The sequence below is a fragment of the Lactuca virosa genome, chromosome 2 (assembly GCF_052849685.1).
Source record: "Lactuca virosa cultivar CGN04683 chromosome 2, Lactuca_virosa_CGN04683_v6, whole genome shotgun sequence".
NCBI classification, from domain to species: Eukaryota; Viridiplantae; Streptophyta; class Magnoliopsida; order Asterales; family Asteraceae; genus Lactuca; species Lactuca virosa.
Genome location: NC_136427.1, coordinates 121,300,217 through 121,372,305, shown reverse-complemented (window position 1 = coordinate 121,372,305; position 72,089 = coordinate 121,300,217).

Sequence of the window (72,089 nt, the reverse complement as noted above, 5' to 3'; positions counted from 1 at the left end):
ATATTAATGCTAAAAATCCCAATAAATTAGAAAATATTATTAAATTAATTGGATCAAATTTACCAACTCTAGCCAAGAAAAAGAAAGAAGAGTTTTGGTGCATCGTCTCAGCTTGCAAGCCTCACCATTATCTTCTCTCACACACTCTGAACCTTTGTGAGTATTCTAGCTCTATGCTTTATGACTCTATGTGCTTAGATATAGGGTTTCATGTGTTTTTATTCATGTTTAGGCTAGTTGGAGTGTTGGGGTTCCATAAAGTTGCCAACTTTATGGATCCCTAGAGTCCCTTTATAGTTAGAAGTGATGGATCTGAAGTTTGATAGAGTTTTGAACTCTTGCATGGGATCTTGACCCCATTTTCAACCATTTTGACCTAGCTTGAGTTCAAGACATACATTGGACATGCATGTCTATAAAGCAACAATTTTTATGATCTTTTAGGGATATGAAAGCCTACTGGAAAGTATGGATGGGCGAGGTAAAAGATTAAGAGCTTAATGAATTAAGCTAGTTTGGGCAGTTCCCACATCGTGGAGGTTTGGTCTCCACGTCGTGACGATTGGCAGATTCTTGACTGTTTTGTCCTACAGTCCCCACAACATGGCATAAGCTTTTCCACGTCGTGGAGATTGGCTGAGTGGCTTTGACTATTGACTCTGACCATTGACCGTTGCCTTTTTGACCAAGTTTGACTTTAGGTCAAATTAGGGTTTTGGGCTCTAGTTTAAGATGTGGTTCCCTGCTTGCTGTATAGGTGACCTGTAGAGCTGGTTTTTGGATATGTGATCGGTTCTGTTTCTACTAGGTTGCGATATGAGTTTTCTCACTATACTTTGTATTGTAGTATGTGTCTTTGTGTGTAGGATGTTGTTATACTGTAGTGATATGTTAGATTGGTATATCTATATGATTACCTGTACTGGATGGTGTCACACCCCAAAACCGAGAACGGCGGAATACGTTCTGGGGTGGAGGACGTCATGTACAGTATCATAACAAAGCATAATAGTAAAGACAAGCAACAACATCCATTGCATTAAGATAATAATTGTAATACAAACGTGTTCAGTACAAATGTTAGACACCAAAAATACAATCAAAATAAAGTGGAGTCTTATGTGTGCTCCGTCTTCTCAAAAGCTGCATCCGTACCTGTCTACTGATGACCTGAGAATACAAGTTATTTTGAAAACGTTTATCAGCATAAAGCTGGTGAGTTCATAAGTATTTAGTGTCATTTCCTGTATAAAAATATTCACATTTATACATTGTAAAAGAAAATTTCGGTGTTTGAAAATAGTATGAGCCCTAGAAAACCCTATGTTTTCCAGAAAAGTAGTCTTTTCCAAGACCCGATGGTTTGTTTGTTCCTTCGAAAATGTACAAGTTTTCCTAGTAGTTATTAGTATGAAAATATAGTTTTCAACTTTATTCATGTATAGTAATGAGAAAAATGTTTTACCCCAACAGTATCACTGTCGGCCATATGTAATGAAATGCAGGCTCCAGGTAGTATTAAATGTACAATACTCCTCAGGGAGTCTGTTGCCTTTAATTTTTAAAGTATTAATTAAAGGTTTGAATGTGAACTCGTACGTAACCATGCTGATTGACGATCGAATCCCTTTGACCCTCCGAGTCATATGTAGATGTGACATTTTGTCACCCCTGGGCCTAGACGGCTCGGACTGTAGCTAGCAGTCGGGATGTGGGAGTGTCTGTCCCGTATAGATCTATACACATAATGCCCGCTCTCCCTCCAGGAGACTCTGGTTACGCGGTGATAGCACAAAGATGTGTCGTATCGAGAAATAGTATGTCACATTCTATTTTAGTAAGTTCTCTTGTATAGTATGTAGTGTTCTCTTTGTATAGTATGTAATGTTCTTCTTGTATAGTATATAGTGTTCTCTTGTATAGTACATAGCATATATTGACTCACAACTGAACTGACTCTGATAGTTGTCATGGCAATAGTAGCATTGAGTAGTATCCCTTAACTATACCTATTATAGTTAAATAGTATTGTTGGTTGCATGTCTTTGATATCCAAAGGCATTGAACTGATATGAAAACTTTTATATCTGACACAAATATATAAGATATATAACTAAGAATTCAACGAGAGTCGGACTAATAACAAAATACCCTAAGCCCACAATCAAACAAGAACAGGGAATAAGGTGAGCTATTAGTCCTAAGTCCTTCAAGTCTTACTTATATAAATATATTGGTGTAGATACCTATTATAGTTAAATAGTATTGTTGGTTGCATGTCTTTGATATCCAAAGGCATTGAACTGATATGAAAACTTTTATATCTGACACAAATATATAAGATATATAACTAAGAATTCAACGAGAGTCGGACTAATAACAAAATACCCTAAGCCCACAATCAAACAAGAACAGGAAATAAGGTGAGCTATTAGTCCTAAGTCCTTCAAGTCTTACTTATATAAATATATTGGTGTAGATATGGTTTGAGACTAAAAATTTGTTTAAACGAATTTTGGAAAAATAGTTTTATAGTGATTTAACACGAAAATGAATTTAGTACGCATTTGAAAGCAGTTTAATTGGCAATATAGTTAAAAATATAGAAAATCCCTTTTTGATGGTAAAAAGCAGTTAATAGTGTAGAAAATCCTTTTGGTTGCAAGTTATACTTCACATGCGATTGTGTACTATAACTTAGTTGGTTCAACTTGTATTCCCCCCATAAAACAGTTAAAAACATTTAAAAAGGTTCATTTAGGGGTATGAACTCACCTGTAGTGAGTGAAGTGGATGGAAACGCCGGGTAGGATGCTAGGTGTCAAGTGAGGACTTGAACACACACACGGATCCTATGTAACATGTAGTGATGTATAAAGTATCTAATTAGTTGTGTAATCACTAATTAAGTGAGTAAAGGCACTTTAATGTATGAAAACACTTTGTTTCAAGTGTTAGGAGTGCTAAAGGTTGCATCTAAGGAGTGTATGGCCTCACTATGGAGTTTACACTTCACTTGGCCACACTTAAGTGTGTTTACGGTTGGGAGACCATTTCCCCCATGAGTTTACGGCCGTGAACTCATGGAAATGGTGAGTTTGTGTGTCTAAAGGTCTCATGCATCACAAGGAAGGCTCCTAGGATCAATTCGAGGGCTAGGGAAGTGATTAGGGTTCAATTGGGTACTCCCTTGGAGTTTACGGTCCTTGGACCACTCCTTGGGAGTTTACGGTCGTAAACTCTAGGGTTTACGACCGTAAACCCTTGACCACTTCAACCATTTCACGTTTTAGGGTCCTAAGCTCATCTACACTAATTTCAAGTTCATCAAACAAGCTAAGGAAGGGTTTATGGGCATCAAAACACCATTTAAGGTGTTTACGGTTTTTGGGTTTACGGTTTTTGAATGTTCAAGAACCGTAAACTCAAGTTTATGGCCAAAAAGTCACGATCTTGGGTTCCTTAGTCCATGCATGCAAGTTTCTAAGCTTTAGAGAAGGTTTGGAAGTGTTTTTGGGGCTTCTAAACCCCTTTTTGGGAGTTCACGGTTTTTGGGAGGCTCCCCAAACCGTAAACACATGCATGTTGAGGCATTTGGATGATCCAACTCGAAATGGCATGAATACTAAGCTAGAAATTCAAGTTAGGAAGATTACCTTCGATTTTTGAGGCTTGAAAATGGTGTTCTTGAGCCAAACCCGTTTTTAGAGAGAGAAAGTAGAGAGAGAAAGCTCCAAGGTGGGAAAAGGCTCTAAAGGTGGACACTCCTCCCTTATATATGGCTGCCTAGTGGGAACCCACCATACACTGTCGTTTAAACGGAGCTAAATGTTTTTACCCGGTAAACTAACCGTAACCCGACTTAGTTGTTTTTATCCCGCCAATAAATATATTATAATAATAATTCAAAAATGAATTATTTTAATAAATAAAAGTTAACGGAAAATTTTAATAGAACTAACTTTTATTAACGGAAACGGGTTACAGTGACGGAGTAAATTTCGGGTTGTCACATCATCCCCCCGTTAGAGGGAATTTCGTCCCGAAATTCAGAATTCAAGTAGTTACGTTACTACAACACAACTAAGCAAAGAGATGGGGATAGTTAAGTTTCATTTGATCCTCGCGCTCCCAAGTGAACTCTGGTCCTCGTTTGGCGTTCCAACGAACCTTCACAATCGGGATGCGGCTTTGCTTCGTTCGTTTGACCTCTCGGTCCATGATCTCCACAGGTTCTTCCACGAAGTTGAGGCTCTCATTGATCTCGATTTCATCGAGTGGAATTATGAGAGTCTCTTCGGATAGGCACTTTTTCAAGTTCGAGACGTGGAATGTGGGATGCACATTACTAAGTTCGCGGGGTAGATTGAGTTTGTAAGCTACGGGGCCGATTCTAGCGAGAATCTCGAAAGGCCCTATGTATCTTGGATTCAGCTTTCCGCGCTTTCCGAAGCGTATCAAGCCTTTCCAGGGTGAGACTTTCAAAAGGAATCGGTCTCCCACCTGAAATTCCAAGGGTTTCCTCCGTTTGTCTGCGTAGCTTTTCTGTCGGTCTCTTGAGGCTTTAAGTCGTGCTCGGATTTGTACGATCCTTTCGGTGGTTTCGCGGATGATTTCTGGACCGGTGAGAGTGCTGTCAGGAACTCGTCCCTTAGCCAATTGAGTGTCGCCTACCTCGGCCCATCACAGAGGGGATCTGCACTTCCGGCCGTATAGGGCTTCGAATGGGGCAGCTTTGATGCTTGTGTGATAACTGTTGTTGTAGGAAAACTCGACTAGGGGTAAGTGGGTATCCCACGCCTTACCAAAGTCAATCACACAGGCTCGTAGCATATCCTCCAAGGTTTGAATAGTTCTCTCACTCTGTCCATCGGTTTGAGGATGGTATGCTGTGCTCATATCCAGCTTAGTTCCAAGAGCCTTCTGTAGTGACTGCCAGAACCTCGAGGTGAACCTGCTATCCCGATCGGAAATAATGGACACAGGTACACCGTGCAGTCGGACTACCTCTTGGATGTAAATTCGCGTAAGTCTCTCCATTTTGAAATTTTCCTTGATAGGAAGGAAGTGGGCGGATTTGGTTAGCCGGTCGACAATTACCCAAATGGTGTCGTACCCACTCGGAGATTTGGGCAATTTGGTAATGAAATCCATAGTAATTCTCTCCCACTTCCATTCAGGTATCTCTGGCTGTTGGAGAAGACCCGAGGGTTTCTGGTATTCGACCTTGACCTTAGCGCAAGTAAGGCACTTATTCACGAAGGTAGCGATTTCCGCTTTCATGTTAGGCCACCAGTACGATTTCTTGAGATCCAGGTACATCTTATCCGAACCTGGGTGAATGGAATATCGAGTGTTGTGCGCTTCTTTCATGACCAAGTCTCTGAAGCCACCGTGTCGCGGTGTCCAGATCCGGTCCATGAGGTAGTAAGCTCCATCATCCTTGACTACCAGATTCTTATCCATTCCTCGCAGGGACTCTCCCGCCACATTTTCCGGTTTCAAAGCTTCAAGCTGTGCTCCCTTAATTTGTGCGGGTAGATGCGAATGGATAGTCATGGTTAGGGACTTGACTCTTCGCCCAGAATATTCCTTCCGACTTAGGGCGTCTGCTACTACATTGGCTTTACCCGGGTGGTAACGAATTTCACATTCGTAGTCATTGAGTAGCTCGACCCACCGTCGTTGTCTCATGTTGAGCTCCTTCTGGTTGAAGATGTGCTGGAGGCTTTTGTGGTCGGTATAGATGGTGCTCTTTGTACCATACAGATAGTGTCTCCATATCTTTAGGGCGAACACGACCGCTCCTAGCTCGAGGTCGTGCGTGGTGTAGTTGACTTCGTGTGTCTTCAGCTGTCTTGAGGCGTAGGCGATGACCTTACCTCGTTGCATCAGAACACAGCCGAGCCCCTGATTGGATGCATCGCAATATACTACGAAGTCTTCTGTCCCTTCGGGGAGGGACAGTATCGGAGCGGTGCACAAGGCTCGCTTCAGGGTTCGGAATGCCTTCTCTTGTTTTTCTTCCCAGTTAAAGGCCACGCCTTTCTGGGTCAATGCCGTAAGAGGCTTCGCAATCCGAGAGAAATTCTGAATGAATCTTCGGTAGTAGCCAGCGAGGCCTAGAAATTGGCGAATTTCTGTAGGCGTCTTTGGTGCTGACCAGTTCTCAATAGCTTTAATCTTGGATGGGTCCACGTGGATTCCTTCTTTGCTAACCACGTCCTAAGAATTCGACTCTTCGGATCCAAAATTCGCACTTTGAGAACTTTGCGTAAAGCTTCTCCGATCGTAGAGTTTCCAGGACCTGTCGCAGATGATCGCCATGCTCTTCCTCACTTCGCGAGTAGATAAGTATGTCATCGATAAAGACGATGACGAACTGATCCAAGTAAGGACGGCATACTCTATTCATCAAGTCCATGAACACTGCGGGCGCATTGGTCAGTCCGAACGGCATCACTACGAACTCGTAGTGACCGTAACGAGTCCGGAAGGCTGTTTTCGGAACATCTTCCTCGAGCACTCGCAATTGGTGATACCCGGACCTTAGATCAATTTTGGAAAAGTAACTCGCCCCTTGTAGTTGGTCAAATAAATCGTCTATCCGAGGAAGAGGATAACGGTTCTTGATTGTCAGCTTGTTGAGTTCTCTGTAGTCGATGCACATGCGGAACGATCCGTCTTTCTTCTTTACAAACAAGACTGGTGCTCCCCAGGGTGAGAAGCTTGGTCTTATAAAGCCCTTGCTGAGCAGTTCGTTAAGTTGGCCGGATAGTTCTTGCATCTCAGCAGGCGCTAGACGATAGGGCGATTTAGCTACGGGGGTAGCTCCTGGAATTAAATCGATTCTGAACTCGATTTGACGTTTGGGAGGTAGGCCTAGCAGTTCTTCTGGAAAGATGTCAGGGAAGTCGCACACGATGGGGAAATCTTTGAGTTCTTTCGTTTTTCGGCTCGTGTCGACAACGTGTGCAAGGAATGCGCGATATTCCTTGCGTAAGTATTTCTGAGCTTGAATGCTCGAGATGACGCGAAGGCTCGTACTGGGTTTGTCTCCGTAGATCATCAATGTTTCGTTGTTGGGCAAGTTCAAACGGATGGCTTTGTCGAAACACAGGATGTCGGTACGGTGGAGACTCAACCAGTCCATGCCTATGATGACATCAAAGCTCTTGATCGCTACCGGTATGAGATCGATAGGAAACGAATGATTATCTAGTGTGAGGGTACAACCTATGTAGATTTCGTTAGAACTTTCCGTCTTGCCGTTAGCCATTTCTACGACGAAGGTTTCTTTCAGTGATTGCGGTGATTGTTTGAGTAAGTGTTTAAAGTTTTGATTTACGAAACTTCTTTCTGCCCCACTATCGAATAGAATACAAGCATAATAGTTATCGAGAAGGAACGTACCCGTGACTACGGTGGGGTCTGCTACAGCCTCATTATGGCCAATAGCAAGTAGTCTACCTGCTCCTCCCGCGTTGCCAGTCTTTGGACAATTTCTTTTGAAATGTCCGACTTCGCCACAGCCATAGCAGGCCTGGCTCGCTCCCGAACTGGGAATTTGGGAAATGGGTTTGGGAGGTGCTCTGCAGAACCGGATGGTGTGGCCCTTCCGGTCGCAATTGGCGCAGTGCATTTCACGGCATGGGCCGTTATGATGGAAAGCGCACTTATCGCACTTGGGTAGATTCCCCGCATATGTTTTGGCGGGTACAGGGACAGTAGGAGTAGTGGCAGCATGGACAGCCACTATTTGCTGGTTACTGGAAGAGGATTTGACTGATTTACCCTTCTTTCGATCTCCCCGCTTTCTCTTGTTGTCGGAGGCGTGAGTTGGAGCAGTAGTGATGGTTGTAGTTGTTGATGGAGCACGGGGAACTTCATGATCGATAAGCATTTGGGCCAACTCCTTGGCACTTTCAAAGGTCGTTGGTCTTGATGATAGAACGTTCCCACGATACGGAGGCACTAGACCCCCGATGTATCGTTCAATCTTCTTGGCTTCCGAGGGGATCATGTTAGGGCATAGGGCTACCAGCTCGCAGTACCGGGTTGTGTAAGCTACTATATCGGAACCCTGCATTTTGAGACTCCAGAGTTCCTCCTCCTATTTCTGAATTTCTCCCTTTGGGCAGTACTCTGTCATCATTAGGTCTTTCAGTGTATCCCAACCCATGGCGTTAGCTGGTACCAGGGAGAGGGCTTTGACATGGCCATTCCACCATGTTAGGGCCCTTTGGGTAAGGGTACAAGTAGCAAACTTTATCTTGCTCCCTTCGGGGCAGGAGCACATTTCGAATACTGCTTCGGTTCTTTCGAACCATTGGGTTAGGGCAAGGATTCCCCCGGTCCCGTTGAAGTAGGTAGGCTTGCAACTGATGAAATCTTTGTATGTGCATTCCCGAGCACGGGGGTGGTTTTCACCTTGGCTAGAGTTAGTGCCCAGTCCACCTCCACTGGCACCACCAGAATTGACTTGCGCCAGAGCGGCGGTCACGGCTGCAGTCACGGCTGTTTGGAACAACACCGGGTCGAACTGCGGAGGAACCGGCGGTGTAGGTGGTGGTGGTGGAGCTTGGGTTGCAGGAGTTCTCCTGGTTGGACGCTTGCGAGGCGGCATCCTGTACTGAAAGATTACGAAAACGATGACAATAGTAAGAATCGATTTGTAAACATGATAAGAGTGTTTCTTGGACTAACTCTCTATAGTCTAACAAGCAAAGGGAAATGTACTGCTAGGTTAGGGGCACCCAAAAGTACAACTTTCCCATCGATTAGACACTGCCAATAGTACTGGTATTACTGATGTGTAATGAGTTCGAGAAAGATAATGACCTAGCAGTAGGTCTTACATCAAACCATCAGGGAAAATGTTGGCAGTTTAGTAGTCTAGCTCGAGTACTTCCAAAGTTAGGAATGTTTACAGGCATGTACTCTATTGACTATAGAAAGAAAGCTATTCCTTAATCAAAAGAGAGGGATGAGTTGGCATCTTTTACTGGCGACGGGGATCCTTTGGGGCAAACCCTAAGATCAGCCAGTTGGCGCACAACTCCCTGAAGATGTCGCTCGTGCGTCCTCTGACGTGCTCGGAGTTCCATGACTTCCGCTCGGGATGCGGTTATGCCATTTACGTGAGAATGGGGAAAGAAAATTGATAGGCGCGCTAATCTATGATACTTATAAGATGATCGTTATTAGTCGACCCAATATTTGCATAGTGCATACCAATTACATGTAATCGAAGCAGAATAGACCTTCGAATAAGTGACCCTAACTCCAAGCCCACAATCAAACAAGAACAGGAAATGAAGCAAAGGTCACAGATTCTAAGTCTATAACGCCTTAGTCACATGTAACCGTGGTGTATCCACTTAGCAACTATTGCCCTACTAGTAACGACCCTTTTAGTTCTCACATATGTTGTAACTAGAATGCAGAATACTCCTATAGTATTCTTGTTCTGATGTTCTTGTAGCAGTATTGGTAAGTTTTAGACTTGTTGCAACACCACAACCATTCTTAGGCACATGCTAGCCACTCCTAGGAAAATGTAGTTGATCAGGCTACATCCGCCTAGTTTTGGCCATATGTCTCTAAGCCTAACTGTGCTGTTCAACAATCTTAATACTTTTGTTCTGTTCTAGTATGATACTGACCCTTTGTATGAATGAATGTATATATATACTTAGTTAAATATTTTATTATTTAAAAGTATATATTCTTGTTCAGAGTGTTTTAGTCCCGATGTGTTTATAGTTTGTATATCTTTTATGGGTTGATATACTTGATTCACTATAAACAGTGCTCTGATACCAATCTGTCACACCCCAAAACCGAGAACGGCGGAATACGTTCTGGGGTGGAGGACGTCATGTACAGTATCATAACAAAGCATAATAGTAAAGACAAGCAACAACATCCATTGCATTAAGATAATAATTGTAATACAAACGTGTTCAGTACAAATGTTAGACACCAAAAATACAATCAAAATAAAGTGGAGTCTTATGTGTGCTCCGTCTTCTCAAAAGCTGCATCCGTACCTGTCTACTGATGACCTGAGAATACAAGTTATTTTGAAAACGTTTATCAGCATAAAGCTGGTGAGTTCATAAGTATTTAGTGTCATTTCCTGTATAAAAATATTCACATTTATACATTGTAAAAGAAAATTTCGGTGTTTGAAAATAGTATGAGCCCTAGAAAACCCTATGTTTTCCAGAAAAGTAGTCTTTTCCAAGACCCGATGGTTTGTTTGTTCCTTCGAAAATGTACAAGTTTTCCTAGTAGTTATTAGTATGAAAATATAGTTTTCAACTTTATTCATGTATAGTAATGAGAAAAATGTTTTACCCCAACAGTATCACTGTCGGCCATATGTAATGAAATGCAGGCTCCAGGTAGTATTAAATGTACAATACTCCTCAGGGAGTCTGTTGCCTTTAATTTTTAAAGTATTAATTAAAGGTTTGAATGTGAACTCGTACGTAACCATGCTGATTGATGATCGAATCCCTTTGACCCTCCGAGTCATATGTAGATGTGACATTTTGTCACCCCTGGGCCTAGACGGCTCGGACTGTAGCTAGCAGTCGGGATGTGGGAGTGTCTGTCCCGTATAGATCTATACACATAATGCCCGCTCTCCCTCCAGGAGAATCTGGTTACGCGGTGATAGCACAAAGATGTGTCGTATCGAGAAATAGTATGTCACATTCTATTTTAGTAAGTTCTCTTGTATAGTATGTAGTGTTCTCTTTGTATAGTATGTAATGTTCTTCTTGTATAGTATATAGTGTTCTCTTGTATAGTACATAGCATATATTGACTCACAACTGAACTGACTCTGATAGTTGTCATGGCAATAGTAGCATTGAGTAGTATCCCTTAACTATACCTATTATAGTTAAATAGTATTGTTGGTTGCATGTCTTTGATATCCAAAGGCATTGAACTGATATGAAAACTTTTATATCTGACACAAATATATAAGATATATAACTAAGAATTCAACGAGAGTCGAACTAATAACAAAATACCCTAAGCCCACAATCAAACAAGAACAGGGAATAAGGTGAGCTATTAGTCCTAAGTCCTTCAAGTCTTACTTATATAAATATATTGGTGTAGATACCTATTATAGTTAAATAGTATTGTTGGTTGCATGTCTTTGATATCCAAAGGCATTGAACTGATATGAAAACTTTTATATCTGACACAAATATATAAGATATATAACTAAGAATTCAACGAGAGTCGGACTAATAACAAAATACCCTAAGCCCACAATCAAACAAGAACAGGAAATAAGGTGAGCTATTAGTCCTAAGTCCTTCAAGTCTTACTTATATAAATATATTGGTGTAGATATGGTTTGAGACTAAAAATTTGTTTAAACGAATTTTGGAAAAATAGTTTTATAGTGATTTAACACGAAAATGAATTTAGTACGCATTTGAAAGCAGTTTAATTGGCAATATAGTTAAAAATATAGAAAATCCCTTTTTGATGGTAAAAAGCAGTTAATAGTGTAGAAAATCCTTTCGGTTGCAAGTTATACTTCACATGCGATTGTGTACTATAACTTAGTTGGTTCAACTTGTATTCCCCCCATAAAACAGTTAAAAACATTTAAAAAGGTTCATTTAGGGGTATGAACTCACCTGTAGTGAGTGAAGTGGATGGAAACGCCGGGTAGGATGCTAGGTGTCAAGTGAGGACTTGAACACACACACGGATCCTATGTAACATGTAGTGATGTATAAAGTATCTAATTAGTTGTGTAATCACTAATTAAGTGAGTAAAGGCACTTTAATGTATGAAAACACTTTGTTTCAAGTGTTAGGAGTGCTAAAGGTTGCATCTAAGGAGTGTATGGCCTCACTATGGAGTTTACACTTCACTTGGCCACACTTAAGTGTGTTTACGGTTGGGAGACCATTTCCCCCATGAGTTTACGGCCGTAAACTCATGGAAATGGTGAGTTTGTGTGTCTAAAGGTCTCATGCATCACAAGGAAGGCTCCTAGGATCAATTCGAGGGCTAGGGAAGTGATTAGGGTTCAATTGGGTACTCCCTTGGAGTTTACGGTCCTTGGACCACTCCTTGGGAGTTTACGGTCGTAAACTCTAGGGTTTACGGCCGTAAACCCTTGACCACTTCAACCATTTCACGTTTTAGGGTCCTAAGCTCATCTACACTAATTTCAAGTTCATCAAACAAGCTAAGGAAGGGTTTATGGGCATCAAAACACCATTTAAGGTGTTTACGGTTTTTGGGTTTACGGTTTTTGAATGTTCAAGAACCGTAAACTCAAGTTTATGGCCAAAAAGTCACGATCTTGGGTTCCTTAGTCCATGCATGCAAGTTTCTAAGCTTTAGAGAAGGTTTGGAAGTGTTTTTGGGGCTTCTAAACCCCTTTTTGGGAGTTCACGGTTTTTGGGAGGCTCCCCAAACCGTAAACACATGGATGTTGAGGCATTTGGATGATCCAACTCGAAATGGCATGAATACTAAGCTAGAAATTCAAGTTAGGAAGATTACCTTCGATTTTTGAGGCTTGAAAATGGTGTTCTTGAGCCAAACCTGTTTTTAGAGAGAGAAAGTAGAGAGAGAAAGCTCCAAGGTGGGAAAAGGCTCTAAAGGTGGACACTCCTCCCTTATATATGGCTGCCTAGTGGGAACCCACCATACATTGTCGTTGAAACGGAGCTAAATGTTTTTACCCGGTAAACTAACCGTAACCCGACTTAGTTGTTTTTATCCCGCCAATAAATATATTATAATAATAATTCAAAAATGAATTATTTTAATAAATAAAAGTTAACTGAAAATTTTAATAGAACTAACTTTTATTAACGGAAACGGGTTACAGTGACGGAGTAAATTTCGGGTTGTTACAGATGGTTATTGATTATTTGTTTGCATATGTCGATATAGTATAGTTGGGTTGAGGTGGTACGGATTTATGTTGTAGGCCAACAAACCCGGGGGCAATCCAGTCTGAGGACTGTGGGCTCGGGGGCAATCCGGTCCAATGACTATGGGCCCGGGGCCATCCAATGTTATACTATGGGCCCGATGTGCATGCATTGTATATGTATTGATGTATAGGGTATTTTAGGGGAACTCACTAAACTTTGACTTATAGTTGTTGATTTCAATGTTTTCAGGTAGTTCTGATGATCGGGGCGAGGCGAAGGCGTGATCGTACACATCCTCCTATTGTTTTATGTTTTGAGAGATTATCTTGATAACTCTGATTTTCGTGGATATAATTCGAAAACAATATTTGATTAGCCGATGACTTGTTGCAAATGTTTTAATAATATCAAAAATTTTGTCATGATTCTTGGGATGTTACAAGTTGGTATCAGATCTTTGGTTTGAGAAAATTGGATGAACACTTGTGTGATTCCAGACTCAAACTATGGATCTGCAAAATATTTTCATAATTAATTTTAAATCAAAGGAGATGATGCAATAAGTACCATCAGCCGGAGCCAAGGAAAGTTATTCCCTAATATAGCCAAACTTGTTTATATTGATGATATGTTAGAATTGCATGTTAGTTATAGGCTAGATGTCTTCAGGAATTGTATGATAGAATTGCCTGATTTATGATGCCTGATAGCCTTGGGGACTTTTTGATATGAGATATGAAACTGACATTATAACTGTAGTTATTTTCTTTATACATCATGGTTATACATAACTAAGGTTTTATAGTCTGAGAATGTTTGATTTAGCCTTATTTCTTGTTCCTTGTTTGGTTGCGGGCTTAGGGTAGAATCAACTATCCGACTATCTATTGAATCTGGTGTTATATATGATTAGCATACGTAAAGTGACTACAAGGTTAGTGGAAGTTTCATGAGTAGGTATGGTCATTAGACAGTAAGCGTAGGGAATGGTTAGTTACTCTTAAGAGAGTGAGTATAGGGTGTATACATATCCTGTTTTCTTGGGCTTTGTAGCCGGGAAGTTTGTGGTGATCATTCGAGACAAATACGGGTAGGTGTGGAAGGTAGTATGTGCTCGTACTACCGAAAGCACAGGACCCGTCCGCATATCAAGGAAGTCACGAATTCTAAGGATTTAGTGGTCGAGTAGTGATGTGATGGAATATAATGTGATTTATGATGAGTTTTGGTTTATTTTCAGTACGGTGACCACGAGAGGATCAGGATCAGGATTTGATAACCCGAAAAGGCCAGGTTTGACGGATGATGAGATTCGTGAGATGATCACCACCTAGGTGACTGTGGAAGTTAGGGAGGCGATCCTAGAGATGTTTGGGTCTTTCAAGACCGTGATGATTGAGCTATTCGATGAACATTATGTTGACGTTTCAGAGGCTGCTGCTGCCGCAATCACTGTAGCCATTGCTGCTGCTGCTGCAGGATTTTAGGGGAGAGGGGTGATGCAATACCGGAACTTCAGTAATACGAAGCCCCTAGAGTTTAACGGGGTAAGGACCCGATCACCGACATGAGTCAGATATCTGATGTGGAAGATTGTTTCTTCACATGCTCGTGCCCAGAGGACCAGAAGGTCAATTTTGCCTTGAACCTTCTTTGTTTGGGGGCGAATAATTGGTGGAAGCTGGTGACTGGTGCTTATTCTCCCGCGAAAAAGGCTGTAGTGACTTGGGAGTAGTTCACGGAGATGTTCCGTACTGAGTATGTTCTGTTGTTTGATAGGGAGATGTTAGCCTAGGAGTATCTGTCGCTGAAGCAGACGACAATGTCGGTGACAGAGATCACCAATATGTTTACTGAGAGAGCCATTTTCTACCCGATTATGCTGTTTCGGAGCAGGTTCAAACGTCCCGCTACTTGAGCATGCTCAAGACAGAGATCCGTGAGTTTGTGTCGACGTAGCAGTACCGCTCCCTTTCCGAGCTGAATTCGTTCGCACAAAGGAAGGAGATTGAGATTGAGGCCTAGACAAGAGAGAAGAGGCAGACCCTGGTTCAGACTCAGCCAGTAGCGAATCTGTTCAAGCCTGTCAATTATCGATCCGGAGGTTAGAGGGGCCACACTTGTGGCAAGTGTGTGAAGGCGCTTGTTGATCAACGACTGGGTGCCACAAATATGGAAGGGAGGGACATTATACGAAGGATTGACGCCATCAGGCTCCGCCACCGAGCTCCAGGATCTATTACCACTACGATCAGGTTGACCATGTGAAGGTCAACTGACCATTGCTTGCTGCTAGGCCAATGCATGCACCAACTCCGACTACCGTTCGTATCACAGACGGGTGCCAGGGGAGGGTCGAGGCCCCAAGGGCCAGGAGTCACACGTTTCAACTTACTACGGAGGAGGCTAAGGCGGCGCTTGACGTCGTTACTGGTATGTATTTATTTAGTATTCTATCGAGTTAAATTTTGTATACTTATATTTGTGATTCTGATAGGTACCTTCTTAGTGAATTCATTGTCTTCTCTTGTGCTTTTCGAATCAGGTGCGAGTCGATCCTTCGTATCTCAGTCCTGCAGTGAAGATTTTGTTATGCCCCTTGGAGAGTCGGAGTGTATACTGCGAGTTTCCATTGCCAAAGAACACAAGGTTTCTGCTTCGAGTGTGTTTCACGAGTGTACTTTGGAGATATTCGGGGTTTCCTACCCAATCGACCTAATTCCCATCCCTATGGGGGATGTATGCGTGATTGTGGGGATGGTCTGGCTGAGCAGGTTTGGAGCCATGATCAATTACGAGAGGCAGTTAGTGGTGGTTCGAACCCCAAGTGGGGAATAGATAACCATTTATGGTGAGGGTACCAAGGTTGGTTCGGCTGCTAGGGTTAGGCAGTATATTCAACATGGATGCTTGGGGTATCTCACATATGTGGTTGACACTCGAGTTGAGGGGAAGAAGTTGGTTACGGATGTGCCAGTGCTTAGAGAGTTTCCAGATGTTTTTCCGGAGGAATTACCCGGTGTGCCTCCCGCAAGGCTGGTGGAATTTAGGATCGATCCAATCCCTGGTGTGGCCCCTATTGTTAAGGTTTCATATCAACTTGCACCACCGGAGATGCCGGAGTTGTCCTCCCAACCCCAGGAGCTATTGGGCAAACAGTTTATCAGAACGAGCAGTTCACCTTGGGGAACACCGATTCCATTTGTGAAGAAGAAGGATGGGTCTCACGGTATGTGCATAGAATACCAGGAGTTGAACTAGTTGATGGTGAAGAATCGTTACCCACTTTCTAGGATTGATGATATTTTCGATCAATTACAGAGAGCATCTTGGTTCTCCAAGATTGATCTGAGGTTGGGATACCATCAGATGAGGGTCAGAGAGGAGGACGTGGAGAAGACAACGTTTCAGACTCGCTATGGTCATTATGAGTTCGTGGTGATGTCGTTCGGGCTCACCAATGCACCTGCAACATTTATGGGTTTTATGAATCGGGTAAGCTGGCCGATGCTCGATCGATCGGTCATTATTTTCATTGATGATATTATAGTCTAATCCAAGACTAGCGAGCAACATGAGAAGCACCTTCAGGAGTTACTTGGAGTGCTGAGGAGGGAGAGGCTTTATGCCAAGTTCTCCAAGTGTGAGTCCTAGTTACGAGAGATCCAGTTCTTGGGATACATCGTTAATCAAAACGGGATTCTGGTCGACCCAACCAAGATTGGGGAAATTATGTAGTGGGAGGTTCTAAAATCCCTATCGGAGATCAGGGTTTGGGATTAGCAAGTTACTATCGGAGGTTTATTCAGGATTTTTCCAAGATTGTTGTTCCTCTGACTCGCTTGACAAAGAAGAGTGTGGATTTCTGCTGGGGGCCTGAGCAACAGGACGCATTTAAGACTCTGAGGCAGAAGTTATGTGAGGCACCGGTATTGACTAAAGATTGTTAGAAACAATGTTTGAATCAATCGAATATATGAAAGTAATAAAGAACATCGAGATCTAAATATGATCTATTAGCTCTGATTAAGTCTGAATGAGTACAAAGGGTTTTCGAGTACAAAGAGTGTAAACGGAGAGTGTTCCTTCCTTTAGACCTAATTACCTACCCTATATCGATTGCATCTGAAAATCAGATCATTCGTCATGTCATAATAAGCTTCAATGTTTTCGTTATCTTTCTGCTTGAAATCAGCAAATCAAGACAAACATTTTATCACATAACTCTTCCTTGTTCTTTCATTACCCTGATATTCCTCTTTCAGAGTGTCCCATATTTTCTTTGCAATTGTGCACCCGTGAACGTAGTTGTAGACGGCAAGAGGAAGAAAACCTCTCAGTTCACGAAGAGCTTTCTTATCACAAGCCTTCCTGGTGTTTGCTCGAGTAACCATGTTTGTAGCTGTTCCTGCAGTACCAACATTCTCAACCAAATCTTCACGATAATTTCCATCTTTAACATACTTCCATACATTTTCATCTAAGCCATTAAGATAATCTTCCATCCGATCGGCCCACTGCTCATAATACTCAGGAATCAGCATCGGAATCTTCGTTGCAGATCCAAGAAAATTGGCATAATTCATCATCGTATTCACATTGAGATTTTCCATTTGATTTGATTTGATGAAAATAGAAATGACTAGAAGAGAATTGAGATGATTAACAGATCGATTGATAGAAACAATAGTAGAATCAATTAATCACTTATTGATTAAGTGAAGAATTGCATTTTCAAATTGCGGAACAATGAACTGGAATGAGCGATTCAAAAAGATGAAAAAACGCTACGAAGATTCTTCAATCAATGAAGTGAATCTCGCTCTTATACCAATTGAAGAGTGTTAGAAACAATGTTTGAATCAATCGAATATATGAAAGCAATAAAGAGCACCGAGATCTAAATATGATATGTTTAGCTCCAATTAAGTCTGAATGAGTACAAAGGGTTTTCGAGTACAAAGAGTGTAAACAGAGAGTGTTCCTTAATCTATACCTAAGTACTTACCCAATTTATAGGGTACATCAGACATACAAAAAATACAAGGACTAGTCTATACATATCGAAACCTGAAATGCCTTGTAAATAGTTTAAATAACGAAAGTGCTTAACTTTCGTTACTTATAGACACAAACTCTAAAGATATAGATTTCGAATCTCACAAATCAAGTTTGACAAATCTACTTGATAAATATCCATCATTAGCTAAAGCATGAAAGTCAAGCTGGTGCTATAGGGCCTTGTCGATATAAGTAGATGTATTGATTGAAAATTAGTATTTGGATATTGGAACAATAAAGACAACATATATTGTAATGGGTTGAGATATTGGATATGATTCATTCATTGAATAACTGTTGTGTTCTATATTAGCATGTTTAAATCCCCGAATAACTAGGTTATTCTAAATGTCCATAGTCGTTCATAGTTATGGGAGCATCTATGAGGTAAGACTAATATGAGTGGATTGGTGGATTCTCATGGAGATGAGAATAGCAAGAGTTGCTACCAACTTCATAGATACTTGATTAGGAGAATAAGTATTGGACTTGACCCGCATCAAAACCACTTTATGGATCGTAGTCAAGAGTGATGTTTTGATCAAGGTTATATCTTTGTATTCTTAGACCCGAGATGCATATTTCGGACTTGAAGTGTAGGAATTGTTGTGCTTTGACATGGTTTAACGCTGCTCTATAAAAGGGCAGTCAAATGGGCCATCGTTGGGTATGACATGAACTACATTGATGGGCGTATGTAGTCGAGATGGGATTTGTCCCTCTTATTCGTTGAGAGAAAGACATCTAAGGCCTTAGTTAAAGTTGAACAGTAAATGAGATTCATGAAAATCCATATCTCATGTTCGACATGATGTCTGAGACAAAGGAATAATTGATACCACACCTTTAGTAATAATTGTAGCTTGGAGCTCCTGGAATTGGCTGTTGATGAGATGGCACCCCTCATATATTATTAGGGGTAGTAGCCCGTTGCTAGACGTCAGTTACTGTCTATGTCAGTCTATAATGAATCTTGTGCAAGTGGGAGATTGTTGAATCTATATGCGCAAGAATCATTATGGAGTGATATTGCTAATAATATATGATCCTATAGGGTCACACCTTTATCAAGTTGGCACATTTTGTATATTTACTATTAATGTGATTATTAAAATAATATCGATTCTTGTATTTTAATTAGGGCATAATTATTTTTTTATGAAAACAATAATAATAAGAGAGTATAACTAGTTATTATTTCATATGGTATGAATTAATAAGTCATGCACAATATTTTGGACTAGTTGGATTCTTTTGTCTTTTACCTAAAGACAAAGTTTATCTTTTATAAACTTGGAGTTTATAAAAAATAAAGAATATTTCTCTTTTCAAGAGGTATGGCCAAAAATATTAGAATATATGGGTCGCTTTTCAACCTCCATGCCTTGTCTCCCATGCTTCTAAAGGCTCGAAATACTTTAGAGTATTTTAATAAAAGGCCTTACTTTGCATGGACTATATAATAGATGCATGAGGCTTGCATTTTTGATAAGTGAAGCACTTCTTCTTCTTCTCTTTTTTCTCTTAAAACTATGGGAATGAAAGGGCTTGGAGCCCTAATTCTTTTGAAGATTATTCAAGTCTTTTGGTGGCTTAAAGTGCTTCTATTTTAGTGCTTATTTTAGTTAAGCACTTAAAGGCTTAAGAAGTAATTTATACAAGAAGGAACTAGCATTCCTAGTGCCTTAATCTTGATGGTGGATACTTGTAGAGAAGATCATGTTCTTTGATCTTTATATCTTGATCAACACCCCAAAACCAAGTGGGTTCAAAGGCTTCAAAGGTTATCTCTAAAACATCCTATGGTTGTTTTTATTTCATTCTAACCTTTATAAATGGATCCATGATGGTTTGGTTTTGTTATGAACTAAAAATAAACTTGTTATTTTTAAAGTCTTCCGTTGCCAGTTTTTGTGAAAAACAAACTTATATTTCGTATCAAAACCCCAACACCCAACTCACTCATCAGGCCCCGCCCGACATACATACAACACACACATATGAAATGTCACACAAACAACTAGCATACAAATAACCATAACCCATGGGTCAGCATTGGTGCCTTCGACCTGCTAAACGCGGGGAGGAGACTAACCTCAAACTGTTGAAACGACCAGATTAATGCTCGGATTGCTGATCCAGGAAATCTCCGCACTATATATCATCAAATAATACCCTAATTAATAATTAGGTCATAAACCATAACCGAGGCCCCAACTCATCATCCTCAACCTCTAGGGTAAAATACTATTTTATCTTTTCCTTACTGGGCCCAACTAGCTTGGCCCAACCCTAAGGCACCAAAAAGCCCTTTATGGCCCAAACTCCTAAATGACACCAAATTACATTTTGGGATCAAATCCAAGAAGGACCAAAGCCTAACAGTGGCCCAAATTTAGAAGGACTAGTGGCCCAACAAGGCCCCAAACCCTAATAGTCTAAATATGGCCCAAAACACAAAAGTCAACGAAAGTCAACAGTTGTTGAGTACGCCCAACGTACTTAGACTTGCGCTCTGCGTACGCCACCTTGGGCCAGTACGCGTTGTGTACGAGATGGGTACTCCCCGCGTACTCCACAACATGCCCAACTCACCATTAAGTGCTTAATTGTCACAACTAGCATTTTAGCTAGGAAATTCTAGTCTCATGTAAACATCATCTTCTGTGATACTTGTAACCCTAAAAATCCCGGTTCAAGTTTAATATGAACTAGGATTTTCTTATTGGGCTTAATGAATTAATAAACCTTCAACTTGACTATTTTGGGCCTAGGAACCCTAATTGGGCTCTAATTGGACCCACATTTATAAGATTTTAGCATTTTGGGCTATGTGAACCTAGAACAATGCATCTTATCTCTAATGGGCCTTGTTGGGCCATAAATGATTTCATTTGCCCTAATGGGCCGTAAACTCTTTTAATTGGGTTTCATTGGGCCGAGAACCTTAATAAGGGCCCAATGGGCCGAAAAATATTATTAGGCTTCTTAAAACTTGATCAAAGCCAAGATTGGGCCCAAATCATTTCATTCTCATCTCTCTAGCCCAAATTCTCGGCCCATTATGCATATAAACAAAAAAAGAAGAGAAAAAGAGAAATATTTTGCAAGTGACACCTCATGTTTTCATGGTGGGTATCCATGCAAACATCACCTCAATCTCTTTTCCCTCTCTTCTTCTACCTCTCGGCCGAAACCCTCCCCCCCACCTCTCTCATTTTAACTCACAAAACTCTTCCAAAAATTTCTCAAGAAATCCTCCTTCCTCCTCTAAATTTTCGAGATTTTGGGTGTGTTTTCAAGAGGATTTTCATCAAGATCATCATCCTTGGTAAGTTCTTACTTTAATCTATGGTTTAGCTTCTAATATTTCATCAAAATCTCTTCTTAACCCATATCATTTCATGATCTAACTCCCTAGAACCATCTAAGTTCGAAAATTTCCTCAAAGAGCTTGCTAGGGCCGAAATCTTCTCACTTCTTCAACAAAAACCAAATCAAAGCCTCAAGGTGAGTTTATACCCCCTTGTTTTTCGGTTTTGCTATGTTTTGGGGGAGGATACAAGTTGCTATGTGTTAGATCTATGTATTTATGCATGTAATGTGTGTTTTTCTTGATTTAAGTTATGATTATGTGATGAAACACTATAGATCTCGAACATTACAACCAAAAGTTGTGATATTTGTAAACTAAAACACTTCATACAACTTACTATAAAGATAAATGTGTTAAACATATGAAGATTCATAAGAAACTAAACAAAATCTTGAAAAAGGGCCATTCTTGACAATTAAACAAAAAGATGAGACCTTCTTGACATTTACGGTTTTTTACAAGGTTCAAAAGAGTCATTTTATTGTAAAAGTGGGTCTTTATGATATTCATGACATTAAAGGGGCCAAAAGTGTAATTATCGCATAATGGGCCATATTATGGGCCTTTACGGTTATTGGGCCCAAAATGTAAAAATTATGGTTTTTGTGGACTAAAATGTCATTCTATACAAATTTGAGCCAAAAATGAAAGTTTACGGTTTTGTGGGCTGAAAATGACACTTTATTCAAATTTGGGCCTAAAATGTTATTTATACAAAAATTTGGGCCGAAAATGTCATGTTTATAAAAAACGAGCTAAAAATGTAAAATTTTATACTAATGGGTCGAATACATCAATTTATGGTTACTTGGGCCAAAAATGTCAACTTACATACAATTGGACTAAAGATGTAAATTTACATGCTTATTGGACCTAAACTACACATTACATGTTTAATGGGCCTTAGTGGCCCATATACATGCATATTGGACCTAAACTATGTATTACATGTTTAATAGGCCTTAGTAGCCCATAAACATGCTTATTGGACCCAAACTATACATTACATGTTTACTGGGCCATAGTGGGATTACTACATGTCTTATGGGCCTCGTACATTCATTTACATACTCGTTGGATTCTTTTTAAAACATAGAATATACAAGCCAACATTATATAACATAATACAATAATCGCGTAAACTCAGTCAAGGTTGCTAGCGAGACATGTCGGTTGACACCTCTAGAGTGTATGATCTGTTGGATTAATGTCTAAGTCCATAACTATATTTGGTATGTACTTGACCCGACCCGACATGGTCCATTTGGGTTGCACTTCACCGGCACAATTTATATGGATAGTCTTTTGAGAACAGTATATTTATGATTCATAGTAATATATTATAAGCTCTAATATATTAATATGAAATCATATTATTTAATTAGTATTGATCAAGAATTAATTTAGAATTAATTAAGTGATCAAAAAGAACTAATTAAATATGGACTCTTATATATATGGAATGGGCCAAGTTCATTTAGGTTGGGCTAAGCTTTCATGGATGGTCCATGGAGCTTTTAACCCATGGATCCTATGTAAATGAAAGGTCATGGGTATTAGGGTTTACATGGATGTAACCCTAATCCTCCATAATATATAAAGGGGTCATTGGCTCACAAAATTGGCACAAGTATGTGAAAATAAGAGTGGGCCGATTTTAGTGTGCATACATATTCTCTCAAGTTCTTCCAAGGTGTTTTGGTGATTTGTGATTCCATTTGAGGCTTCCACACTATTGGGGCTAAGCTCTTAAAGCTTGAAGACATCAAGCTACATCAAAAGGTATGTCATCTAACTAGAACTTTGTAGTATAGGTGCTTCATAATATGCTAGTTAGGATGAAACCTTGGAATAGTTAATATTTGCATGTATAATAGAGAAAACATAGATCCAAAGTTTATAGGGTTGCATGTACACCATAGGAGTGTTAGAATGCTCAAAACCCAATCTTATAAATTCCTAATCTTAGTTACTTAGGAAAATGTGAATAAGGTGCTAATCCATGAAATTACACTTTGCACTTTGTTTAAGCTGTTAGTGGAGCGTGTGTGGTTAACCGGCACACTAACCTGGACTTAACAAGGTAGGCAAAGGGTAACTTAATGTTTATCATAATATCGTTGGAGCGTGTGTGGTTAACCGACACATCGATTGAGGGGTAAATATTAAGGGTACCAACTATATTTGCATGGTTACTTCACACCTTGTGTTGTGATCCTCGGCATCCCAGTCACAAAACCTGAAGGGCACACTCGAGATTGAAACATGCCATTGAAAAGTTCAATGAATCTCAAAAGAATCTAGGAGTTTCAAAACCAATTAAAACCTAATAATACATTTCGTTTATCTTGGTGGAAATTGGTGAATCGTCATTCACCTACCTTCAAATATTTTATAGCTTCGATTACGACATCCCTCTTCCAAGTTATAAAATAGTTTGTTGGGTCCTAGCCTTAATATATCATATTGGGTGTTATATTAAGGACTTAAATCAACTTTACGTGAATTTCTCCCATTGTTGATGTCTGGTTTAGACAACAATGATCTTCCCAAACCAAGCTTTCCTAATGAATATGAATTCCCGAGTTTGGCTCATGGAAGTCATACTTCTCTTCCTCCACCTCCTCCAATTATTCTCCCTAACCCACAAGTTCAAGGTCACTCAAGCCCTAATGGCAAGCAAGGTTTATGTGTGATCACATCTTAGAGATGAAGTCACATATTGACAAGCCGGGAGAGTTGGGTGTCAAAGTCTTGAGAAAGTTGGATGTTCAATCACTTTCTAAGTCACATAGTGAGTTCCTTTGGGACTACTATGAAACAGACTATGACATGAACCTTAATGATCATATCTATTTGCTTGGTGCTGCTGAATCAGCAATGATTTGGAACGATAGTAAAGCAAATTTGATTAGAAGATCAACTTCCAAAATTTTTTATGGACAGTGACAATGGTGACACTGGAAATCCAGAAAAAGCATTCTCTTCCCAATGGAAAGGGATTGGCCATAGTCAACCCGGTTGACCAAATGGTAAAGAGAAAGGCTAAGTCTGAGATAGTCCCATTACCAAAGGGTCCATATGTTTATTTTGCCAAAAGGAAGGGGCGTTGATTGCAAAGCTGCCAAATTTACCTAAGGATGTTAAAGTCAATAAGTTTGACTCTACATCAGGTAGAGCCCATTATCTAACTCTGTTAAGTTCTATTCTGAGATCCTCATTACATGATGTGACTGGGTCACATGTTGATGTTTTAAGAATCAAAGAATAGAGAGAAATCTTAAAGGAAGTATATGCTGATTTTGATCGCGAAGGTGGATTTCGATCGCATCAGAATTTTGAGCAGTTGCTTAAGAAGTTATGATATATTGCTAAGGAATAGATAACAACAATTTTCAATGTGGATTGTAAGGATAATTTTTTCCGCAAAGTTTTAAAATAAAAGAAAATTGTTTAATTTTATTTATTTGAAGTATCCTTACAAGGACATTTGTGGAAAATTGTTGCTTATATGATTCCACTGACAGCAATATTGGAAAATGGATTTGATTCTTTCATTTGTGGTAGTGTCTAAATTTACCAAATCAGGAAAGTTCCTCATCACCCAAGTTTCAATTGGACCGAAACTTGGAATCATGCAAGTTGAATAGTATGATGAATGAGAACTTTCAAGCATTGGAAAATCAAGACTAATTACTTGTTCACATGGATGTGTGAGTCAAGTGAAGGACTAAAGGGATCGAGTACACATTCTTGTGCACTGGTCATGTCCACCACAAAGCTCGTTAAGACTATTTGATTTACTAAAGTTTAGTAAATATGGTTATACTTACAAGTTTAAGTATAATTCTGAAACATTGGAAAAGTCTCAATGTATGTCAGAACGAATGGGAAGAATCAAATTAGGCAGAAAGATAAAAGTTTCTCAAATCTGAAAAGATGGGAGAGTACTTTAGTATCATGTTTGTGATCATCTTAATGATTTAGAAATCATATCACAATTAATCCTCTAAAGGTCATCTTAGTGCATTCTTATGACTAAGAAGAGGAGTCATGAATTGTTGAAATGGTTAGATCAGGAAGATGAGTCATACTTCGTTCCGAAACAATTCTTAGAGTCATACTCCAAGATTGTAACTTGAGTGACATATCTTAAAGAAAGGTTTAAAACACTTGTCAAATGTAAGAGTAAAAGTGTCATACTCTTGTACATTTGAAATTGGTAAGTTGTGATGTTTTGGATAAAACAAAGACCAACTAAGGCCAATTGTGTGAAGTGTTTGTCGTGATAAAGAATCCGCACTATCTCTTGAATATTTGGCAAGATAGTCTTATATGTCAAGAGGATAGTGGGAGTCTTAAAGTTCAAGAACTAATCAAGAATAAAACCTGAGGTTCTTCAGTAGCACACGACTTGAGGTTTATAACCTATCGTGTTGACATATTCTGTGCCCATTCCAGTTAAAGTTGGCTTTGCATAGGAGTTCTGAAAGTTCTCAATTGGTTGCATAACAACTTGGAAGCAATGACATGCCCTGTACTGCCAGGTGGCAAGAAGTTAAGATTGCATAAGTTCAGTTCATATGAGTTTGGATTTGTCATTATCCTTGTCTTGTGACTATGGTTTTGACGATTCACATGGATAAGAACAAATACACCATAAAATCTAAGGGTCATAAGGTTTCTCTCCGATTCATGAAAATGATGGTGATGAAACATTTCCACCAAGTAGATTTGAAGCAGATGGCAAAAGGTCTAAACAATTGAGACTATGATTACGACATCCCTTTTCATAGTTCTGAAATTGTTTAGACACACATGCATGCTATCTAAGGAAAGGTGTATGATTTTGATAAAGTTTTATCAAAGCATCTCGTATCAGAAATCTGAACTTTGGTAAGGAAGTCAATAAAGTATTGATTTCTAGAAGTCCATCTGATTTCAGAGTACATGTCCAAGCTAGTGGGAGCATAAGTGTTATGCTAATAATCATCATGTTAGTAGGAGCATGATAATTATTGTTAGTGTTGCAAGTTAGCAATGTTAATTATAGAAAACAAAAGTTTCAATTCGTGAGGCTGTAGGGATTGTAAAAGTTGTTTTGCTATAATTAAGGGAGAGGATATACTTCAGTTCAGTTCTAAAGGCTTAGATTGAGATCTTAATCATCTTTAGTCAAGAATATATATATGAATTTCATGTTGGATTGGTTTAACTTAAGGAAATTCTATATATTGCGTTCTCAAACTTCGATTATGATTACGACATCCCTCTTCATAGTCAAATTTTGAAAACATGGCAAATAAAAATATTGTAGCAAAAGACTGGTCTAGAATCATGTCTTTATGTGAGACATCATGAATCATGTACCATTTGCTTTGGGTACAGGATCGATTGCATGTGCTATAATATTTGTCATTTCTAAAATTTTCCAAATGCCCAGAGGCATTAAGAAGGGAAAAGGTCTAGAATTGGATATGACTAAAATGATTAAGCAATTGTCGAGGACAACCTGAGGTTTACCAAAGATTGGTTGCTCAGGGACAGTTGGAAGTATAGTGCTAATTTTGGAAGGACCATATTGACATATTCTGAAAAGAGGCATCTCTTATTCAGAAGTGATAGTCAAAATGAGAATATGAAGTTGTCTCCATAGGTGGAAGTTATCTGTGTAGGATTAGAAAACTTAATGCAAGAAGCATGTTCAAAGCAATGTACTTTGAATATGAGACTTAGTTTCCATGGAGTTGATCTCCATTGGAATACCTTATAATGACTGTTGACAAGTCTTTGTGACTTTGTACATATTCATTACAGGAGGGTCAGTGCATATAAGTTTAAAATCTAAACATATTTCGATAAATGATAGGAATTTGAAATTCTCACATTTTTCGATAAGGATTTGGGAGTGTGAAATTAGAATCATTGAAATTATGTTCAATTGGTTTATTTCACAAAGTAAGGATCATAGACAAACATAGAGTGCATACTTGGTGTATGGCAAAGCTATTGTTTAAGAAAAACATAGTGTACATGCTTGGAGCATGGGACAACTAGTATTTTTAATTCAAGTATAAAGTTGATAAAACCGAAACAATAAATAATGAGTAATCAGTATGGTGATAAATAAAAGTGTTTATTTATATTCATAGGGTTTGATACCATATTTGATTAATTTATTCTTGTGTTTCACTTTGCATGTTTTGACTTCCAGAATAACTAAGTTGCTCTTCCTGAATGATTAAGTTATTCAAACCATCCACAGTCGGTCATATGTTGGAAGTAGATATGAATCAAGACTGTCATGGGTTGGTTTGTAGAGGTCCAAGTTGGTGGACAAAGTGGTGCTACAACACTCATGAGTGCTCATAAGTTCTGAGTATTGGATTCAACCCGCGCTCATTTGAATCACTTCATGGATTTTATCACGAGTGATCATGAGACGATAATATCTTATATTCTTCAAACCTAGAGATATGAGTTGTTACTATGAGTTGGTTATACATTGATTGCACGAAAACACATTTGGTAACTCGATGTTATAAAACGTGCCTTTGTGTATGATTCAACAAGTAGTAGAACAAGCCATATGAGTCGAAGTTTATCCATTCATTTTACCTTCGGGATAAAAGCGATATCTGTGGGCCCCTCGATGATTTAGCGATGACACATGTGAGTGCTTGGCCAAGACAGGACTGATTTGATTTGTTCAATCAGTCAGTCATCATAAATCGAAAATTGGGAAACAACAAATGGACAGAGAGAATGATTATAATCCATGTCTCAGTCCATATGATATCTAGAATGGAGGAATATATGATCCCTTATCTAATGGACAAGTCATTGACAAGCTCAGAGTTCGACATCGACTTTAAGAGCTATGATTGCCAGTTAGGTTTTGAAGTCATACTCAATAATAGTTTTAGACTTATCCAAGTGGGAGACTGTTGGATTAATGTCTAAGTCCATAACTATATTTGGTATGTACTTGACCCGACCCGGCATGGTCCATTTGGGTTGCACTTCACCGGCACAATTTATATGGATAGTCTTTTGAGAATAGTATATTTATGATTTATATTAATATATTATAAGTTCTAATATATTAATATGGAATCATATTATTTAATTAGTATTGATCAAGAATTAATTTAGAATTAATTAAGTGATCAAAAAGAACTAATTAAATATGGACTCTTATATATATGGAATGGGCCAAGTTCATTTAGGTTGGGCTAAGCTTTCATGGATGGTCCATGGAGCTTTTAACCCATGGATCCTATGTAAATGAAAGGTCATGGGTATTAGGGTTTACATGGATGTAACCCTAATCCTCCATAATATATAAAGGGGTCCTTGGCTCACAAAATTGGCACAAGTGTGTGAAAATAAGAGTGGGCCGATTTTAGTGTGCATACATATTCTCTCAAGTTCTTCCAAGGTGTTTTGGTGATTTGTGATTCCATTTGAGGCTTCCACACTATTGGGGCTAAGCTCTTAAAGCTTGAAGACATCAAGCTACATCAAAAGGTATGCCATCTAACTAGAACTTTGTAGTATAGGTGCTTCATAATATGCTAGTTAGGATGAAACCTTGGAATAGTTAATATTTGCATGTATAATAGAGAAAACATAGATCCAAGGTTTATAGGGTTGCATGTACACCATAGGAGTGTTAGAATGCTCAAAACCCAACATGATCGTAGCCTGTAGTTATAACCAGAGTCTCCTGGAGGGAGAGCGAGAGTTTGTGTATAGATCTATACGGGGTGACACCCTACACCTGAGTTGTTCGCTACAGTTAGACTAGGCCAGTCTAGGGTGACAAACCATACCGTAAATCAAGCCAGCGCCTAAGAACGCCACGACAAGCGAAATTCGTCATAATCAAGTATGGTTAAAACGGCTCACTCAGAGATCCTCTCCAAAATAATTTTATGGAACACCTATAAAATCTTGTGGATACAAAACATACATACACTGATATTCGGTCATAGGGTTGTGACCACATCACTTTTATAAACAGAAAATATAGGATTTTCTGGGGTAATACACAGTTAAACAATACCTTTTACTTGCTACAGAAAATACAGGGTTTTTATCTGGATTACATTTTTTTATACATTTCAAATACAGAAAGCACACATGCATTAATACTTGATTTCGATACATCACGTTCAAACCATTTTATTTTAGAAAATATCAGATTTTCTGGTGTTTTACAAATAATTCAAAACTTTTCATTCAAATATGCTTATGAACTCACCAACATTATATATGTTGACGTTTTCAAAATAACTTGTATTCTCAGGAAATCGTTAAGCGGAAAGGTCAGCAGGAAATATGGAATTTGTTATATTTTGTTATCATCATACATTTAATATATTGGACATGTAATTTATGATACTGTACTTAATGCAAACAATGCTGGTTGTATTTTGATATGTATGATGATGGTGTTGTCTAGTTTAAATTATATACAATTGTGATGATATTACAAGATGAAGTCACACGCAAGCCCCCGGACGTTTCCGCCGTCTAGTTTGGGGGTGTGACAGATTGGTATCAGAGCGTTGTTTATAGTGAACTGGCATATCTAATCATACTTGATACGCAACTATAAATACAATGGGACTAAAATACTCTGAATAAAATGAATACGTAGGTTTGCACTAAAACTATAACACTAAAAGTTTCTGGAAGAAATGGAACACTGTGATTAAATCCGGACAGTTATGTAGTCATATTGGGGATAACTATAGACTGATCAACTATATTTATTCAAAATATGACCAACATGTTTTTGGGGGTAATCATGGCGGGAAATGGACCTAGAAGCTTACCTCGTGTCCAAAACTTCTCAGGAACTCAAACGCAAATAATTAAAATGCTATAGGAGTATTTTTGAAAACTTATTGCACATACCCCTTTTCCCACGTCTCACTCCCTGTTTCACGCGCAGTCGCCATAGACGAAGCACACCAGGGCGTTCTTTTCTATCAGAACCTAGTGGCCCAAGAAATGATTGAAGAAGACCTCAAGATGGGTCAGGAGGCAGCCCCCGGTGTCGGGCCTGAGGAGTACGTGGAGACGGACTATGAGTTTGGAGAATCCGATGAGCTAACGGAGGAGAGTGAAGACACTAATAAAGTCTCCAGTGGACCTCCCACTCCAGAGACAGTACAGGATCACTCCACAGCACCCCGGGACCCTGTAGATAGGACTCACTCCTTAGAGGAGGAGGTTGCCACTCTTCGACAACAACTATTAGCGACAGAGGCCCGAGCTGTACTGGCCGAGCACGACATTTCAGCATGTGATTTCACCACCAGACCCACCCCGTCGCAACTAGTACCGTTCATGTACTATCATTACGATTTATTTTTATGTTTACTCTATGTACTGTCGACCATATGTTTAAGTGATCACACTACTCATAGGGTCGTCATGCTGTCAGATCATATGTTTTCCCATGTACTGTATGCCTTTTAGGAAAATTTTACCTGTATTAAAATGGTTATTACTAGTGGAAATGATATATCTATATCTTATCATGATGTTGTGATTTTCTGTGTGTGCTATTATTTTTTTTCTACATATTGATTGTATGCATTCACTCACTTATACACAACCAAATCACTGACACTGTGCCATAACCAAGAAAGCGTGAAACTGAATACATTGGATACTCAACATCTTTCCATTCCATGACAAAAAGATGCCTCAAAGACCAAACCGTGGAAACAACACGACACCGACTCCACCAGAAATAAACTCAGTCGCATTTCAAGCAGCAGTGTCCGCTGCGGTCACGGCAGCACTTGCGCATCTTCGCAATGAAAACAACGAAGAAGGCAACGGGTAGGGGACCGGAAGCACAAATCAGGGAACAAACCACGGAACCACAAGAAACCGCACCTACACGGACTTCACCAACGCGAAGCCACGAACCTTCAATGGGACGGGAGGTGTAATAACCCTGAAACGATAGATAGAGAAGGTGGAATCAGTGTTTGAAATCTGCGGATGTCCGGATGAGTGCAAGGTCAAGTTTGCAGCCTACACATTCGTTGATCAAGCTCTTTCTTGGTGGAATGGTCACGTAAAGGCCATGACGCTCCCGGTGGAAAACGCGATGCCATGGGAGGAGCTTAAGGAAATATAGTTGGCTGAGTACTGTCCAAGGGGAGAAATTCAGAAAATGGAACAAGAGTTGTGGAACCTCACGGTTCAAAACTCTGACATCGATGTGTACATATCAAGGTTTAGTGAGCTGTCTCTCTTGTGTCCCGGAATGATCACATCTGAAGGGAAGAAGATCGAGAGATTCATCTGGGGATTGACCGCGCCAATCCAAGGGAATGTAATTGCAGCAAATCCTGAGACGTATGATAGTGCAAAGAGGCTAGCCAAAAAATTGTACGATCATGGAAACAAAAAGGGTGCCAAAGCAGGAGAAGCGGAAGTTAAGAAAGAAGGTGAGAACGGGAAGGGGAAAAACAACAAGCGGAAGGGAAAACAAAATTCAGAATCACCAAATAAACAACAAACTATGACTGTCCATGCTGCTACTCAAGCTACCACAACACCACATGCTCCAGCCTCATCCACACCAAATAATCCCAAGCAATACTCAGGGACCCTACCCAATTGCAACAAATGCAACTTTCACCATCAGGGAGAATGTAGAGAGATGCACTGCACAAGCTGCAACGAAAGGGTCACACTGCAAGATACTGCATAACTTATCCACAACAAAACCAACAGTCAAACAACAACAACAACAACAACAACAACAACCGCAACAACGACAACAACAACAACAATGCTGGGGCCAGTCACACCTGCTATGGGTGTGGAGAAACTGGCCATTTCCGGCGTAACTGCCCCAAAGCAAACAATCAGGGGCAGGAACATCAGGAAGAGTATTAACAATGGGTCAAGGTGAAGCAGTGCAGGACCCAACAGTTGTTACTGGTACGTTTCTACTTAACAACTCGTACGCATGCATCTTATTTGATAGTGGGGCGGAGCGAAGTTTCGTTAGTAATAAATTCAAACACTTACTAAATCAACAACCCCAAAAGCTCAACGAAGCCTTCACGGTGGAAATGGCTAATGGGAAAACTGAAACAACCCAAGATATCTATGTAGGGTGCACATTAACACTAAACCATCACTCTTTTCAAATAGACTTGATGCCAATAAATATTAGGAGTTTTGATGTGATAATCGACATGGATTGGTTAAGCCCCCACCATACTGATATTATGTGTTGCGAGAAGGCTGTTCTCCTTCATCTCCCCAATCACGAAACCCTAATAATCTATGGTGATAAACCTGGCGCAAATCTTCATCTTATCTCGTGCATCAAGGAACAAAAGTGTCTACACAAGAAGAACTATGCATTCCTCGCTCATGTGGTGGATAAGACCAAAGAAGAAGTAAACATTCAGGACATTCCAGTGGCATGTGACTTCCCGGATGTATTTCCAAAAGACCTTTCGGGAATACCCCCAGAAAGACAGGTCGAATTCCGAATCGACCTAATACCAGGAGCCACATCAATTGCCAAATCACCCTACAGGTTAGCTCCCGCCGAAATGCAGGAGTTATCCAGCCAACTAAGCGAGCTGCTGAGCAAGGGATTCAACCGACTAAGCTTCTCACCCTGGGGAGCTCCGGTCTTTTTTTTTTCAAGAAAAAGGACGGATCCTTCAGGATGTGCATCGATTATAGGGAAGTAAACAAACTCACCATCAAAAATCGGTACCCACTTCCACGAATCGATGATCTATTTGACCAGCTTCAAGGAGCTAGTTATTTCTCAAAAATAGATCTGAGATCCGGTTATCATCAACTCCGAGTTCGGGAGGAGTATATTCCCAAAACTGCTTTTCGAACATGATACGGTCATTACGAATTTGTCGTAATGCCCTTCGGTCTAACAAATGCCCCCGCTGCATTCATGGACCTCATGAACTGAGTCTGCCGCCCATTCCTGGATAAATTCGTGATTGTCTTCATCGACGATATTCTTATGTACTCTCGAAACAAAGAAGAGCATGGTCAACATCTCCGTCAAATCTTAGAAACCCTAAGGGCTGAGAGACTTTATGCGAAGCTTTCCAAATGCGAATTCTGGATCCGCAGTGAAAACTTTTTGGGTCATGTAGTCAGCAAGGAAGGGATTCATGTAGATCCTTCGAAGATAAAGGCCATTGAAGGCTGGGCTATCCCGAGAACCCCAACAGAAATCCGTTAATTCTTGGGTCTCGCAAGATACTACCGGAGGTTTACCTTACGGTTTTGGCAGTCACTTCAGAAGGCAATGGGAACACAATTGGACATGAGCACCGCTTACCACCCTCAGACCGATGGCCAAAGTGAACGAACCATACAAACACTCGAAGACATGCTCCGAGCCTGTGTGATTGAATTCGGCAAGTCATGGGATACCCACTTGCCCTTGGTTGAATTATCATACAACAACAGTTATCACACGCGCATCTAGGTTGCTCCTTTCAAGGCTCTTTATGGTCGTAAATACAGATCGCCTCTATGCTAGGCTGAGGTGGGTGACACTCAACTAGCAAAAGGACAATCACCAGAAAACACTCTCACAGGGCTTGAGATCATTCGAGAAACGACCGAAAAGATAATCCAAATCAAAGCCCGATTTCAGGCATCGCGAGACCGACAGAAGAGCTATGCTGACAAATGGCGAAAGCCTCTGGAATTCAAAGTCGGGGACCGGGTGCTATTGAAAGTCTCTCCCTGGAAAGGTGTAACACCCCGTTTATTTATTTAATAAATAAATAAATTAATGAATGAATAGTGGCCCTAAAATAAATAATTACATGTAAAAGGATGGTCTCCCAGAGCTAATTGTCACAATTTTAGAAGTCGGGGATTAAAAGTATAAGTTCTGGACCCCGTTTATAAATATTTATGAAGATAGGGGATCCGTGGTAATTATAGGAACTTAGTTGAAAAGAATTTGTCAAGCAAGGGGCTGTTTTGTAAAATTCGGACTTGTATAGTAAAGGTTTTTAGGGGCAGGGTTTAAATGGTAAATTTTGGACCTTGGTTGAAAAGTTTCGCATGGGAGGGACCAAACTTGTAAAATGGGAAAAGGTTTGATTTGAAGCGGGATTTAAACCCGACGCCTTCTTTCTTCCTGTTACATTACCTTACCCTAAACCTAATTGAACAAGAGCAGCCGCCACTCCCTTTTCTATTGTCGGCGTCGCACCATCGGTTTCACCCACCTCCACCATCTCCGACACCGCTAACCCATGTTACCGCCACCTCCGAATGTCGCAGCTATTTCCTTCCGGCGAGAATAGGTCGACGACGGGACTGTCGGGTGCGACTGTTACCCCCGCCCTCCGTTCTCCGTTCTCCTTCTCTTTCTCCCGTCGCCATCCTAGAGCTCCAGCTGCTGCCTTTCCCCGAAGCACCAACGTCACCCTAACTGCCGGTGATGTCGTGAATGGACGGAAGAATATCTACGAACGATGCCAAGCTATTGAAGACGACGTCAAGCTGCGTGCCACCATCCCCGAACGCACCTGCTCTGACTGCCGTACGCTGCCACACAAGGGTTGTGCAGGTGTGTTGCTGTTCTCATGGACATTCTGTTTGGCTTGAAAACCGAGAACAACCACCATGGTAGCCGGCCATGGTGGCTGCCACAGGTGTGCAACCATTCTGCCACCACCTGCCGCCATGTGGTGGTGGCTGTGTGTGATATTTAGCGATTGTGTGCGTGTGCTCTAATAAGGAAGGGGTTGTTTGACCGGAATTCGTGAGAACAGCCACCGCCACCACCGTGAGGTGGTGGCTGCCGCCAGGAACCACCGCGTGTATGTGTTTGTTTAGTGTAGTGTGAGTGTTTATTTAGGGAGTTCATTGTAAAAATTGTAAGAGCCAAAAAATAATGAAAGAAACTCGAAACCACCACCGTGAGGTGGTGGCTACCGCCTCCTGCCGCCACCAACCGCCGTGTTGGGTGGTGGCGTGCTTTTGTTTGTGTGTAGTTGATTTTTGGATGCTTAGACTGATTGGACCTAGAGGAAACCCTAATGGGCCCAATGAAGCTTAAAGGACCTAAAAGCCCAATCATGTGACTGATGGGCTTAGTAAAACCCTAATGGGTCCAGCGAACCCTAATGGGCTTAAGGAATTGATTGTGGGCTTATTGGGTTAATATGGGTTAGAAACCCTAATTAGGGTTTGGAAAACCCTAATGCAATGAAACTCTAATTTGGGGAATTAATCGGGACACACGGGAATTATTTGATAACTTGAAATATTAAATAATAATCATTGGCAAAAATTAATCTAAGCAAAATTGGACTTAATGGATTAAGTCCTTAGTGGATTAAGTCCTTAATGGGTTAAGTAGGAAACTTAACCCTAATCATCATTTTATGTGAAACCCTAATTTCACTTGGGCCTTAAGTTGGGCCCTCTTTTTTGGGCCTTGATGATTGGATTATTAATGGGCCATCCAAGAAAAATCGTATGGACTACAATAATTAATGGGCCTAGGGTAAGGCCCATGTAAGGGGTTCGGGCCCAATTTAGAAAATTAGGCCATAGATGGGCCATAGTTTGGGTCTTAATGATTATATGATGTTGGGCCTTAGAATAAGACCGTGTATAGGCCTGGGTCCAATTTGGAAAATTGGGCCATATGTTGGGCTTTGATTTCTAATTGACTTTGGGCCTATGGATTGGGCCTTGGGGCTTGCATAAAGCCAAGCTTGGGGTAATGTAGTAGTTATCCAAAGTATGTACTCATGGTTATGTAGTGGAACCCAATTATTAATTGGGTGTTATTTTGGTGTTGGCAGTTCGGGAATCTGTCATCCAGCAGCTGGGGTTGAGTCTGCGGGAATTCAGCAGTGTGGGATTGTGTCTACGAGACTTCAGCAATGTGAGGTGAGTTACCTTCCAGTAGCGGTGGGTCTATGGCCATAATGCCGACCCACCAGTAGGAGTTGTTAGATGATTGTCTTTGTGATAATTGTCTATGTTTGCTACTACCTGTTATGTTTATGTGCTAGCATGATATGATGTTATGTGATAGTGGTAGTAGGGGTGAAATAGTCCCCGGTTACTGGTCGATAGGACCGAAGGGGTAGATTAGTACCCAGCTATGCTAGACAGATTATGATATACGTTATATGTTATGTGGTAGTAGTAGAGGGGTGAAATAGTCCCCAATGCCCGGTCGAAAGGACCGAAGGGGAGGCCAGCACCCAGATATGCTAGGCAATGTCCGGTCGAAAGGACCGAAGGGGAGGCCAGCACCCAGATATGCTAGGCAATGTCCGGTCGAAAGGACCGAAGGGGAGGCCAGCACCCAGATATGCTAGGCAATGTCTGGTCGAAAGGACCGAAGGGGTAGGTTGGGCACCCAGATATGCCTGGCAGTATGTATGATATATGATTGTATGGTATGTGGTATGATGGGGGAACTCACTAAGCTTCGTGCTTACGGTTTATAATTTTGGTTTCAGGTACTCGTTTTTAAAGGAAAGGAGCTGGCTCGATCGCAGCGCATCACACTATGGTTTTCCGCACATGAGATCTTTGGGATTACACTCTGAGATTGTTTTATGATAACATGTTTTGATTATTTCTACTTTGGTTTTGACATAACATGATATTATGGATGTTTTCTAATACTGTTAGTTTTATAATAACTTATCAAAAAAAATAAAATTTTTGGCCTTGAATTTTGGGATGTTACAAGTTGGTATCAGAGCCTTGGTTTGAGGGATTCAGACACACTCTTGGGTGTGTCTGAACTCAAACTAAGGACTTGGTATGAAAATTTTCAAAAGTAATACCCTTTTATAAAAAGAAGTTTGAAAAGAGAAAAGAACTTTGAAAAGAACAAAGTATGTGACGCGTACAATCAGCCGAGCTCAAGTAAGTTTTCCCCAAGATACCCATACATGTTATGATATGTTATGTTATGATATGATTATGAAAACTGCATGCTAGATTAGGGCTAAGGATCTAGGAGGATGCCTTATATGCCTAATGTATGTGCTTGTAGACTTTCATGCTAGTACTGATCAGTCAGTGATAGGATAGCCTGTTTAGGTTATGCCTGATTGTATGAGCCTTTGAATTGCATGTACAGATTCCTGATTATAGGATAGAATGGTTTGATTGGAATATGATGGTTAGATTTTTCCATTGTCTGAATGCTGCTTGCTTTGTGCTTTGTGGGACTTTAGTAATGTGAGCTAGCTATTAAGTGAATATGCTAAGTCACATGTGGCACGTGCTGGATAATCTCAGAGTGATAGATTTGACCCTATTGCACAGCTCTTGTCTGAGTCCAACCGTTCTAGGGATGGATCTATTACTCGAAGGATTATCTAATCTCTGTTGCATGTGGCTATATTCATGAGGTAGCTAGTTGACATTACTGAGAATCTTTCAGCAGCTGAGGACTGGGTGAGTACGGGAACCTAGGAAAGCCTAGGATATGTTTCAGTGGGTTAGTAGCGAGGCTCAGTGAGACTTGGGTGTGCCAGTTTGAGGAAGTGACTTGGAGGATTCGGGAGGATTGCTGAGGAAAGTATGGATAGGTGTGGAAGGTAGTATTGGGCCCGTACTACTGAAAGCACAGGATCCATACTCGAATCGGTGAGAGTCTTGGAGAATCTGAGAAGCTTTAGGGAGAAGTTTGTGACCCGGTTTGGGGACAGAGGATGTTCCAGTGTTGCAGCTTGGCCATTGGCAAGTGAGCTAGCGAGAGTGACAGGGTGTCAGGCCCTGAAGGATATGAATTCCAAGAGGTTGCAGATGCGAGATTGATGACTTCCGATCATCGGATGAAAGGCCAGCAGGGCCGGAAAAGAGGTTCGTGCCAGGTGCGTATAGTAGAGGGTCCCGGGAAGAGACCCATGACTTCTGATCATCGGATGAAAGGCCAGCAGGGCTGGAGTCAGTGCCACGTGTATGATAAAGTGCACGAGGGAGTTTGTCACTCCATAGGTTTAGGCTGCTACAAGTGTGGCAGGGTTGATCATGACATTTGAAGGTGATCAGTATTCCTCCAAGTGTTGCGGGTATGTCGTCTTCTACTGCTGCTAGATGGACGTTGGGAATACGTATCGTTTCGGAATTGTGAGCAAATTTGGATAAGTCAGATCTCGGGTCGGTTTTCTGCTAGTGTTGAGTTGTCAAGGATCATATATGCCATCCTGCATGCCGAAAAGTCCTTGATGAACCCACAGAGGGACGCATCTTGCAGAGTGGGTTCCTCATGGACCGTTATCATTCCGGATCTTTGTCGGGAACTGTGCAGAAGTATTATTTAGAGGATACTCGGTCAGGGTTAGAGTGATATTTCTCTAGTGAAGTCAGAGTTCAAGAGTTCTATCATTGTTCAGGTGTGGTCGATAATTGTCTATGAATGAACTTTGGAGTTCAAGGCACTACCGTTGCTAGGACAGAACTGGTAACCTGAAGAGGGTAGTGTCAGTTGCGGGTGTTAGATGCATAAGTGGTTGGTCATCGGATGTTCAAGAGAACTATATTTTCGCATGGGCTGTGTACGGTTAGAGTTCAGTGGTGCTGCAAGATTGGAAGTGGGAACGAGGATTCGTCAGCTAGAGTGAAGATTAGGGCCTTCAGTTGACAGCATGGGAGATGGATTGAGGTGTCAGACTGGACCAGATTTCAAGAGAACTCATCAAGACTTCCGAGGATGGGCGATCTCAAGGTTTAACGGGTAATTGATTGTTAGCATTGGTAAGCGCATATTGTCAGTAGTGGATTATTAAAAAGCAAGAAGGATTGGGAATCCTTCAATTCTCACGTACCGTGAAGACTTAGTCGAATCTAAGTGGAGGAGAGACTTCATGTAAAGTTCTCCAAATGCGAGTTCTGGTTGCACGAGGTGCAATCTCTTGGGCACCTTGTCAACCAGAAGGGTATTCTGGTCGATCCGACCAAGATAGAGGCCGTGATGCAGTGGGAGATTCCGAGGTCTCCAGCTGAGATTCAGAATTTCCTGAGTCTAGCGGGTTATTATCGGAGATTTATATGGGACTTCTCCGTGATTGCGGTTCCTTTGACCCGACTGACCAAGAAGTCGGTGGCCTTTCGTTGAGGGCCTGAGCAGCAGGCAGCCTTCAAGACTCTCAGACAGCGGTTGTGCTAGACACCTATTCTCACCCTGCCAGAGGGTGTAGATGATTTCGTGGTTTACTGTGATGCTTTTATCACGGGCATGGGTACGGTATTGATACAGCGGGGCCACGTGATAGCAGGTTTCGGAACCCAGGTTAGAGCTCCATTTAGGAATCAAGTTCAGTTGTGTGTTAGGTCGAGTGCATGTTCGACCCAGTATGGAAAGTGTTGTAAGACTACGGGGGTAGCCGTAGCATTCACTAGCAGTCAGATAGTATGGGGAGTGCTGTAAGACTACGGGGGTAACCGTAGCATTCACTAGCAGTCAGATAGTTTGGAAAGTGTTGTAAGACTACGGGGGTAGCCGTAGCATTCACTAGCAGTCAGATAGTTTGGAAAGTGTTGTAAGACTACGGGGGTAGCCGTAGCATGCACTAGTGGTCAGTTAGTATGGGAAGTGTTGTAAGACTGTGGGGGTAGCCGTAGCATTCACCAGTGGTCAGTTAGTATGGGAAGTGTTGTAAGACTGCGGGGGTAGCCATAGCATTCACCAGTGGTCAGTTAGTATGGGAAGTGTTGTAAGACTGCGGGGGTAGCCGTAGCATTCACAAGTGGTCAGTTAGCATGGGAAGTGTTGTAAGACTACGAGGGTAGCCGTAGCATTCACTAGCGGTCAGATAGTGATAGAGTGTCGTGAGACTGCGGGTGTAGCCGTAACATTCACTAGGTTGGTAGATGGCATGAGCGTGTTGTTAGAACGCGGAAGGAACAGTAGTACCCACCAGTTCGGGTGCAACAGTGAGGATATGGAAATCCACAGATTGGATTTCGGTGTTACCCAGATAGATTAGATCTGTTTCAGCCAGTGATAAGACTGTAGGAGCGCCACTACAGTTATGGGATCAGGGAAGCAATGGACTGTATAAGATTGCTTGTGATATAAGGCTACCATCGGTTAGGCGGCAATCACTTTTAGCCTTGGATTTGATGATGACAGGATTCGACGCATGGACCCGATCGGTTAGATCAAAAAGTTGTTAGAGCCGCAGTGACATGATAACTAGTAGCAACTAGTTCCAGAGAAGGATTTCGTTCAGGAGTCGTGTGAGACAACTAAGTGAGAATCCTTTGGCTCCGTAGTCGGGCAAGAACCCGGTATTTCAGACTACTGACGGATGAATTGAGACCAGGGAGGTCTCGATAGATTTTGGGAAGCAACTATGTAGCAACATACTACTTCAAGCAGTTCAATGTTCGAGCAGTTTCAGCGTTTGGGTAGTGTTAGCATTTGTGTTACAGGTTGCGAGTACGGACAGAATAACTAGATGATTTGAGGAGTGACAAGTCACTCACAGCAAGAGTATCTGAGCCTTAGCCGAGTATAAGTGATTTATAGAGGTAATTGGGCTCGTGATCTAGGTTTATAGTGGGAACCTCGAGTTATCAGAAGTTGAGTAAGCCTGTTGAGGGATGAACGGACTGGATTCAATGATAATGATTCAGTATGAGTGGTCTGTCAGGGATTCAGACCATGCCGAGGCAGCAGATTCCAGACGGAGTAGATGTGATCTTGTTGCAAGGAGTTCGTTCGTTTTCGGGTTTTAGAACCCTGCGAGGGATGATCTAGAATGCCTTAGGGAGGTTGGGGCTATGCTCGGAGTTGTGGCTGTATTACTAGAGTGGTTAGCGTGTAAGGAAAGATAAGGAATGATTTCGAGGACGAAATCTAATTTAAGTGGGGGAGAGTTGTAACACCCCGTTTATTTATTTAATAAATAAATAAATTAATGAACGAATAGTGGCCCTAAAATAAATAATTACATGTAAAAGGATGGTCTCCCAGAGCTAATTGTCACAATTTTAGAAGTCGGGGATTAAAAGTATAAGTTCTGGACCCCGTTTATAAATATTTATGAAGATAAGGGCTCCGTGGTAATTATAGGAACTTAGTTGAAAAGAATTTTATCAAGCAAGGGGCTGTTTTGTAAAATTCGGACTTGTTTAGTAAAGGTTTTTAGGGGCAGGGTTTAAATGGTAAATTTTGGACCTTGGTTGAAAAGTTTTGCATGGGGAGGGACCAAACTTGTAAAATGGGCAAAGGTTTGATTTGAAGCGGGATATAAACCCGACGCCTTCTTTCTTCCTGTTACATTACCTTACCCTAAACCAAATTGAACAAGAGCAGCCGCCACTCCCTTCTTCTATTGTCGGCGTCGCACCATCGGTTTCACCCACCTCCACTATCGCCGACGCCGCTAACGCATGTTACCGCCACCGCCGAATGTCGCAGCTATTTCCTTATGGCGAGAATAGGTCGACGACGGGACTGTTGGGTGCGACTGTTACCCCCCCCCCTCCGTTCTCCGTTCTCCTTTTCTTTCTCCCGTCGCCATCCTAGAGCTCCAGCTGCTGCCTTTCCGATTGTTGCCTTGCCCCGAAGCACCAACGTCACCCTAACTGCCGGTGGTGTCGTGAATGGACAGAAGGATATCTACAGGCGATGCCAAGCTGTTGAAGACGACGTCAAGCTGCGTGCCGCCATCCCGGAATGCACCTGCTCCGACCGCCGTACGCCGCCACACGAGGGTTGTGCAGGTGTGTTGCTGTTCTCATGGACATTCTGTTTGGCTTGAAAACCGAGAACAACCACCATGGTAGCCGACCATGGTGGCTGCCACAGGTGTGCAACCGTTCTGCCACCACCTGCCGCCATGTGGTGGTGGCTGTGTGCGATATTTAGCGATTGTGTGCGTGTGCTCTAATAAGGAAGGGGTTGTTTGACCGGAATTCGTGAGAACAGCCACCGCCACCACCGTGAGGTGGTGGCTGTTGCCAGGAACCACCGCGTGTATGTGTTTGTTTAGTGTAGTGTGTGTGTTTATTTAGGGAGTTCATTGTAAAAATTGTAAGAGCCAAAAGAATAATGAAAGAAACTCGAAACCACCACCGTGAGGTGGTGGCTACCGCCTCCTGCCGCCACCAACCGCCGTGTTGGGTGGCGGTGTGCTTTTGTTTGTGTGTAGTTGACATTTGGATGGTTAGAATGATTTGACCTAGAGGAAACCCTAATGGGCCCAATGAAGCTTAAACGACCTAAAAGCCCAATCATGTGACTGATGGGCTTAGTAAAACCCTAATGGGTCCAGCGAACCCTAATAGGCTTAAGGACTTGATTGTGGGCCTATTGGGTTAATATGGGTTGGAAACCCTAATTAGGGTTTGGAAAACCCTAATGCAATGAAACCCTAATTTGGGGAATTAATCGGGACACACGGGAATTATTTGATAACTTGAAATATTAAATAATAATCATTGGCAAAAATTAATCTAAGCAACATTGGACTTAATGGATTAAGTCCTTAGTGGATTAAGTCCTTAATGGGTTAAGTAGGAAACTTAACCCTAATCATCATTTTATGTGAAACCCTAATTTCACTTGGGCCTTAAGTTGGGCCCTCTTTTTTGGGCCTTGATGATTGGATTATTAATGGGCCATCCAAGAAAAATCGTATGGACTAAAATAATTAATGGGCCTAGGGTAAGGCCCATGTAAGGGGTTCGGGCCCAATTTGGAAAATTAGGCCATAGATGGGCCATAGTTTGGGTCTTAATGATTATATGATGTTGGGCCTTAGAATAAGACCGTGTATAGGCCTGGGTCCAATTTGGAAAATTGGGCCATATGTTGGGCTTTGATTTCTAATTGACTTTGGGCCTATGGATTGGGCCTTGGGGCTTGCATAAAGCCAAGCTTGGGGTAATGTAGTAGTTATCCAAAGTATGTACTCATGGTTATGTAGTGGAACCCAATTATTAATTGGGTGTTATTTTGGTGTTGGCAGTTCGGGAATCTGTCATCCAACAGCTGGGGTTGAGTCTGCGGGACTTCAGCAGTGTGGGATTGTGTCTACGGGACTTCAGCAGTGTGAGGTGAGTTACCTTCCAGTAGCGGTGGGTCTATGGCCACAATGCCGGCCCACAAGTTGGAGTTGTTAGATGATTGTCTTTGTGATAATTGTCTATGTTTGCTACTACCTATTATGTTTATGTGCTAGCATGATATGATGTTATGTGATAGTGGTAGTAGGGGTGAAATAGTCCCCGGTTACCGGTCGATAGGATCGAAGGGGTAGATTAGTACCCAGTTATGCTAGACAGATTATGATATACGTTATATGTTATGTGGTAGTAGTAGAGGGGCGAAATAGTCCCCAATGCCCGGTCGAAAGGACCGAAGGGGAGGCCAGCACCCAGATATGCTAGGCAATGTCCGGTCGAAAGGACCGAAGGGGAGGCCAGCACCCAGATATGCTAGGCAATGTCCGGTCGAAAGGACCGAAGGGGAGGCCAGCACCCAGATATGCTAGGCAATGTTCAGTTGAAAGGACCGAAGGGGAGGCCATCACCCAGATATGCTAGGCAATGTACGGTCGAAAGGACCGAAGGGGTAGGTCGGGCACCCAGATATGCATGGCCGTATGTATGATATATGATTGTATGGTATGTGGTATGATGGGGGAACTCACTAAGCTTCGTGCTTACGGTTTACAGTTTTGGTTTCAGGTACTCATTTTTAAAGGAAAGGAGCCGGCTCGATCGCAGCGCATCACACTATGGTTTTCCGCACATGAGATCTTTGGGATTACACTCTGATATTGTTTTATGATAACATGTTTTGATTATTTCTACTTTGGTTTTGACATAACATGATATTATGGATGTTTTCTAATACTGTTAGTTTTATAATAACTTATCAAAAAAATGAAATTTTTGGCCTTGAATTTTGGGATGTTACCAAAGGAATGATCCGCTTTGGGAAACGGGGAAAACTGAACCCGCGATACATCAGACCGTTCGAGATTCTTGCCCGAATTGGTCCGGTAGCCTATAAGTTGCAGCTACCTTCAGAGCTCAGCAATGTACACTCCGTGTTCCACGTCTCGAATTTGAAAAAGTGCTTATCAGATGAAACTCTTGTCATTCCTTTGGAAGAGATCGAAATAAACGAGAATCTCCTGTTCGTCGAAGAACCAGTCGAGATATTGGATAGGGAAGTGAAGCGTACGAAGCAGAGCCGCATTCTGATTGTGAAGGTTCAATGGAACTCTAAGCGTAGACCGGAATTCACATGGGAACGCGAAGACCAGATGAAGCAGAAGTACCCTCACCTATTCTCTCATTCTTGAGCCCATCTTTCAAAGGAATTTCGGGACGAAATTCCCTCTAACGAGGGGATGATGTCACAACTAGCATTTTAGCTAGGAAATTCTAGTCTCATGTAAACATCATCTTCTGTGATACTTGTAACCCTAACAATCCCGGTTCAAGTTTAATATGAACTAGGATTTTCTTATTGGGCTTAATGAATTAATAAACCTTCAACTTGACTATTTTGGGCCTAGGAACCCTAATTGGGCTCTAATTGGACCCACATTCATAAGATTTTAGCATTTTGGGCTATGTGAACCTAGAACAATGCATCTTATCTCTAATGGGCCTTGTTGGGCCATAAATGATTTCATTTTCCCTAATGGGCCGTAAACTCTTTTAATTGGGCTTCATTGGGCCGAGAACCTTAATAAGGGCCCAATGGGCCGAAAAATATTATTAGGCTTCTTAAAACTTGATCAAAGCCAAGATTGGGCCCAAATCATTTCATTCTCATCTCTCTAGCCTAAATTCTCGGCCCATTATGCATATAAACAAAAAAAGAAGAGAAAAAGAGAAATATTTTGCAAGTGACACCTCATGTTTTCATGGTGGGTATCCATGCAAACATCACCTCAATCTCTTTTCCCTCTCTTCTTCTACCTCTCGGCCGAAACCCTCCCCCACCTCTCTCATTTTCACTCACAAAACTCTTCCAAAAATTTCTCAAGAAATCCTCCTTCCTCCTCTAAATTTTCGAGATTTTGGGTGTGTTTTCAAGAGGATTTTCATCAAGATCATCATCCTTGGTAAGTTCTTACTTTAATCTATGATTTAGCTTCTAAGATTTCATCAAAATCTCTTCTTAACCCATATCATTTCATGATCTAACTCCCTAGAACCATCTAAGTTCGAAAATTTCCTCAAAGAGCTTGCTAGGGCCGAAATCTTCTCACTTCTTCAACAAAAACCAAATCAAAGCCTCAAGGTGAGTTTATACCCCCTTGTTTTTCGGTTTTGCTATGTTTTGGGGGAGGATACAAGTTGCTATGTGTTAGATCTATGAATTTATGCATGTTATGTGTGTTTTTCTTGATTTAAGTTATGATTATGTGATGAAACACTATAGATCTCGAACATTACAACCAAAAGTTGTGATATTTGTAAACTAAAACACTTCATACAACTTACTATAAAGATAAATGTGTTAAACATATGAAGATTCATAAGAAACTAAACAAAATCTTGAAAAAGGGCCATTCTTGACAATTAAACAAAAAGATGAGACCTTCTTGACATTTACGGTTTTTTTACAAGGTTCAAAAGAGTCATTTTATTGTAAAAGTGGGTCTTTATGATATTCATGACATTAAAGGGGCCAAAAGTGTAATTATCGCATAATGGGCCATATTATGGGCCTTTACGGTTATTGGGCCCAAAATGTAAAAATTATGGTTTTTGTGGACTAAAATGTCATTCTATACAAATTTGAGCCAAAAATGAAAGTTTACGGTTTTGTGGGCTGAAAATGACACTTTATTCAAATTTGGGCCTAAAATGTTATTTATACAAAAATTTGGGCCGAAAATGTCATGTTTATAAAAAACGAGCTAAAAATGTAAAATTTTATACTAATGGGTCGAATACATCAATTTATGGTTACTTGGGCCAAAAATGTCAACTTACATACAATTGGACTAAAGATGTAAATTTACATGCTTATTGGACCTAAACTACACATTACATGTTTAATGGGCCTTAGTGGCCCATATACATGCATATTGGACCTAAACTATGTATTACATGTTTAATAGGCCTTAGTAGCCCATAAACATGCTTATTGGACCCAAACTATACATTACATGTTTACTGGGCCATAGTGGGATTACTACATGTCTTATGGGCCTCGTACATTCATTTACATACTTGTTGGATTCTTTTTAAAACATAGAATATACAAGCCAACATTATATAACATAATACAATAATCGCGTAAACTCAGTCAAGGTTGCTAGCGAGACATGTCGGTTGACACCTCTAGAGTGTATGATCTGTTGGATTAATGTCTAAGTCCATAACTATATTTGGTATGTACTTGACCCGACCCGACATGGTCCATTTGGGTTGCACTTCACCGGCACAATTTATATGGATAGTCTTTTGAGAACAGTATATTTATGATTCATAGTAATATATTATAAGCTCTAATATATTAATATGAAATCATATTATTTAATTAGTATTGATCAAGAATTAATTTAGAATTAATTAAGTGATCAAAAAGAACTAATTAAATATGGACTCTTATATATATGGAATGGGCCAAGTTCATTTAGGTTGGGCTAAGCTTTCATGGATGGTCCATGGAGCTTTTAACCCATGGATCCTATGTAAATGAAAGGTCATGGGTATTAGGGTTTACATGGATGTAACCCTAATCCTCCATAATATATAAAGGGGTCATTGGCTCACAAAATTGGCACAAGTATGTGAAAATAAGAGTGAGCCGATTTTAGTGTGCATACATATTCTCTCAAGTTCTTCCAAGGTGTTTTGGTGATTTGTGATTCCATTTGAGGCTTCCACACTATTGGGGCTAAGCTCTTAAAGCTTGAAGACATCAAGCTACATCAAAAGGTATGTCATCTAACTAGAACTTTGTAGTATAGGTGCTTCATAATATGCTAGTTAGGATGAAACCTTGGAATAGTTAATATTTGCATGTATAATAGAGAAAACATAGATCCAAAGTTTATAGGGTTGCATGTACACCATAGGAGTGTTAGAATGCTCAAAACCCAACAATGCTTCCTTGACCGGTGGAGGGTCGTTAGCCGAACAGGTAGGACAAGGACTATAATTCTCCCTTCATTATAAGTATAATGATAAATACTAAGTAACTAAACACTTATAAATTCCCAATCTTAGTTACTTAGGAAAATGTGAATAAGGTGCTAATCCATGAAATTATAGGATTTTCTTGGGGTAATACACAGTTAAACAATACCTTTTACTTTCTACAGAAAATACAAGGTTTTTATGTGGATTACAGTTTTTTATACATTTCAAATACAGAAAGCACACATGCATTAATACTTGATTTCGATACATCACGTTCAAACCATTTTATTTTAGAAAATATCGGATTTTCTGGTGTTTTACAAATAATTCAAAACTTTTCATTCAAATATGCTTATGAACTCACCAACATTATATATGTTGACGTTTTCAAAATAACTTGTATTCTCAGGAAATCGTTAAGCGGAAAGGTCAGCAGGAAATATGGAATTTGTTATATTTTGTTATCATCATACATTTAATATATTGGACATGTAATTTATGATACTGTACTTGATGCAAACAATGCTGATTGTATTTTGATATGTATGATGATGGTGTTGTCTAGTTTCAATTATAGACAATTGTGATGATATTACAAGATGAAGTCACGCGCAATCCCCCAGACGTTTCCGCCGTCTGGTTCGGGGGTGTGGCATTAATTAGTTAAGCCACCAAGTCCACTTCTCAAATCTGATCCTAAATGATGTCTTAATATGTAAAGTTGGCAACTTTACTACTTTGCATGTCTTAATGGGACCCAATACTCAATAAAACCCATAATAAGAACCCTAACTCATTTATGGTCCAATATAATACATCAAAATTGCATTTTTATGCACAAGGAGCCTAAAAAATGCTAAGATCTACCATCCCTAGCTTCTGGAGTAGCTCATACTCTCAAGCATGACTTAAAGGACCATAAAAGCATAAAAACAAGCCCTAACTGGATCTATCAAAAGAACCAACAATTCAAGAGCTTTATACCTCCAAAAGCTTTCCAAGTCTGAGATGATTCTGGATCCACAAGCTCTAGCCACACCAATGCAACTTCCAAGAGTTCTTCTTCCTTCAAGATCACCAAAAACACTTTCAAAGTTCACTTCCAAACTCAAAACACTCAAAAGGAAATTAGGGTTTCGTTCTTAGGGTTTGGAGAGGTGGAGGCTGGTCATAAGAAAGTCCATGAGAAACGTAAGGTGTTTAAAATAGGGCACATACCCTAAAAATTAGGGTTATCCCCTGGTGAATGCACGCCTTGCGTACCTCCATGTACCGCCCGCGTACGTGGGTGCCTCCGCGACCATGTCATCGAGCTAGTACGCCCAGTGTACTTGGCTATGGACTAAAATTCAAGATTTTTTTAAGATTAAGGCAGAAAGGAAAAATACCTGGAATGCAAATGTTACAATTCTCCCCCACTTGAAACAGACTTTGTCCTCGAAGTCCGTCGCTGCAAACAATTCTGGATAATGTTCCCTCATCTCGACCTCGGGCTCCCACGCCATTCTGAACCTTTGCGGTGCTGCCATTATACCTTTACCAGATCCACCGAATTGTTCCGTAGAGCCTTCGTCTTCATGTCAAGGATGGCAATCAGTCTCTCTATATAATTCAAGCGATCATCCACCTGAATATCTTCCAATGGAACCACCGCAGAATCATCAACCAAATATTTCTGCAGATGTGAGATGTGAAACGTGATATTGATCTAACTAAGCTCCTCGAGTAGATCCAAGCAATAAGCAACCCTGCCCATCTGGGCCAAAACCCTGAAAGAACCAATATACCTGGGGCCCAACTTCCCCCTCTTCCTGAATCAGATGAAACCTTTCCAAGGTAATGTTGGATTAGATGTCTAAGCCCATAACTAATATTGGTATGTACTCGACCCGAGAGTAGCATGGTCCATTTCGGTTGCACATCACCGGAACAATTTGTATGGATAATCTTTTGAGAATAGTATGTCTATGGTTTATTAATATATTATAAGTTATAATATATTAATATGAAATCATATTATTTAATTGGTATTGGTCAAGAATTAATTTGGAATTAATTCTGTGATCAAAAGGAGAATAATTAAATATAGACTCTCATATATATATATATATATATATATATATATATATATATATATATATATAGAATGGGCCGATAATTATTTAGGATGGGCTAAGCTTGCATGGATAGTCCATGGGGCTTTGAACCCATGGATCTTATGTAAATGAAAGGTCATGGGTATTAGGGTTTACATGGATGTAACCCTAATCCACCATACTATATAAAGTGGTCCTTGGCACTTGAAATTGGCACTAGTGTGTGAAGAAAGAGGGCATAGCCAATTTTGAACAAGTGTATACTATTCTCTCAAGCTTTCCAAGTTGTTTTGGTGATTTGTGATTCCATTTGAGGCTTCTACACTATTGGGGCTAAGCTCTTAAAGGTTCAAGACTTCAAGCTCCATCAAAAGGTATGTCATCTAACTAGACTCTTGTAGTATAGTTGCTCCATAATATTCTAGTTAGGATGATGCTTTGGAATTTTGTATATTTTCATGTATAATAGTGAAAACATAGATCCAAGGCACATAGGGTTGCATGCACACCATAGGAGTGTTCGAATGCTCAAAACCCATCAGTGGTATCAGAGCATAGGCTTGGTTTTCAGTTATACTTGATGCAATTGCTGAAAAAATTGAAAATCTGGCTTTCTGGACAGTGGACTCGCCGAGTCCAAGAGGAAATGCATCCTACTCGTCGAGTAGGTTCATACACTCGACGAGTAGGAGGCCCAGAGTGCAGATTTTCGACTTTTAAGGCTGGAATTGGACTAGAATCATTACCCTAAGCTGTTTTTGAACTTATAAACCTGTTTTTGATGTGGTAATGATCATTGTAATCCAATTCAAAAGATAATTGTCAATAGTTTCATGTTTTGTATTAGTTTAATGGTTAGGCTAATCACATGAAAATTGTTTGATTTGAATTGTCTTGTTCATATGAGTTTAATCTAGATCATAGTTTTTCTTGACATGTTTGTTTGTTTATTAGATGATGTAAATGGCCTTTAATGGATTCCATAACTTGTCCTTAAGTTATGGAAAACCAAAAGTCTTTCTTGTTAATGAGTCTTTAAAAGTCATGAGTTATGGTTTTGAAGAGTTTTTCCCATAAATTGTTTTATGACATCCATAACTTATCCTCTAGTTATGGATTCTCAAGAGTCTTGCCATTAAAAGCCATATTAAACTCGTATGTTATATTAAAAGCCATATTAAACTCGTATGTTATGGATTCCAAAAGTTTTTTTTAATTGTTCAAAACTTGCCCTCAAGTTTTGGAATTAGTAAAGTTACACTTTTGAATACTTTAATTCCAAACCCTAGAGTTTTAAAAGTTAAAATTCAACCCTTATACTTTATACTATTATAAGTTAATAATATATATACATATAAGATCAAGTCAGTCTTACCGTTAGCAGGCCTCATTCACGAAGCCGGTCTATAAGGGCGGTATAAGGTTGTTGCCTATAAAATGGTAGCTTAATGGGTGTCCACTCTCACCCACCGCTTCCTTGACTGGTGGAGGGTCGTTAGCCGAACAGGTAGGACAAGGACTATAATTCTCATTAAAGGTATAATGATGAATATAAAGTAACTAAACCTTTTATAAATTCCCAATCTTAGTTAATTTAGGAAAATGTGAAATTGGTGCTAACCCATGAAATTACACTTTGTACCTTACCAAGTCGTTGGTGGAGCGTGTGTGGGTAACCGGCACACTAACATGGACTAGTAAGAGTGGCAAAGGGTGACTTAATGTTTATCATAGATCGGTGGAGCGCATGTGGGTAACCGGCACATTGATTAGGTAATAAAGATTAATGGTACCAAGTTAATTTGCATGGTTATTCACACCTTGTTTGTGATCCTCGGCATCCCAGTCACGAACTTGAGAGGGCACAATCGAGATTTAAACATGCCATTGAAAAGTTCAATAAATCTTAAAAGATCTAGGAGTTTCAATCCAATTAAAACCTAATACCTATTTCGTTTTTCATGGTGGAAATTGGTGAATCGTCATTCGCCTACCTTCAAATATTTTATAGCTTGGATTACGGCATCCCTCTTCCAAGTTATAAAATAATGTGTTGCGTCCTAGCCTTAATATTTCAGATTCAGTGTTATATTAAGGACTTAAATCAACTAACTTGAATTTCTCCCATTGTAGATGTCTAGATCAGACAACTATGGTCTTCCCAAATCCGTTGGAAAAAGCTTTCCTAATGAAGACGATGTCCTGCGATTGGATCATGGAAATCATACTTCTCTTCCTCCACCTCCTCCAATAATTCTCCCTGACCCACAAGCTCGAAGACATGAAAAGTTCAGGATCACTCAATCCCTATTGTATAGTAAACACAAAGATGGAAAACCTATATGTGCTCATGTCTTGGACATGAAGCTGCATATTGACAGGCTAAGGATGTTGGGTGTCGTCTTCCCAAGGAAGTTGGCTATTGACTGGGTCCGTCAGTCACTTCCTGAGTCATATAGTGAGTTCGTTAAAGACTACTATGCGACAGATCACGACATGACCCTAATTGATCTTACCTATTTGCTAATTGCCGCCGAATCAACAATGATTTGGCTCAATGGTCAAGCAAATCGGATTGGAAGGTCTACATCCCAAGGTGACATGGACATCCCAGAAAAGATTCCTTCTCCTAAAGGAAAGGAATTGGGCATGGTCAAAAGTTTTAATCATAAGAGAAAGGCCAAATCTGAGACTGCTCCATGTGAGCCTGTGTGTTTCTATTGCCAAAGACAGGGACATTGGAATCGAAGCTGCCCAGACTACTTGAGAAGTTTAATCAGAATGTATGGTTCTGCTTCAGGTAAGTCTACTATCTAACTCTGTTAAGTTTCTAATTGTTGATTCTTAATACATGATGTGACTAGGTTGCATTTTGATGTTCGGCAGGATCAAGCAAAGGGAAGGAAGCTTAAAAGAAGAGTATGCTGAATCTGATCGCGAAGATGGATTTCAATCGCATTGTTCGAAGATCGGATTTCTGAGCTACTGCTTGAGAGTTATGATAAATTGCTAGGAAATATATAATAACATAGTTTTTACTTAAAATTTCATTGTAAGGTAAAGTTTTTCCGCACTTTATAAATAAATAAAATTTTGTTTTTGTTTTATTTTATATCTCCTTGCGATGACATTTATGAAAAATTGATGTTTGTATGTTTCTAGCAATATTGAAAATATGAATTTGATTCTTTCACTTGTGGTAGTGTCTAAATTTACCAAATAAGGAAAGATTCTCATCACCCAAGTTTCAATTGGACCAAAACTTGGAATCATGCAAGTTGTATTGTATGATGAATGAGAATTTTTCATCTTTGGAAAATTAAGACTAATTCCTTGTTCACATGTATATGTGAGTCAAGTGAAGGACTAAGGGATTGAGTATACATTCTTGTGCACTGGTCAAGTCCACCACAAAGATCGATAAGACTATTCGTCATGATTTACTAAATTTTAGTAAATATGGTTATACTTACAAGTTTAAGTACAATTCTGAAACATTGGAAAAGTTTCAATGTATGGCAGAACGAATGAGAAGAATCAAATTAGGAAGAAAGATAAAAGTTTCTCAAATCTGAAAAGATGGGAGAGTACTTTAGTATCATGTTTTATGATCATCTTAATGATTAAGAAACCATATCACAATTGATCCTCTAAGGACATCTTAGTGCATTCCTATGGCTAAGAAGAGGAATCATGAATTGTTGAAATGGTTAAATCAAGAAGATGAGTCATACTTCGTTCCAAAACAATTCTTAGAGTCATACTCAAAGATTGTAACTTGAGTGACATATCTTAAAGAAGGTTTATAACACTTGTCAAATGTAGAGTAAAATGTTTTCTACTCTTGTACATTTGAAATTGGTAAGTTGTGATGTTTTGGATAAAACAAAGACCAACTAAGGCCAATTGTGTGAAGTGTTTGTCTTGATAAGAATCCGCACTATCTATTGAATATGTGTTTGTCAAGGAATGGTTCTTGGCAATAGAGTCTTTTATGTCAAGATGACAGTGGGAGTCTTAAAGATCCTGAAAGAGTTTCAAGAACTAATCAAGAATAAAACCTTTAGTTTATCACTAGCACACGACTTGAGGTTTATAACCTATCGTACTGACATAATTCTTGTTTCTATGCCCATTCTGGTTAAAGTTGACTATGCATGTGAGTTCTATGAGTTCTCAGTTGCTTGCATAAGAACTTGGAAGACATGGTAGGCCCTTGTCCTGCCAGGTGGCAAAAAATTAAGATTGAACAAGTTCAGTCCATATGAGTTTGAATTTGTCACTAACCTTTTCTTGTGATTATGGTTTTGACAAATTCACATGGATAGGAACACATACACCATAAAATCTAAGTGTCATAAGGTTTCTCTCCGATTCATGAAAATGATGGTGAGGAAACGCTTTCGCTAAATAGATTTTAAGTAGATAGAAATTGTGATATTTGCATTCTCAAAGTCGTTAGTGGAGCGTGTGTGTTTAACCGGCACACTAACATGGACTTGTGAGAAATGGCAAAGGTCTAAACAATTGAGACTATGATTACGACATCCTTTTTCATAGTTCTAAAATTGTTTAGACACACATGAGCTATCTAAGAAAAGGTGTATGATTTTGATAAAGTCTTATCAAAGCATCTTGTATCAGAAAATCTGAACTTTGGTAAGAAAGTCAATAAAGTATTGATTTCTAGAAGTCCAGCTGATTTCTGAATATATGTCAAAGCTAGTGGGAGCATATGTTTTATGCTAATAATAATTATCATGTTAGTGGGAGAATGATTATTATGTTTAAGTTATCAATGTTAATTATAGAAAACAAAAGGGTTTCAATTCGTGAAGTTGCGGAGGTTGAAAAGTTGTTTTGCTATAATTAAGGGAGAGAAATTCATACTTCATTTCAAATCTAAAAGCTTAGATTGTGAGATTTTAATCAAATTTAGTCATGATTACATTATTTGCGTTCTAAAATTCGATTATGATAACGACATCCCTTTTCATAATTCGAATTATGAGAACATGGCAAATTATAAGAAATATTGTAGCAAAAGACTGGTCAAGTATCATGTCTTTATGTGAGACATCATGAATCGTGTCTTGTATGCTTCAGATATAGGATCGATTACATGTGCTATAATACTTATCCGTTCTAAAATTTTCAAATACCTAGGGCATTACGAGGGAAAAAGGAAGAGAACCAGATATGACTGAAATGATTAAGCAATTGTCGAGGACAATCTGAGGATTACCAAAGATTGGTTGCTCATGGACAATTGGAAGTATGGTGTAAATTTTTGGAAGGACCATATTGACATATTCTGAAAAGAGGCAACTCTTGTTCAAAAGTGATAGTCAAAATGGGAATATGGAAATGTCTCCATAGGTGGAAGTTATTCAATCTGTGTAAGATTAGAAAACTTAATACAAGAAGGATGTTCAAAGGAATGTACTTTGAATATGAGACTTCGTTTCCATGGAATTGATCTCCATTGGAATACTTTGTAATAGTTGTTGCCAAGTCTTTGTGACTTTTGTGCATAGTCATTACAAGAGGACCAATGCATATGAGTTTAAAATCTAACAGATTACAGTAAATGACAAGAATTTAATATTCTTACATTTACGGTAAGGATTTGGGATTGTGAAATGAGCATCATTGGAATCATGTTCAATTGATCTATTTCACAAATTAAGGATCATAGACAAACATAATGTGCATACTTGGAGTATGGCATAAATATTGTTTAGAAAACATAGTGTGCATGCTTGGAGCATGGGACAACCATTGTTTTTAATTCAAGTGTTAAGTTGATAAATCAAAACATTATGCAATGAATAATATGTAATCAATATGGTGATAAATAAAAGGTGTTTTATTTATATTCATAAGTTCTGAGACCATATTGGATTCAATTGTTCTTGTGTTTCACTTTGCATGTTTGACTTCCCGAATAACTAGGTTATTCAAACTCTCCACAGCCAATCATACTTTGGAAGTAGGTATGAATCAAGACTGTCATGAATTAGGCTTGTAGATGTCTAAAGTGTTTAGACATAGCAAAAGTTGCTGCAACATTCATGAGTGCTCCTGGAATGAGATTCGAGTATTGGATTAAACCCACACTCATTTGAATAACTTCATGGATTTTATCACGAGTGATCATGAGACGATAATATCTTATATTCTTCAAACCTAGAGATATGAGTTGTTGACTTTGAGTTGGTTATACATTGATTATACGAAAACACATCAGTAACTTGGTGTTATAAAACGTGCCTTTGTGTATGAATCAACATGTAGTTAGTACAAGCATATGAGTCGAAGTTAATCCATTCCTTTTACCCTTGGAGGGATAAAAGCGATATCTATGGGCCCCTCGATGATTTAGTGATGACACCCCTAAGTGCTTGGCCAAGCCTGGACTGATTTGATTTGTTCAATTAGTCAGTCGTCATGAATCGGAAATCGGGAAACAACAAATGGACAGAGAGAATGATTATAATCCATGCTCAGTCCATATGATATCTAGAATGGAGGAATATATGATCCCTTATCTAATGGACATGTCATTTGACTAGGTCAGAGTTCGACAACGGCTTTAAGAGCTACGACTGGTAGTCGGGATCTTGGAGTCATACGCAATAATAGGTTTAGACTTATCCAAGTGGGAGACTGTTGGATTAGATGTCTAAGCCCATAACTATTATTGGCATGTACTCGACCCGAGAGTAGCATTGTCCATTTGGGTTGCACTTCACCGGAACAATTTGTATGGATAGTCTTTTGAGAATAGTATGTCTATGGTTTATTAATATATTATAAGTTATAATATATTAATATGAAATCATATTATTCAATTAGTATTGGTCAAGAATTAATTTGGAATTAATTCTGTGATCAAAAGGAGAATAATTAAATATGGACTCTCATATATATATATATATATATATATATATATATATATATATATATATATATATATATATATATATATATATATATATATATATATATATATATATATATAGAATGGGCCAATAATTATTTAGGATGGGCTAAGCTTGCATGGATAGTCCATGGGGCTTTGAACCCATGAATCCTATGTAAATGAAAGGTCATGGGTATTAGGGTTTACATGGATGTAACCCTAATCCACCATACTATATAAAGAGGTCCTTGGCACTTGAAATTGGCACTAGTGTATGAAGAAAGAGGGCATAGTCGATTTTGAACAAGTGTATACTATTCTCTCAAGCTTTCCAAGTTGTTTTGGTGATTTGTGATTCTATTTGAGGCTTCCACACTATTGGGGCTAAGCTCTAAAAGGTTCAAGACTTCAAGCTCCATCAAAAGGTATGTCATCTAACTAGACTCTTGTAGTATAGTTGCTCCATAATATGCTAGTTAGGATGATGCTTTGGAATTTTGTATATTTGCATGTATAATAGTGAAAACATAGATCCAAGGCACATAGGGTTGCATGCACACCATATGAGTGTTAGAATGCTTAAAACCCATCAGGTAACGCATTCAGGAGAACCATATCCCCACCTGGAACTCTAGATCTAATCAACACTTGTTGCCATAGCTCTTTTGCCGACTCTGTGCTGTCTGAAGTCTACCCCGAACTTGTTGAATCAACTCAGTAGTCTTGAGTACCACTTCGGTACCCCCCATGACTTGTTGAGCGACCTTACCCCAACATATCGGGGTCCTGCACTTCCTCCCATAGAGTATCTCAAAAGGAGGTCGATCAATGATGGTGTGATAACTGTTGTTATATGAAAACTCCGCCTAAGGGAGATATGTATCCCAACTCCCATCGAAATCCAATACACATGCCCAAAGAATATCCTCCAAGGTTTGGATAGTCCGTTCACTCTGTCCATCAGTCTACGGGTGGAAAGTGGTGCTGAAATGCAGATGAGTACCCAGCTCCTCGTGAAAGCTCTTCCAAAACCTGTAAGTGAATGGGACATCCCTGTCTGAAACCACTGAAACTGGCACCCCATGTCGTGCCTCAACCTCCCGATGTAAATATCGGTCAACTTCTCCCTCGAAATACTCTTGTGAATGAAGATGAAATGCACGCTCTTGGTCAATCGATCCACGATGACCCATATCGAATCGATTCTGCGTGCTATCCTTGGCAACTTCATGATAAAATCCATATTAATCTCTTCCCATTTCCAAATGGGAATGTCTAATAGCTGCAACTTTCCGTGAGGTCGCTGATACTCATCCTTGACTTTCCTGCAAGTCAAGCACCTCTCCACATACCAGGCCACATCTCGCTTCATGCATGGCCACCAATAGTCGAGTCGGAGATCCCTATACATCTTTGTTGCTCTGGGATGAATAGAGAACCTCGACTTGTGCGCCTTTTCCATCAAAACCTGGCGCGCACCACCCTATTACGGAACCCACACCCTCCGATGAAGGGTCAATAACCCCCGGATATCATAATCGAAGGAAGCCACCTGACTCACTATACGCTCACTCTTCCGGTGCTCTTCCTTCATAGCCTCAACCCGAGCCTCACATATCTACTCTAAAAGTGGAGTAATCACTGTCATTCTCAAACACATATCCCTGATCAGAGCCGCGAACGCCTTGCGGCTGAGAGCATCGGCCACTACGTTGTCCTTCCCCAGGTGATAAAGGATCTCACAATCATAATCCTTCACCACATCCAACCATTTATGTTGCCTCATGTTCAGATTCGGCTGATCCATCAAATACATTAGGCTCTTGTGATCCGCGTAGATAGTACATCGGACCCCATAGAGGTAATGTCGCCAAATCTTGAGGGCAAACACCACCGCCCCCAACTCCAAATCATGCATAGGATAATTCGCCTCATGACGCTTCAACTGACTTGAAGCGTAAGCCATCACATGCCTACGCTGAATCAACACTGCTCCTAACCCTGTGATCGACGCATCACAATATACCACAAAATCCTCAACTCCCTCTGACAGAGTCAGAATCGGAGCCTCGCATAATTGCTGCCTTAGAGTCTCAAAAGCTGCCTGCAGCTCAGGCCCCTAACGAAACGTGACAGTCTTCTTCATCAACCGAGTCAAAGGAACTGCTATCTTGGATAAATTCTGAATGAATCTATGATAGTAACCTGCCAATCCAAGGAAACTCCGAATCTTAAATGGAGACCTTGGAACCTCCAACCTGATCACCGCCTCGACCTTGGCCGGATCGACCAGAATACCATTCTGGTTGACAAGGTGCCCCAGAAACTGCACCTCACGCAACAAGAACTCACACTTAGAGAACTTTTCATACAACCTCTCCCTCCTTAAGGTCTCCAATACCTCCCTCAGATGCTCTTCATGCAACTCATGGGTCTTAGAATAGACCAGGATGTCATCAATAGACACAATCACAGACCGATCCAACATGGGTCTGCATACGCGATTCATGAGATCCATGAATGCGGATGGAGCATTGGTGAGCCTGAAGGGCATCGCCATGAACTCGTAATGACCATAACAAGTCCAGAAGGCCGTCTTCTATGCATCCTCCTCTCTGACCCTCATCTGATGATAACCCGAACGCAGATCAATCTTGGAAAACCAAGATGCACCCTGGAGCTGGTAAAACAAACTGTCAATCCTCGGGAGTGGATGACGGTTCTTCACCGTTAGCTTATTCAGATCCCGGTAGTCAATACACATCCGATGCGACCCATCAGAGTAAGTCAATCAATCATTTCAATACATCAAATTTAAATAAGGAGGAAATCATGGTGTGTGTGCGTTGCGATCACCCCGAGCTATTCCCCTTCAATCCGGAAGTACCTGAAACATAAACTAAAAACCGTAAGCACGAAGCTTAGTGAGTTCCCCAAAATACCTCATACCATACATATCAAACATATAATGGGCCATGCCCCACAACTAGCTTGGCCCAACCCTAAGGCACCAAAAAGCCCAATATAGCCCAAACTACTTAATGATACCCAAAGCCCATTATAGGCCCAAATCTAAGAAGGCCCAAATCCTAAAAATGGCCCAAATTCAGAAGGAGTAGTGGCCCATGTAACACCCGCAGATTCGGGCTAATCAATTTAGAGACAATAAGCGTCAAAAATGACTTTTTGATAGAATATTATTTAAAATAAATAATCTTAACTAAGTTATAATATATGTTACAAGGATTCCATACATATAAAGAACGCTGAAATCTGAGTTATAACGAAGAAGTTATGACCTGTTTAAGTTTTACGGCAAAATCGGCACGACACCGGGAATCGTAAAAAGTGAGTTTGTGATAAAATACTTTTTAGCCTTAGAGATCTAAACGAAAGTCGTAGTATACGTTAAACAGAGAGCGTGCATAAAAAGAACGTCTAAATCTGACTTCGTATGAGGAAGTTATGATTTTTCTAAGATTTAGCACAACAATGCACAACCCGAAATTCGAATTTTAGATCGACCGATTTTTAGCCGACACAATCTAAACGAGAATCGAAGATCTCGTTAATAAGAACTCAACAATATAAATACAGATGAAAACGGACGTCGGATGACAAAGTTATGAATTTTTAACGGACTTTACCTGTCTTAGCTTGTTAAAATATAACTTTAAAAATATAGTCAAAATTAGCCGACGGAGTCTAAACAAAAGTTGTAGATTACGTCCCCACCTATGCATGGATACAAAGAACGTCAAAAATGGAGCTCGTATGTGAAAGTTACGAAATTTAGAAGTCGGGACTATGCTGTTGCGAGGTGGGTGACGTGGCAAAATCCTGACCCTTAATTGTTCTCCACGGTCTCACATGCTAAGCTGACAACTGCTCCCTCGTACACGCAGTGTAGCCTTGTACGCATAGTGTACTCCGCGGATTACGCCCAACGTAGTTCGAGGCCAGCCACTGAAAAATAAGATGAGAGGTCCTCCAATATTCTTAACACCTTAGCCTTTCTTTCTCTCTCAAACATATCTCTAAACCCCTCCCAATACCTAGTACTTCCTAAGTGCTAAGAGGCGAGTCCCAAAGCGCCAGAAGGCTCCGAGAAGAAGAGCTTTTGGCTAGGAAGTTCTGCCCCCGCAGAGCCCGGTTCCTAGCCAAACCTCCTAGTAAGTGAGTTATGCTTACCCTACTTTTAGTATAGCTTATGTTTAAGTTCAATATCGTTATTATGAACTTATAAACAATATATATTATAAAATATAATACACAAAGTGTTATTATAATATCTTTTTAACTACTCGCAGTACGGGGAATCTGGTTTGAAGGGCCGCATAGGGTTGTTGGATTTCAGAAGTGCTATAATGCCAAAATGGTCATGCCCTCCGGTGTTTTATGTCTGGCCCCTGTCTGTACATAGTGGTTGAAAAGTATTGTTTAACACCTATAAAACAATATCGCTCGTAAATAGTCGCAATAAATATTAGACTAAAATCTAGCGGTAATGATACTAGGTTTCGCCGAAGGAAAATAGAATTGTTAGAAGCGAAGCGGTGCCCGAGTTTGGAATCATCACTTTAACAAGTGAGTGCATAGTCCCTTTCATGAACATGATTTTAATACAAGTATTGATTAAAGTATTAAATATATGTTTGTGTGTGAAATATTTGTTATTGCCTAAAATACGTGTTAAGAGCAAATCTGATAATATATGATGATTTAGGATACAGAGTAAACCTAAATTAATTAATAGGAATATTGGGTAGTATCTCCTTATGAGTACGAGTGAGATATACACGGAGTATAGAACTTTAAAACTTGTCATTGATCCGAGAGCATGGATTAGACTTAGTCATTTGTCCTTAGTCCGAGAGTATGGAGAGAACATAGTTATTTGTCATTAATCCAGGAGCATGGATTAGACATAGTCAATTGTCCCTAGTCCAAGAGTATGGAATGGGCATAGTTATTGATCTGAGAGAACGGATTAGACATACCCGATCCAAGAGTATGGATTAGGTAAAGAGGTAAATTTTAGATCCGAGAGTATAGACTGTGTGTTGTGAGGATCGACGGGGTGGGGTAAAATTGCTTATATGAGGTGAAATTGTATATGCTGTGAGTTCTAAAACACACACACACACACACACATATATATATATATATATATATATATATATATATATATATATATATTTGATATAACATTGTGGGATTGAAATCCCATGTACTCACCAGGTTTCCCAACGTGACCCACTCAGTTTATTTGTATCACAGGTGTCGATATGAAGCTACATTACACTGAGAGATTAAAAGAGATGTAAATCACTAGTGTAAATGAATGTAAGGTCTTTTTATGCTTATGTTTCTGTATTGATGATGACATCCCAAAGTTTTTATATAAACAAAATATATTTCTTCGGAAATTCTTTGAGAATATATTTATCATGTTTTTCTGGGAACAAATTCTGCAATATTATTCTTTAAAATGAATACTATGATTTTCAAATAAGCGTAAATAAAAATTTTAAATGACCGCAAATTTGGGGATGTAACAGCTGGTATCAAAGCATTAGTTTAAGCGAACTAGGAATAAGGATTTATTTATAGACTTAAAATTAGAATGTTAAGCGATGTTCGTGAGGAGTGTGTCTAATATATTTTAGGTAGTACACCTGAATAGACACAAGCACTAGCTTATTTAGGGAAGATGTCTAAAAAGCTTTTATGTGCTAAATGATTTGTAATGCTTTATGATGCTAACGTTTGATCGGATCTATGGTTTGTTGCCAACCGGATCTGGAAACTTTATGTGTTCAGATTTCTAAACGTTTAGTTATGGTATTGGAACTGTCATATAACTTTTCGGAGTGATAAGGATATTTATATGTCAATCGTAAATAAAGCTTTCCCTATTTTAACTATCGTCACTGCACACCGAACGTCTTATTTGGTGTATAGATCGACATGGTAAGAAATCGAAGCGGATTCAGAAACGCCAATGGAAATTCTAATTATAATCAGTGGCCTGTGATTGAGCATGCACCCGAGGTAGCAGCTGCACCCGAGCTAATCACAATGGTAGGAGTACCAGCAATGATTCAGGCTATGATGGCCGAACAAAGGGAGGAGATGAGGCAAATGGTGCTTAATAGGGATGAAGTTATTCCCCTACTTGGTGTCTACTGAACTCTCCAAGATAGATACGTTTGCTAACGAATTGCCAACGGACTTTGTCCCAACGGTCAAAATGAAAACTACTTTGAAGATAACCGTTAGAGCAGCTAAGAACGTCGAGACCCAGATAAGGGAAAAGGGTTTGGAGAGAGTCGAAGTTGGAGAGATAAGGAAGTTTGAGGGGTCTTCAAGATCCAAGAAGAAAAATAGGTTCCAACAGTCTGACCCCAACAAAAAAAAGGTATGGGGATAGTATTGCAGAAAAGTGGTGTGACAAGTGCAGAAGGAAGCACATTGGGAGATGCTCTAACGAGGTGGCCTGCTTCAAATGCAGGAAAATTGGTTGCTATGACAGTGAATGCACGACCAAGAGAGAAGTCTGCTTTAAGTGTGGTGAAGAAGGACTCTTCAAGCAAGATTGCCAAAATAGAGAAGGAGCTACAAGGCCAAACATACCACCGAAGCCAAAGGTGAGAGCATTCCAAATAATCCTTGATGATGCAGGTGACAACACAAGGGATTAGAAGTAAGGATCAATAAAGTAGCTATATAGTATCATTTGGTGTAGCCTAATATAAGGGGCATAGTGTAGGGTGAAATTGAATACCCATGTAATCGTTTCGAGAAGTAATATAAACCTTAGTTACGTTATCCGATGTGTTAAATGACTATGTGAAAATCTTGTATGGTGACTTGGAAAACTGCGAGACAATACTTGGGACGAGTATGAGTAGGTGTGAAAGGTAGTAGATGCCTATACTACCAGAAGCACATGACTCACACTTGGATCATGGAAAGTCACAATGTTACCAAGGCGCAAGTAATTGATTTTGTTTTATTCATGTACGTTGTTCCTATTGTTTCGATAATGACTAAAAAGATGATTGTTATTCCTACCCTAGTGGTCATATCAAATCGAGTTCGACAAAGACGAGTATTTTACGTGGTTCAGAGAACCAAGTTCGATGTAGCATCTGACTTAAGCCAGAGGATTGAAGTGAAAGATAATCGAAGCGATCAATAGAAGTATCGCGATCGTTGTTAAAGTAAAAGCTTATAGCTAGAAGTTCTACATGATAGAATGTGATTATATCACATTAGAACATGAAAGAATGAAACTCTCATTCTGGAATTTGACTCTAAAAGACCTATGTAACACTCCAAATCAGGTATTACCTTTGGAACCCTTGAAATTATAAATATTGCATAATAGTCCCTTAAGTACGCTGGGCGTACTTTAGGGTACGCTTAGCGTACTATGCATGAATGATCGCGGAGGGGCAGCACGTACACTGGGCATACCAAAGGGTACGCGGTGCGTACGCGACGAATGTTCAAACCCTAATTTTCGGACTTAAGACCTATATAAACATCCTTATCTCATTTGAGCCTCACCCTAACTAGCCTCCTTCACCCTTAAACGTCCCTAAAGCCCTAAAATCATTAGAGTGTGTGTTCTTGAGCTTGTGAGTGTTTAAACACTATCCTTTTTGGTGTGTTAGCTACAAGGAAGAGGAGGAAACAAGCTTGAACGAGTAAGAGCTTCTGGATCTTGCATTTAGAGAAGCTTAGGAAGCTTGAGGAGGTAAAAAGCTTTCACCTTGGCCATCATTATCATTTCTAGAGCTAGGTTTTTCTATATGGTCCCTTTTTGTGTTCATGAACCATCTCTAGAGAGCTGGTGCTACTCCAGAGCTTAGGAAGAGTAGATCTAAGGTCCCTTTACTCATTCATGCCATAAAAATGGTGTCTTGATGGGTGTTTTGAACTCATGCATGGATTAAGACTCTTGGAAAGGTCTTAATGGGTTGTTGGGAGCATATGGAACATGAAAAGGCATAAAGTTGCCAATTTTATGCCTTAGGACGTCTTAATGGACTCAGATCTAAAGTTGGACGTTAGAAATTAAGTATTAAGCACTTAATGGAAGAAGGTGCTTCATCTGCTTGTATGTTGGGAGTAGTATAGCGTACGCAACGCGTACAACTCAGGGACTCAGTACGATGAACGTACAGGAGTGGTACGCAAGGCGTATGCACTCAGATGGGCTTGGACTTGTTTTGGGATTGTAAGCCCTTTGGACCTTAATCATTCATTGGTCCTGGTCATGTTTTGAGTTAGTGGGCCAATTTATTTGCTTTGGGCATGGTTACAATAGTTGGGCTTTATCGGGCCATGAGGCCCATTAATGATTTTGGACATGGACATTGGGCCCATTAGCAATGGGAGACTTTTGGGCCATTATGAAATGACTTAGGCTTAGGTTCTTTAATTGGATTATATTCAACCCTAACCTTGGGTTAAGGGTATTATTGTTCAGCACGGGTGGTTATGGACTGTTAGGAGAGCAGCTTTCGGATTTAGCAGACAGAGGTGAGTCTCCTCACCATACCAATGGGTCTAAGGCACCAAGGCCGGCCCATTTAGTTAGTTGTAGTGTTTATTGTAGATTCACTACTGATATGTCTGGTATGCATGTATATGAGGATGTGTTAGTACTTATTGACTAAATATGCGAAGACCCCGGGGGGAGCCCGTGGCAGTTGGATACAAGACCATGTGGGGGAGCCAATGACATTCCTAGGTAAAGACCATGTGGGGGAGCCCATGGCAAGTAGTTAAGACCATGTGGGGGAGCCAATGACGCATAGGAGTAAGACCCTGGAGGGAGTCCACAACATCCCTATTTGTTTATGTATGAGTTATGTAGTATGATAGATATTTCTGTGATATATGGTATGCTAGTTGACTTTGTGTTATTTGCATGGAAGACCCTGGGGGGAGTCCGTGGTAGTGGGATATACGACCATGTGGGGGAGCCCATGGCATTCCTAGGTAAAGACCATGTGGGGGGAGCCCATGGCAAGTAGTTAAGACCATGTGGGGGAGCCAATGACACATAGGAGTAAGACCCTGGAGGGAGTCCACGACATCCTTATATGTTAGTATGCATGGATTATGTGATTTATGTAGCTTATATAGCTAATATGTATTATGTGATTATATGGATTGTGTGAGGTATGCTCTAGGGAACTCAGTAAGCATTAGCTTAGGATTTGTTGATTGTTTCAGGTACTTCAGAGCCTAAGTGCAAGGGCAAGGTTTGATGGCACGACGTGCACTATCCGACATTTTATATGGGGACACTCTGATATTTGAAATAAAATATTGATGTTATAGGTTTTGAAAACAATTGTTATTGAGATTTCATATTTTATGGGGATGTTTTGATTAATTTAAAAATGAAAATTTTATTTGGAAAATTTGGGTTGTTACAAGTTGGTATCAGAGCCTTGGTTTGAGGGATTCGGGCACACTCTCGGGTGTGTCAGGACTCAAACTAAGGAAATGGTAAAAATTGTTTTCAAAAAATCAAAAGCTAACAATTTCTTAAAATGGAAAAAGGGGAGAGTGCAATGCACGTGATCTGCCGAGCCCAAGTAAGTAGTTCCCCAATATGTTAGCCATGCTATACTGATATTTGGATTATGATAATCGTATGAATCTTGCTATGTGTATGCCTTCAAAGTTGTATACGGTTAGGGTCTTATAGCCTCATAATGATTGATTTGGCCTTATTTCTTATTCCTTGTATGGTTGTGGTCTTAGGGTAGAGTCTATTATTCGAAAGTCTATTTGATCCTGTTCTGTGTATAATTTGCATGCATAGGGCAACCTGCATGATTGATTTGAGTTCTGATTAATGGAATTGAGCGAATCTTAGGATAGCCTAGGATTTGAGTATGTGGTAGTTTGGGAATTATGTTTTGTTCCGGGACAATTAGAGCTATCAGGTGGAGCTTTGGAGAAGGTACATGCAGGTGTGGAAGGTAGTATTGGGCCCGTACTACTGAAAGCATAGGACCTATACCCGAACTAATGTTAGATTTGGAAGCTCTAAGGAGAACCGGTGTGGGAGGATCCCCTTTTTGGATATCTTGATCATTCTGTGTTATGGTATTTCAGATCAGGATGGTAGTGACACGACATGGAGTAGGGGGATCTGGATCAGGATCAAGATCCGGATCTGAGTCGGGCGACAGTACTGAACCCATGGACAAGAGGCTGAGCGAACTCATTGAAGCCGAGGTTACGAGGGGCATCCTTGACGCTACCCTAGTGATTTTTGGGACAGTCAAGGAAGGGATGATGGAGATCATGGAGGAGCAGCTCAGGTCTTTCCGAGCCGAGATTGTTGCGGGCCAGGTCGGGGCCCGAACTCCCTCGTTCTGAGAGTTCAAGGCATGCGGAGCGCCTGAGTTCTTTAGGGTCAGGGACCCCATTGCTAGTCGACACTGGGCGGCAGACATGGAGAATGCCCAGTGCACGAGCTTTTGCCTTGATGCGGCAAAGGTGGGGTTTGCCTCGTGCATGTTGCGGGATCGAGCCATGGATTGGTGGGAGGAGGCGACTAGCCGGGTGGGAACAGCCGGTGTGGCTGAGATGACATGGGCGGAGTTTCTTAGAAGCTTTGATCTGGAGTTTGGACCATCTATTGAGGTGCAACGGTTAGTGAGGGAGTTTTAGGAACTCCAGCAGACTACCGAGACTATGGAGGAGATCACCGTTAACTTTCGGGAACGAGCACTGTTGATCCCGCAGTATGCTACGGATGAGGACATGAGGAGGATGAGATATCATTCCATGCTGAGGGATGATATCCGTGAGTTTGTGAGCTTTACAGGGTGCAAAACCCTGAATGAGATGGTGGAGAAGGCTCGTGAGCGGGAAATGGAGTTGGAGCTTCGCACCAAGCGGAAGCCAGAGCAGGTTCAGGCAGCTGCAGTTCAATCTAGAAAGCCTAAGACCTCGGATTCTTCTGGTAGGGGCCAGCAGGGCTGTGGCCGGTATGCCAAGTGCGGTAAACCGCACAGTGGGGCTTGTCGAGCAGCGGGCTCGGGATGTTATGCTTGCGGCCAGCCGGGCACATGAGCAGGGACTGCCCCAAGAAGGGCTTGATTTGTTTTCACTGCAACCAGACTGGACATAAAAAGACCGATTGTCCGAGGTTGCGGGGAGGAGGAGGAGCGGTGGCGGCTCCTGCGCCCGCCACACTGAGGATCACTGATGGCCGCCCTGTTAAGGCGGATACTCCTGCGGTGAAGAGCCGCGCATTCCAGTTGACTACCGAGGAGGCTCGGGCAGTACCAGACGTCGTGGCTGGTACGTATTTTATTTTCCTGGTTGATATATTATTTGTATTGCTTATGTGTATATATGTGCTCCTGTATAGGGACCTTTTTGGTCAATGGTATGTCGGCTCATGTTCTTTTTGATTCGGGAGCTACCCGATCGTTCGTATCTCTTGCGCTTAGCAAGAAGTTTCGGGATGCTCCGGGAACTTTGGACTACCCGCTTGAGGTTGAGATTGCAGATGACCGCACTGTGAGTGCTACGAGGGTGTATCAGGACTGTGTCCTGAATGTATTTGGGGAGAGGTTTCGGGTTGATTTGGTACCGATACCGTTGCGAGGCGTGAAGGTGATTATCGGGATGGACTGGTTGTGGGCCAATGGGGCCATGATAGATTGCGAGTGCGAGCTGATGAGAGTTCGAACCCGAAGTGGGGGAGAATTGGTTATTCATGGAGAGAGGGCCTCGCAGGGGCCAACCCTCTGTTCAGTTGCGAGGGCTAGGAGACTTCTTCATCAAGGTTGTTCAGGATTCTTGGTGTATATCTCGGATATGAGGGTTGAGGCCCTGAAAAATTTAGGAAGTGTACCGGTTGTACAAGATTATTGGGATGTCTTTCCCGAGGAGTTGCCTGGGGTGCCTCCGGAGAGGCAAGTAGAGTTTCACATTGATTTGGTGTCGGGTGACGCTTCGATAACTAAGGCACCGTACTGGCTAGCTCCGCCCGAGATGCAGGAGTTGTCTACGCAGCTTCAGGAGCTGCTAGACCGGGGGTTTATTTGTCCGAGGAGTTCCCCGTGGGGAGCACCGATCCTGTTCGTGAAAAAGAAGGACATGTCTCACAGGATGTGTATTGATTATCGGGAGCTGAACAAGATAACGGTGAAACACCGTTATCCGCTCCCAAGGATCGATGATTTGTTCGATCAGCTACAGGGTGCATCTTGGTTTTCCAAGATTGATCTTCGGTCGGGGTACCATCAGATGAGGATTTGGGATGAGGATATACCGAAGACGGCTTTCAGGACCTGGTACGGACACTATGAGTTTGTGGTGATGCCATTCGGGCTCACCAATGCCCCAACAACGTTCATAGATCTCATGAACCGGGTGTGTAGACCGATGTTGGATCGGTCGGTGATCATTTTCATTGATTATATCCTGGTCTATTCTAAGACCAAGGAGCAGCACGAGCAGCATCTAAGGGAGGTATTGGAGACACTGAGAACGGAAAGGCTTTATGCAGAGTTCTCAAAGTGTGATTTCTAGTTGCGAGAGGTGCAGTTTTTGGTGCACATCATCAACCAAGAGGGTATTTCGGTTGATCCAACCAAGGTTGAGGCAGTGATGCGGTGGGAAGTACCAAAGAATGCATCTGAGATCCGTAGCTACTTGGGTCTAGCGGGGTATTATTAGAGATTCGTCCAGGATTTCTCCAAGATCATTGTGCCATTGACCCATTTGACCAAGAAGAATGTGACTTTTCGGTAGGGCCTGGACCAACAGTTGGCTTTCGAGACCTTGAGGCAGAGGTTATGTGAGGCCCCGACTCTAGTACTACCCGAGGGGTTGGATGATTTGGTGGTGTATTGTGAAGCCTCAATCTCGAGATTAGGGGCGGTTTTGATGCAGAGGGGGCATGTGATCGCTTACGCCTTGAGTCAGTTGAAGCCTCATGAGGCGAATTACCCCACTCATGACCTGGAATTAGGTTCAATAATTTTTCCCTCAAAATCTGGAGGCATTACTTATACGGGGTGTTGTGCACCATCTATACTGACCACAAGAGTTTGAAGTATTTGATGGACCAGTAGAACCTCAACATGCGACAAAGGAGGTGGTTAGATGTACTGAAAGATTATGACTACGAGATCTCACACCATCCAGGGAAGGCCAATATGGTGGCCGATGCTTTGAGCCGCAAGACAGCGGATTCTTCGATCGAGAACATTCGTTTAAGGATGACGGTGGTCTCTCCACTGTTAGATATGATCAAGAAGGCTCAAGTGGGTGGTTTAAAGAAAGAGAACTGGAAGATAGAGCGGATTGGGGGCCAGTTTTCCTTGTTTGTATGGGATGGCCGGGGACTCTTGACACAATGTGGCCGGGTGTGGGTACCGGTGACTGGGGGAGTGAGACGGAAGATATTGGAGGAGGCACATAAGTCCAAGTTCTCTATACATCCGGGAGCTACAAAAATGTATAGAGATCTGAGGCTGAGCTACTGGTGGCCCTGCATAAAGCGGGAGATCGCCTGGTTTTTGGAGCGGTGCTTAACCTGCAGGAAGGTCAAGGACGAACATCAGCGGCCTCATGTCAAGGTTCAGCCGCTACCCATTCCTATGTGGAAGTGGGAAGAGATCACCGTGGATAAATTGACGAAGAGTGCCCACTTTATTCCGATCTCCGAGAGCATCTCCGCTGAGAAATTAGCGGATATTTATGTGCGAGAGGTGGTGGTTAGGCATGCGGTGCCAGTGTCGGTGGTCTCTGACCGGGATGTCCGATCACATCCAGATTCTGGAGAAAGTTCCATGAAGAACCGGGCACATAGTTACACTTCAGCACTGCATATCACCCCCAGACAGACGGCCAGAGCGAGCGGACGATCCAGACACTAGAGGATATGCTTCAGGCATGTGTACTGGACTTTAGAGGGAGTTGGTATACATACCTCCCACTAGCAGAGTTTTCATATAACAACAGTTACCATGCTAGTATCGACTGACCCCCGTTTGAGATGCTGTATGGTCGGAGGTGTAAGAACCCATTTTGTTGGGGGTAAGGTTGGACACCGAGTTATGTGAAGCATTGAGGTGGTGCTCAAGACTACCGAGTTGATTCAGCAGGTGCGCGACCGGCTATGAGTCGCATAGTGCCGTCAGAAAAGCTATGCGGACCAGCGTCGATCGGATCTTGAGTTTCAGGTGGGGGAATTTGTTTTGCTGAAAGTTTCGCAATGGAAGGGAGTCATCAGGTTTCGGAAGAGGGGCAAGTTAGGGCCCCGATATATTGGTCCGTTTAGGTTTTCTGCCCAGGTGGGCAAGGTGGCTTACCGTTTGGATATTCCGGATGAACTTAGCCAGATTCACAACACCTTCCATGTGTCTCAGCTTCGGAAGTGTGTCACTGACGAGGCTGCAGTTATTACGTTGGACGAGATTCAGGTTGATGAGAGCCTGAACTACATTGAAAGACCCATTGCGGTACTGCATAGGAAGACTAAGGTTCTTCGTAACAAGGAGGTGAAGCTGGTGAAGGTGCAATGGAAACGCCGAAGAGGCTCCGAATGGACATGGGAGCCAGAGGATGAGATGTAGGAGCATTTCCCTTATCTGTTTGCGCCTGCGGACTTCGATGAAAAAGTCTAGTTCAAGTGGGGGAGAGTTGTAACACTCCAAATCAGGTATTACCTTTGGAACCCTTGAAATTATAAATATTGCATAATGGTCCCTTAAGTACGCTGGGCGTACTTTAGGGTACGCTTAGCGTACCATGCATGAATGATCGCGGAGGGGCAGCACGTACGCTGGGCGTACGTTATGAATGTTCAAACCCTAATTTCCGGATTTAAGACCTATATAAGCATCCTTATCTCATTTGAGCCTCACCCTAACTAGCCTCCTTTATCCTCAAACATCCCTAAAGCCCTAAAATCATTAGAGTGTGTGTTCTTGAGCTTGTAAGTGTTTAAACACCATCCTTATTGTTGTGTTAGCTACAAGGAAGAGGAGGAAACAAACTTGAGCGAGGAAGAGCTTTTGGGTCTTGCATTTAGAGCAGCTTAGGAAGCTTGAGGAGGTAAAAAGCTTTCACCTTGGTCATCATTATCATTTCTAGATCTAGCGTTTTTTATATGGTCCCTTTTTGTGTTCATGAACCATCTCTAGAGACTTGGAGCAACTCCAGAGCTTAAGAAGAGTATATCTAAGGTCCCTTGACTCATTCATGCCATAAAAATGGTGTCTTGATGGGTGTTTTGAACTCATGCTTGGATTAAGACTCTTGGAAAGGTCTTAATAGGTTGTTGGGAGCATATGGAACATGAAAAGGCATAAAGTTGCCAACTTTATGCCTTAGGACGTCTTAGTGGACTCAGATCTAAAGTTGGACGTTGGAACATTAAGTATTAAGCACTTAATGGAAGAAGGTGCTTAATCTTCTTATACGTTGGGCGTAGTGTAGCGTACGCAGCGCGTACAACTCAGGGACTCAGTACGCTGAGCGTACA